The sequence below is a fragment of the Athene noctua genome, chromosome 11, assembly GCF_965140245.1.
Source record: "Athene noctua chromosome 11, bAthNoc1.hap1.1, whole genome shotgun sequence".
NCBI classification, from domain to species: domain Eukaryota; kingdom Metazoa; phylum Chordata; class Aves; order Strigiformes; family Strigidae; genus Athene; species Athene noctua.
This window is the reverse complement of record NC_134047.1, coordinates 20816786-20888874: the sequence shown is the minus strand read 5'-3', so window position 1 is coordinate 20888874 and position 72089 is coordinate 20816786.

Sequence of the window (72089 nt, the reverse complement as noted above, 5' to 3'; positions counted from 1 at the left end):
AAAGACTAATTCAATTAATTCTAATCTCTAAAGTTATTAGATCTGGGGGCTTTATTATTAACAATTTCTAGGCTTTTAATCCTTTATACAATGACTTATGCAGGCACACAATATCCCAAATGATAATAACCACATTGTGAATTCTAATAAATTTTTATCTAGCATGAATCGTATATAAAGCTGTCAGTTTAGCTCCCTCTCTGTAGAAAAAGAAACAGAGAATCCTGCACATGATGGAAACAAGGGTGATAAAGACTACAGATATGAGTGCACTATTTGCAACTAATCATTTATTCAGAGATCAGAAGTTGTTTTCAAGCAGACATTGGGGCAGTTCTTGGCACTTAACATGATCCCCTTTCAAGCAGCTCTGCATTAAAAAGGGATATAAAGCATCCCAAGGACTGTGAAATGCAAAACCTTCTTTCAGCTGTCTTTTCTCTCTGCACTGTCCATAGTCATGAGAGGCAAGCCCTGACCCCACTGAAGTCAACAGAGTTTCTGTCATTGCCAGTAGCAGGACCAGGCTTAGTCACTGCTTTTATTAATAATTCATTCTTTAGAACGACGTTATGGGTATTTTGGCAATGGCTTTATTTTTTCCACTGAAGTAAAAAAAATGGTGCAAAACTAAAACAGGTTTGGAGAATGTGACCAGCTCTGATATTAATATTAGAGTAATCAAGAAAAAGTGTGCCATGTTCATGTTATTCATCAATGAGTTCCCACTCTTGCTAGCTACCATAAGCTCCAGTTCCACTTGAACTTTTAATTAAAGTAGTGTTACAAAAAGAGGAAGACCTAACAAAAACCTTGGGTTTTATGCAGAGAACGGAAGCATTTACAAAAATGGCAGAGACTGGCCCAGAAGGATCATAACTGAAGTTTATAATTAAAGCTTATGGTACCATAACCCTTCTTTCCTGAGATACTCTTAGATAGCACTCGGAGATTAGTCAGGTAAATAAAATGGAATCTCATGACATTTACAGGGCACGCATTTGCATATTATATATAAATGTGATACTAATGTGACACTAATCACCTACCTACTTCTCAAGCTCTGTGCAGCTGTTTTGCACCTTTTTAGCCAACAAAAACATTCTCTCACATCGGCTAATCTGTTGCTCAGCTGAGGGTATTTGTGCCCTTCCTCAGCCAAGTCAAGGTAGATCATAACAACGTCGGGCACATCTGAGCTGATTTCAACCTAGCCTGCATGGATTACTTTTGTCAGCCATGATTCTCTAGAACTAAAGAGTCTGGCATAGACTATTTCAAACGGGTGCGTCATGCTAAGATCTCTGCAGTCACACAATCAGCATTGGTAGCCTTGGTAGTTATTACAATACTACAGATAACATGACATGACAAATCATACCTTTGTGTATATTTATGTGTCAGGGCTCAGGCCTGAACTCTCAATAGCACGTCCTCCTTCTGTGACATTATACTGATAGTTGCAAAACACGGTACTATTCTATTATTGAATGAAATGGACTGACCTGGATAGAAAATAACCCTCTTCTGTTGACAGTGTCTGAATGCAATGAAAAATCTGTCAGGGGTCATTTCTTTTTAGTGAAATTGAAAACCAATCAATTTCTAACCTTTCTAAGTACAAGATCAACTCATGCAACAAATCCACTTAGTTCACAGATTTGCAGAGAGAAGATGAGTCCAAGTCTGAAAGTTGTATCTTGAGTTGCATCAATATATATCCAATGAAAAATTTCACAAAAATCTTCATTATTTCTTTGCATCAGAATTCTTATGAAGCATTACAAAGCACTTTTAAATCTTAGAATTTAAAATTAGTACAAGAATGAGTGCAGATTAGTAACCGAATTATTAGAACAACCAACTACAGAATGATCACATTTTAGATAAATTCACATATACTGAACATTTGTTAAAGAATATCTGACCCAAGTGTATTATTTTGGGTATTTTGTTAGTCACGTATCAGTCTGGCAGTCTGTTAAATTATTATTTGGAATATGGCAGATACTATTAATGAATGTATGAATAAAGTTTCAGGAATTGTGTGCTTTCATTTAAACTTCACAGTTAATGCTTTTGATAGATGCTGGAAAGGATCTCTCAAAAATTAAAAGCTGATGACAAGTTCTAGACATTAGCATACTATTTTTATTGTTATACATTTGTGCTTCTTATTTTCGAATCCAAATTATCTAATAAAATACTATAGTATACATGAACTCTAGACTTGGTGTGATGACACACTAATGTTCTCATTCCCCTGGGAAGAATATATCCTCAATAATTTTAATACAGACACTTGCTTCAACAACATGATGCTATGGGGAAAAAAAAAAAAACAAAAACAAAACCACAAGCAGAAGGAAACACTCAATTTCCTTAGAAATTGGAGGATAATGATGTAGAGAGCAGTTGCTTGTAGTTTAACATCTCTCAGCCACACTAAATCACATCTAAGTGTTAGCTAAAGTTTAACTATTTTCCTATCATATAGGAATTGCTTATGAAGAATTTCAATAGCTCATCTAAGTTGAAAAGGATAAGTTGTTTTGAAAACACCAGAAATTACACCAAACTCCTCTTAAGTCTGCACAATCACTTAATCCTCTGCAAACCCAAACAGACTGAACTGTATCTCACCAAAGTTGCAGAAGTGCCTTTGCATGAAGTCTGGAGCACAGCTGTGAAATGCATCCGCACGCACTTCCGACATGCATCCACCTCCAAAGTGGAGCATGCTACACTAATGCAACAAAACCCTGCTGATTGTTAAGATATTTAAAAAAAACCAAAAAAACCCAAAAACCTGAATCTGTGTTATTAGCAGTGGAGAATTTCAAGAAGGAAGAATTAAATGTTACTAAGAATTAACAAAATTACAGCAGAACTTATATGATATTATTGCTACCTCAAAGCTCTTTAAAACCTGAATCTTAATGTCCACAGTTTAAGTGAGTTGCTTAAACATCACATTCTATAAAGTAATTTTGGACAGACTGTTAATTCTTTTTTAATTATAGAAGTAATACAGCACAGATAAAATTAGGTAGGTTTTATCTGGAATGTTAAATATCGATAATGCTGGTGAATAGAGCAAAGAATTATTGATTAACTGTCAAGTGTACTTGCTAAATGGTCTACATGTTTAATCAATTAGATAGTACCTTGAATAGAGTGATCCTTAAAGTACTTATCCAAATTTAGAGATTGATAACCTTCTGGTTTATTTTCAATATACTATGCATGTGATGTGTGTAGTGCAAAGTATCTTTGTCATCGGCCTAAAAATAAAACTGGTTTTCCTGGATAAATTATGTACTTGTAGCTGGCAACAACCATTTCACACTTGGAAATTAAACCAAGTCCTGTCAAGTGACTGAGAGTCATGTTGATTTCAGCAAATCCAGAGAGATCTGGTAAACTGTCAAAATGAGTTTGGTTAAATGTTAGCAGAGTTCAAAAGGGGAATAGAGAACATCAGTTCTAGTGAATTCCAAAAAGTAATTTGTGTCAAGTACAGAAAAGTTATTCAAACCCTAGAGAACCACGTTCAAACCCTCCTCTCAAGAGTTTTTGGCCTTTATGCACTCTGGCATTTAAACAGATATATGGAAAGCTCCCTAAAGACTAATCACTGCCTAATTGTTTATTATATTTAATATAATTATTATATTTAATACATTCTCCTCTACTGATTCATATGGAAGTCATTTTGGAAGAGACCAAAAACCAAAAAGCCCACCTACTACTGGAAGACAAACTAACAGAGACCGATATTTTATGTTTACTTATATGGAAATACATAATACAGAATATGGACAGAAAGGAAGTATAAAATGTAGACAGAAAGAAAGCATAATTTGAAGATTTGAAAATCAGCTGTAGTGAATACAAAAGCTGACATCCCAGGGTGTCCTTTGCTCCCACAGAAATGACCTGGGGTTTCAAGCTAGGGGTACATAATGGTATACAACCAGGTGCCAACAAAGCAACATTCAGAATACAGACATGGAAAAAAGACAATGTCTTCAAGAGCAGCCACTATACTGAGCCAACACAAGCAGCAGTGGACAGAGCTGACGCTTTGGAGAATTGCATAAGAACACTTGGACCATGTTTGGACAAATTTTCCATAGAAAACCAGTTTAAATTTCACCCGTGCTGTACAGTTCTTGAACACAGCCAAGGCAAGTGTGAATTACTCTAGTGGATTCTATCACAAAAGGTCCCAAGATACATCTGGAAGTATCTCAGGCTATCCAGACTCTCTACTATTCCACACATGTCTCTATCAGTTTGAAAGTTGAAAATTGTATGAATGTAAAACATTATTTTTGCTGAAACCTTGCATAAACATTCCTTCTGGATTTGATCTTGATGACTGTTCCACTCAAAGCATTTAAATGCAACACAGTTCACCACTTGTAAGAAAAGAAGTGTTTCCTTTGTTGATTTTTCCTTTCACTTCAGCTCCTGCTATTGCTGTTATTTAATGAAAAGAAGAAAAAACCCTTCAACATTTAATGAATTTGGTTTGTTTGACTCATGCTTACAAAAAAAAATTGATCTGTATTCCTGTGACAGTCTTTAAAATCCTACCATCGGAGCATCTTTATTTAAAGCAATACAGATACGTTGCAAGGTACTGCAAGGGTCATGGCAGTTTGCAGTAAGTAAATAGAAAACTGTAAGAATACCCTTAGAAAGGTACTGACTCCCATTTTTAACCCTTTCACTTCAGATTAATGTTTTTTTCCCCTCATCCATCCTCTCCATACAGGAGACTTGGACAGAAAAGACTGTCAGATTGCTGCTCGGGAATTGAGTGGCCTTATCAAGTACCAGATCGTAGCCAAATTGTTCAAACCCAGCTGGATGTTGTTCCATTTTGTGCTTCTCCTTCATACTCACATCCATCTTGTCAGAGTCCCTGCATGAAAAAATATACACGTCCTAGACACTTTTTCCAAGGTAAAAATACTTAAAAGGAAAGGAAAAGAGATTAATTTGAGCACAAAACCAGGACAAAACACAACCTGACCTTTTCCTTACCTCTAAGCAAACACACAACTAGTTTTGTGAACATTTTTTTTCTAATTCATGTATAGGTGATATCACTGAAGCAAACCTCATTAACGTGCAAAGTACTATTTAACCTAACCTTTTGGCAAGTAGTGTCTCTAAGAATTAAACATGCTACTTAATTAAAATTTCAATACAAATTTGAATTAAAAAGAAAAAAAAAACCTGAAGGAAGTTATTACATTTGCTGAAAACATCAGAAAAAGCAGATGTTCCTCATAATCCAAATCATAGTACAAGACTTACCACGCATAGTATTGGGATATTTTGGAAATTACATCTTTCCTCTCTGTATACAAATTTACAAGCTAATAACTACAGCTCTTTGAAGGCTGAAGATTATCTACTACTAGTGAAGTTCTCCATCTTATGGTCCCAAATTTAGCAAAACCTCAGTTCTGCCACACAGGAGGTCCCACAACTGGCTTCCTCATCTGTTTCCCCATTTCAGTAGTTAATATTTGGGAAATATTCCACGGCACAGACATACCAGAACTTCAGTACACTGTGTAGGAGAGTCAGGTCCTGCAATAACAGGATTGTCATTTGTCACCTTGAGTTTCTCAGGATTTCACTGTACCTCGTTACAAGCAAATGCCATTGTACACAAGGTATTAGAAGCCAAGGTAAATGTAAAGCTTGCCTGACATAAGTAACTCAGTGATGAGTAGGACCCTTGAAGAAGATACAGAAATATGTAAGGAAAAACCTACCCAACTCAAATTACATCAGAAAGCAGAAATCCAAAGGTTTTGTTTGTTTCTTTCTTTTTGGACTAACTATGGATTGACAAATGAGAATCACAAAACACTGTCCTCACTCCCTTTTTCCACACATTAACGCTTAATCAGAATCTTTTCATTAAGCCCAGCACTGTCTAGTGTGACTTTGCCTGTATTTTCAAAGCATGCTATATAGATCACAAGTTTCTCTTCAGTTTTCAACACCGATTTTGTGTGTACCCCATACAGCTGTGAGCTGAACCTCTACACACAGCAGAAAATTTCTGACCACTGAAAATATTTTCACATCTATTTGATTCGTGCAGTGGTATGCTAAACACAGTCACCAAAAAGCCAGGAAAAGGTCTCTATATGTATTATACTCTTTAGTTTCCACGTTACAACATGCAAATCATTCAGAAGGCTTTTTAGTAAATTTAGATAATGTATACCCTTCTTTCCTTTTCTTTTTACATGCATTATTTTTATATTCTGTTTGCAGAGTGCTCCAGTGATATACAGATAACAGGGAGCCTGCAATGCCTCCAGCATGCATTTGTGTAGCTTACAAGTACAGAAAATTCCTTGTTCCCCTGGTTACTCTCACTACATTTGCATTCTAACAAAAGCAGAAAGAATGACAACTTCCTGGTTGTCAACAGTGAACCCATCTATTAAAGGAAGATTTTGCAAATAGATATTGTTTAAAATTTTAATTTCTCCTTTGAAAACAAGTAGGTAGGAAGAGAACAGCTGTCAGTAAACAAGCAGTCTAAGAGAATTAAAAGTCAATGGAAGAGAAGCTAAGAATCTGTGATGTTACATGGCTGACAAAAGCAACTGGTGAAAGATGATGCTGGTGAAATAAGTTGTTTAAACACACTTTGAGAAGTGACTGGAATGCAACAAACTCAGATCTTAATGTCAGGACTGGGCTGCTTTGGAGATCAAGACACAACCAAGCACAGTGTCAGACATTTGGTCGTGTGTATTGACCTAATATTCCCTGGCAGACAGAGTTCAGGATGTGAAATTCTAGTTTTCAATGAGCAATAAACGTTTACATACAAACGCAAAGCTTAATAAAGCATGTTCTGAATCTCAAGGAAAGGCTGAGCTATCTATGGGAGACAGGATAATATAAAAGTTGGGTATGTCTTGAGTAATCTTTCCAACAAACACACTCAACTTACCCGGTAAAGTAGATGTCTGCTGTCAGGAAAACAACATACAATATAAATGTAAAAATCACAGTCTGAGCCAAACATAATGAAGCCACTCATTACTGTGTTTCCTGCACAGGCCTTTCCCCATGATATTTTTGCTACATTTGCATACAAGCACTTTTACTAACAGATTACTTACAACTCCAGATCAGTAAAATGGACATAAAGCTAAAGAACATTCAGGAACATTAAACATGCTTCTGACATGCTGCATGAAGCACTATTCTACATCACTTACCATCTGATCTCAGATCACACTACATCATGTCAAACATCTAGAAACTGAAAGAATAGAATGACACAATACATTGGTTACATAATGTGATGTGACTTAAAATTTCACCCCAAAAATTTTTCTTAGCCATAGACTACTATCAAATCCAAACGTAGTTAATAAATCCAAATAGAATTTCGCATACACAGTGTGAAAGTAAAACCAGAACCATTTTGTGCATGCATTATGTACATAACCCTGTACATAATATAATGATGTTGAGGTGGAGATGAGGATTTTCTTGTTTGAAACTGGCAAGCTTCTGCAGCTGAAAAAACATTTTTTTTTTGTATTTGCATATATATATAAATAGAAATCTAGAGTGGATTAAAAATTTCTTCAAGTACAGTACTGAAAATAAACTTTGTCATCTTTTCAATCATCAGGTGTCCTTAAAATAATACATTTGTAGATACGGCAAGACTTTTAGCAAGAACAGTCTCATAATTTTTTTTAGAAAATGTTATATAGTGCCACCTGTCATTCTCAATGCTTCCAAACTGTTTCCTAGGTGTACTTTTTTATATCCTGTTCGGACTAAATCCATTACAGTCAAACACAAACTCCAGTAAATATCTTCATGAGTGGTGCAAATTTTTAACCAGCAGGTCCAGTCAATTAAGATTACTGGCATGGCACATAGCTGAACTCAGATAAATATTAAAGACCAATTTTTTTGTGAAAATGTCCAATGTCCACAAAAAATATCATCAAATAGTAGAGAGAAATATGTTAAATAATTTTATCTAAATAATTTTATCTATTTATATCATCAATAAAGCCCAGAAACCATGGATAAGGCCACAAACCAGTAAGACTGACCATTTTTAAGTCTGTTTTAACTGTTTAAGTCTAGTTCTGTTCTCAAAAAATACCCTTAGTTCTATTAACTCTACTGCCTGAAAACATTTTGAAACATTATGGCATACTTTCAGATCTAAATGTTTTCTGGGTTGAAATACCAAAGGTGTGGTTACTGAGTAATCAAGGTAAAAATCAAGTTGAATTCAGACAAGCTGATGCAGACAGCAATACGTTTGACACAGTGAGTCAACAGTGAAAACACCAAGAACCGTGCTTTCATCGAGCAAAAGACCCAGTGCATCACCCAAGCATATAGATGGAATAATCATGTTCTAAAGTAAAAGTTACTGAATTGGCCATGCAGTCTCCTTAGAGCAACCCCTCCTTAATTAACAAAAATTACTGCAATTTCTATCAAAATATAGTTACAATGAACTACCTGTTCCAATAAAATTGTCAAATATTGCCATAAGCAATGGAAAGAAGTAGTGACATCTTGAAGGCTCAGTAGAATCTGCTATTTTTTAAAGGGGCACTCTTTTTACATGCTGTACTGGCATATGTTAAAGTAAGACTGCACAACTGCTACCTTGATCTAGCATCAAAATAAAAAAGAAACATCCATCTCATGCCATTATTCTTTATAAACTAAGTCAGACCAACAAGGATCATAAAGTCTCATTTTCAATGCATTAACCATTTATTCTAAGGAACTCAACAAGTTTTATGTGATAGGTTATTCTCCTTGGTTTATCAAGGCATCTACATACATGCACAGGCACGCAGTATGAGCCTTGTAGTTCGACATCTTCACCAAACACATTTCAGTTGTGATTAAAACAAAGGGGAAAACATACAAAGAAAATAAAGTGCTGTAATTTGTATTCTGCAGCAGGGAACTAGATGGCAAAAGAAACATCTTTTTCTGGAAGTGAAAGCTTTTCTGCAAAAGAGAACAACTGCTGGAAATAAAACAAGATTAACCTGTCTCTCTACTGTCTTCATCTTTGTAGTGGACAGCAGAGAGGTATCACTTGACTGTTGTCCTAAAGCAACTGATTCAAAAGCAAAATTGCACCCGTTTCATTATTTGAATCAACTTGAATCACAGAAGAGAAAGGTGGACCTGGAGAACCAAACTAATTCATCTTCATAAGCCAAAGCAGGACCAACTCTGCTTAAATTAGCCCTGGAAAATGCTTGTTTAGTCTGCTCTTAAGTACTGCAGTGACAGACACTAGTATTTCCCCCAGCAATATATTCTAGGACGCAACTATTTTTACAACTGGAACTTTTTTCCTGATGTCTAGCCTAAATCTCCCTTGCTGCAGTTTAATTCCATTATTCTTTATCCTGTCCCCAGAAGCAATGGAAAACAAATTATTCCCTTTCTCTTTGAAGCAATTTGTTGACACTTGGAGACTCATCATGCTCCCCCTCCTCCTCACTCAAACGAAACAGTTAAAACTCTTTGAGTCAGGCAGTTTTCCTAAACCTCCTGCGATCCTTGCCCTCGCCTCTCGATTCTTTCCAGCAGGGTGAAGTATGCTGCACAATCTCCTAAATTCCAGGTGAAACATAAACAGAACCAAGGAAAGTTTGTTTTCTGTGTCTTGCAAGCAAGGCTCCCGTTCACACAGGGCTGCAGGCTGCTTTTTCATAACATAACAGCATCGGTAACGAATCCTCAAATTGCCACCTAAAACAACCTCTACATCCTCCAGCCCACCTAGCCAGACATTCCCTGGCTTGTAATTACACAAATACGATTTATTCCTACCTGTACTGAGCACAAATGGTGGGGTTCTGGTAGCCAGGGCCTGCAGCCTGGCAGGAGCAACCTGCTGTGTGCCAAAACCGCCGCACTCAGAGGAGAGCACGGCACTGCCCCTCAGCTGTATTCAAGAAGGAGCGGTGGCAGCTACGGGATGAGACATGTGGGTGTTGGCGAGGCACAAACAATTGAATTTTGACAGGTGTTTAAATTTCACCAAGTTGGAGTTTTTTTTAAATCAAAATCATTTAGAACTCTGATGACATTAGCATACCACAGATTCAGTGATGCAAGAGGGGTTAATGACTGCACAACCAGCTTAAGAATTAAGCTTTAGGAATGATGAACCAAAACACATAAATCAGACAGAAGATGAGGGCTCTCAACCCCAGGGAGTCTCCTTAGGCAACATCCCAACCTCAGGGGAGGGTCCTCAACTGCAGACCCACTGCTCCAGGGAGGACAGGCTCCGTTTGCCCTCCAGCCATGCCTCCAGTTACACCCTGGTCCAACCTGATCTGTCATATGTGGGCAGTGGTCTAGAAATTTCTCTTGATTGAGGTGTTTCATTGGGTGAGGGCCTTGTCTGTCGACCAAATGGCCTTGCCTTTCCATCGAGGTGTGTACAGAATGTCCCTCACCTACCGTAGGTGACCACACTCACCAGCTGCTGGGAAGCTCGTCCCCAAACTGCACCTTCCAGTTTTAACCCTTTCCCCTCAGTGGGCGAGAAGTTTTGGGCTTTACTGGGGCAGGTGCACCCGCCACGGTGAGGAAACACATAAGGAGAGGCACAGGGAGACGCCTGAGGAGACGTGAGGAGGGAGGGATGGCTGTGGAGACCTGTGGCTGGAGATGCACTCCTGGAAGGAGGGTCTCTGTGCCACTGCTGAGGGAATGCAGCCCAAGGGTGGCCCTCGCCAGGCAGGGACTCACTGAGGGAACGTGGCCTTGGGTGGCCCACACCAGGTTGGAGAGAGTCAGAAGCATGGGTTTAGGAAGGCAGAGGATAGGAGATTGGGTTAAACCGAGCCTGAAACAGGAGGAAGAAAGGTGCTTATTTAAAAGTTTATATTTTTTTCCCCCTAATAACCAGATTACTGCTCAGAAACTGGTATTAATTGCTAATAAATTAAATTCACTAAAAATTACCCAAGTCAAAGCCTGCTTTACCCATGGCACTACCTACACGGAATACTTTTTACCTCTCCCTTATGACCTGCATCCTATTCTTTTGCAAACTACTTCTGCAAATTCTGCAGATCATTTTGCACTTTCATCATACCAGAGGCCTAAAAGCACAATGTCATTCTTGGGAACAAACCCCAGAACTATCAGTTTATTTATTTCAAGACATTTGGAAAATAAGTGCAATGGACACTAAGAACAAAAGAGAGTGCCTTTTAAATTTACACTAGTACAACGTGGTGTCCAAAATACTTCAAGTTCTTGCATAGAAGAGTGCTATACAGATTAGGTAAGGATCACATTTTATACTTTACTTACCCAAAGATATAATAATTTCTGTGTTATTCTAAAATGTTCTAGAGAGCCATTATTGGAGGTTACTTTTTCCACTCGATATATCACACTGTAGATGCTGCCACACTTCGGAACAAGAGTGCCACAGCCGCAGCAGCATCCATCCTTCCACAGCCCAGCCTGTTATACTTCATGAATACAACATGCACTGTAAACTGCCCAAGAAAGGATCTCAGAAAGGTCACTTAAGGTGAGAGATTAAATACAATTTCAACAATTTACCTTGTTGTGTTTATGAAATGGAATACATAGAAATGAAGAAGTCATCAGGAAGTAAAGGTATGTTCATTAATATCAGTGACAATGCAGAAACTGGGTGCCCCTAATCACGCTAGTCATTGCAGAGTAGGGTGGGACCAAGCTTTTGTTGCACCCAGGAGCAGCACCCTTGCACACCACCAGCAGCTCAGGGGAGCACTGCACCATGCAAAACAGTAGTGACACCTTGTGTGCAAATAGGACATAAAACTGCTTGATTTGGGAAACTAGGTTGAGGGAAGAATTTCTTTCTGATATGTTGAAACAAAACAAACGAACAAACAAGAAGTTTTCCCTAAGAAGAATCCCACAAAACGTAGTTACTAAAAAGGCACATGCACCACAACGGGTAAAACCCAACCACCATACAAAAGGCCTGTTGTAATTTTCCTATGGTGTCCCTGTAGAAGGAAGTGCAGTATGTTTAAAGATACCCTGCAGCAATAAAGACCAGGATTTGTATCTCATTTCTCACACTGGCTTCCTCATTGATGCTAGGCAAACTCCTCACCTTCAGCACTCCAAGTTTCTCAATATAAACCAGAGAAGCATCTTCCCAGTCATCTGAGTAAATGGTCTGAATAATACCAGGCAATTTTCCATCAAACAATTATTTGTGAATACAAATTTCAGCAGTTTTAATAATATTTACCTACCTCATAGGGGTGCTGCATGTATCAGTTGGTTAATGTTTTAGTGATACTTTCAAAACACAAAAGCCTAGTAGATGACACAGCCAAAGTTAATAAATGATGCTATTGTTCCTTAGATTAATAACATCTTCATAAAGGATGCCCTCTGAAAAAGTGCAGACTGCTTTTGTGCTGTATTTCAAACGGCAACAAAAAACATTATAATTAGACATTTTCCTGGTTTTCAATGCTCCCTATAAACAGTTTTTAGTATCACCTAAATTAATTTCCTTTCTCATTTAAAAGAACTGGGAAGAATACTCAAGAGAGAAAGAAAGTGAGAGAGAAAGAGAATTGGTTGTCACATCATTTCTCAGTACTCTGTAGCTCTGTACTGAAAATGTACTTCAATGATTCAGGAGCTGTGAAAATTCAGGCTGTGATCATACAGGCTGGAAGGGGAGTGGGGGCTGACTTAAAGAGGGAGGTGTCAGCTTTTGTTACGTATTTTACTTTAACATAATACACAGTTGCCAATATATATATATATAAAAATGCATATACTTCTTATTCTGTGTTAGAATATGCCATGAAATGCCTCGTTATGTAAAGTAATAAGTGATGCACCACCCACCTTTTTTTTTTTGGTTAACTTTTGTTTATGATTTAAACTGATAATCACACTAAACACTTGGAAATAAATTAAGCCTTTTCAGACTGATTAAATTGGCTGAATGCTTTAAACATGTGACTTCAGCAGATCTAATCATCCTGGGATAGTTGGGGAGTTAATCATGCAAATGTCTTCAGATATTTCAATTTGCAATGCTGTGTTTTGTAGCATGCACTCTTCCAAAGCATCTGTATTCTGCAGCACAAACTGCAACTGTTCAATGACTGGGTAATAGAAAAAAGTATTAACTCTCAAAACACTAAACAAAATAAAGTAATACAATTCAAAAGTTTTAATCAGAAGAATATGAAATTTGCCAGACTTTACACCACTTCAGGAGGCATAGGCCCATTGGCTCCAATCAGGAAAGACTAAGGAACACAGAATGGCTCCAACACCAAACATGTATCCCACAATTTCATTGCTCATGCACAAACATTTGAGCTTACTACATGTACTTTGTGGAATTAGGCTTTTATGTGCCCATTGCAGATGAGGAGAGTGATGATGTTCCTAAACATATGCAGACAACAATCAGACTTAAAGACAGTAAATTAGTGAAGAAGATTAAAATCTGTTCTATGGATATGACAAGGAAGGATCAGAAGATAGCTGGAAGTTTGACAACTCCCGCATACCACCAAAAGATGTCAGCGATATCTTGTCATTATATAAATGGCTAGAACTGATCTTGCTTGCCTAAGTAAAAAGAGCAAGAAGAAGGCGTTATGAAAAGCATTCTACAAAATAGTGAAGTATAACTGGCTAATAAGACTTCTGAGGGATGAACACATAAATCCCCCAAACAATAAGCGATAGAATTGACTGGAGTTATAACCGAGACACTACACACATTTATTTGTAAAATTTAAACCAATTAGTTTTCTATAACTGGTAAGAAACGTAAGACAAATTTAGCTCTTAAAAATGAGAGTCCCAGAGCCAGTTTGTTTCTACCTATGCTTTCTTCCTACACTCAGGAAGAGCCTTCTTCAATGACATTAAGGTTATGATGGAAAAATGATTCCAATAGAAGTCTATAGAGATTTTGTTAATATGCCTTTATGATGTGATATTATGACGGCAATTCAATTTCATTGCAGGCCTAATGAGACCGTGTTACAATGTCAAAATGAAAGGAAACTATATCAATCAAGTTATAGTACCCTGAGAGAAAGAAAAACCTAAAGAAATTAACCCCATTAAAAAATATTTTAAAACAACATTAAGATTTAGTGAATTCAGAATTGCTTTGCTTTTGTTGGTTTAGTGCTCCAGGTAGAAGCTAAATTTGGCACTGATTTACAACTCATTAAATATATTGACATCAGGGGAATCAGTGAAAGTTTTAAGGAAACAAACAGAAATAAATTCACAGCAAGTACTGTGGTTATGTAAAGGATTGGGCACAGCCTGTTTAGTTGTACAGCAAAAATCTTTTTTTTCACAGAACCAGAATTTCAATTTTTCCCACCTAAAAAAGGTGGCAATTTGGCCAGTGTCTAAGAATTTAATTTCTTGTACCTCAACTCTCTTGATACCATATTTGAATTTGCACTAAACACTGTAGAATTAGATCCCCCAAACTGCCAAAGTGAAGAGAATTCAAGTGGAATATTCTTACTGAATTTCTCAGAAACCAATATGCCATTGCCAACAATAAAATAAGACCTAATACACACTGTGAAGACAAGAGGAGTTCTGGTTAGGTCCTAAGTTGAAAAAATTGAGGATGAGGGACATGCCACAACTGAGAAACAGTCTTTGCTAGCTGTACCTCTAGAAGTACCTATTAAGGGAGATTAAGTCAAAATTATGAAAACAAACAGTCTTAAGCCTATTTTAAAATGTTCAAATGCCTCTTAAAAAAGTAAAAAAATTAAAAACAAAAAATGAAAAAACTGGACATAATTATTTATTTATTTTTTAAAATTTTTGCTTTTTGGCAACAGAGACCTTTTCATGTGCATTCTTTAAATTTTTTATGAACAATTTTTGTCCTTTCCAAGCTAATGTTTCCTATTAAGTGTAGAAGCTAGTGCTGTAATATTAATGAGAACTCTGTAAAGGCTAGCACACGTATTCCATGTAAAGTGTGCCACTGTCCTTTTCCAAACCACGAGCTAGTGGCAGTATAAAGTTCTGGTCTGTGAAAGCTGCCACCCACCTGAACAGGTTACAGACTTTCTAGTGCAGCTGGTAGGGCAACGCTATTTTTATTTAATAGCTACATTCCAATTTTAAGCAAGATACTTATGAGGATAGAAATATTAAGACTCAGCAAGACATCAGAACCAAACATTTTGGACCTGCACCAAAATATTGCACAAAGGAAAACACCGTAGTTTTCGCTGTGCCTTCCCTCCTCTTTCAGTTCACATACTGTTTGTCGCAAACACTGGTATTTACATGGCACTATGAAGAAAGATTTTCAAAGCAACAAGAATTCCATTGATTTTTGCTTCTGTTAGTGTCAAACCCGGAGAGATGACACTCTGTCATCACAGTATTAGGGAAAAGTGATGGAGGAAAACCATGAGCCGTTCCTAAACTCAAAATCCAGTTGTTTCTATTTTCACTTCTCCTTGATTGATATACATAAACACACACGTCACAGACACACACTGAACCTTTTTGAAGATGGCTGACGCGTAATAGATTTTTTTCAGCTGTTTACAGTAAAACTTTAATAAACTTTTTGCTTCCAACATAATTATTTATTATATGCAATACTGTACTATGCCTAAAGAATATATCCCAATTGTAAGAGGCATTGTACAAATTAGAACAGAAACACAAAGCACAAAGATCAGACCCCAGAGGTTTGCTATATTTTTGTTATTTTTCTCACAGAGCCTGTGCCCAAGGCCTACAAAAGTTCTGGTTTGTATAAATATTTTCTTGTGCCAGGGTGGGCTTGAAAAAGAAAAAGCAATTGCACCAAAAGCATCTCTCACCATTTCAAGAAACATGATATGTTCTTTCTGCAGACCTGGTATTTACTTATATAACTCATTTACAGATTTATTCCCAGATAACTCATTTACATCAGATGTAAATTTACTGTGCTTTCTGTCAATATAGTATAGTTTCTGTTGCTATTACTAGCCGTAGCAGAGATAAGCTTTAGTTACACCAGCATTATACTAACTGCACATTATTTTTAAATTTTCACAAAACTATTTTTGTGCTATCCGGTAGGGAGAGATTCACAACGGCTTGAGAATGGATTCACTGAAACCTTATCTATCTTCAGAACAATGTTCACTATTGTATTAAGTTCTACTGTAAAAGTATAAGGACTACTTCTGTCAACACTGTCATGACAATAGTAAAGAGAAATGCAGCAGTGAAATTGTAAGGTTATAAAGTAAAAAGCTGATATTCCATTCAGGCCATATAAAACATAAACTTTAATCAGCAATGATTTGTATATATATGTACTCAGTTCAGACTGAACATTCAATGAAGAATGTGCAAACCAACACAGGATCAAGAGAATCTACTGAGGGAAACATTCAGCAACATAGATGTGCAAATTGTCCTTGCTGGCCAGGAATCTAAATTCATTGCTCCCTAATAATTATGCAAAAGAAACTATTTTTCTAAGGGCATACGTGTTTATTTTATCCATGAATTCTTGTGTGCTGAACTTCCCAACAGTGAGAAAAAAGGCTCTTTAGAGAGAATTTTCCTGTGACCTTGTCCATAATTACTTTAACTGCATAATGACCAACTGGAACAGTTTCCTTTGGAACATGCACTATATCAGTACGAAGATACTTACTCACTTAGGAGAGTTAACATCTCAACATAAACATGCCTTTATTTTATAGCAGTCTAACTACTCACCATAGGCATTGCATCAATTTAACTATTTAAATAGTCAAAATCATTACTCTGACCAAAATACGTATTACAAAAGTTGTTCATACACAAGGCCATTACAAACATCACATCTCATGCTGGCACCTTCCTTTGAATATTTGATGGATTTGCTTTGCAGTTGGCACATTCAGATGGTTATAATCTGGCTTTAGGATAATGTATATGCTACTACTTATAATCTTCTGTGTTGGTGTAACCTGCTTTACAGCTGTAAAACAAAGCCATAAAGTTTTAAAACTAGATATAGTCTCACAAGTCTAAGTTGCAGAAGCTAAAGACAGTTTCACCTAATGCAATCTAGTTTTTATAGTATAAATAAGATCTTGCTACTTGGTGTATCCATTTAATATATTTATTCATCTTTGGAAGTGCCTGAAGGTTCCCCTACAGAATCTAGGGGGGAAAGGATATATACAGCTTGCAACTCATGCAGAATTCCTTGCTGCTTGTCAATTTTCTTGAAGCATACTATTGTATTCATATTGATAACAAAATAACAAAAAAACAGATGTCAAAAACCAGAAAAATAAGCCAACCACACAAATCTGATATAGTCATGAGCTGGCTAAAAGACTTTTAGTCTTGTACAGAAGATTCAGGTGATTTACAAGATTTGAAACAACTTGAAATTATTGGAGAGTGTTTATGGGCTCCCTCACTGAATCTTCTTACCGTTGAATTCCTCAAGATGACTTCAGCACCCCCCATGACATTTCTTGTCTTACCTAATTGAACCTTTTTTTTATTATTGAGATTCCTTCTCTCACCGGCTAGGTTCCCTTAGCACACTGAACTCGCTGTTGCTGTCCTCTTTCATACCTGCATTACAGACAAATACTGTTTTTCCTGAAATGTCAAAAAGTCTGTGTTACTCACTAACACACACACATATTTGATTTTTCTTAGTTTCCATTCGTATTCAGCTTCAGTCTTTTCATCAGCAGTCTACTCGGTATTTCCCTTACACTTTGTCTTGGTATTACAATGTTTTATTATTATCTTCCTTCTAGCATGTGTGTTTCTAGCATGTATATTATGTTCAGAATCTCATTTAAATCTAAGTTTTCCAATAGCTTTTCTTAGACTCAGTTGCTTACATATATATATTTACTTCATTTAAAGGGTGTAGAAATCTTAGTGAAGTTCTCTTACATGTACAACAGCTTTTCCTCACTCTTTTGTCTGTATTTAATTTTAATGCTAGTAATTCAATTTAGATTATTCCTCCTGTGCCTAGACATTTATTTCAAAAAGTTCCCCATTTCATAATGAAGCTGATCCATTTTCCACAGAGCATATTAATTTCCTCGGCTACATCTTCAAATGTTGCATCTCCCATCTTTCTACCTGGCCCTGAGAACATTTCAGAGAACTAACTTCCTAACTGGATGTTTACATTTTAACTGCAGCACCTCTTCTACCTTTTCCTGGGTCACTGGCACAACAAATACAAAGGCAAGTTGCTCCCTTGTATGCCTGTTCCAACAACAATAACCTAGGAGAGTCTACAGAAGTTTCAGTAAGACATTTCTTTGATAACTAACCTGCCAAATAATATCACCACTTAACAGTGTGAATGCTGAAGTGGTTTTATTATTATTAGAGTTATTTTAATGATTGGCATGCACTGTGTGTTTACATTTTTGTCAAATATTGGGAAATCAAATAAAACAATATAATGCCACTGGGGAAAACATGATTTGCAAAATAATTACAAGAAATTGGCACCAGATGTTCTATTTCTTCAGAATTTGCATTTTCAGTTTTATAATATTTATATTTCTCTTCTGGAGAAATGCTTAAGCAATCATACCTCAAAAGGCTGGATTTTTTCTTTTTCTGGCTTTGGTTTTATGACAATGTTATTCAAAGACAAAGCTCGGATGTATTTGCAAAGTCAGTTTCATCCCCTACCATACAAATACAGTACGTTTTATTTTAACCACACTTAGTCTTATCTATTGATCTTCTAGAATTAGAGATAAACAGTGTATTTTAACAGTACTGTTCTGCTAAACCTGAAGCCAAATGGAATCGAGGGACTGATAAGAAGCTTTTCCTAGATATAAGAAAACCTGAATATTCGCATCATGGCTGTTGGCTGTTTCTTGTTCATCTAATTTCACCTAAAGAACTAAAGTTTTTTCATCTAAAAAACTAAAGATTTTAATCTAAAATGGAAACCTTTTGATAATCCTAGATGAAAACTCATCTGGTCAAAGATTTATTTTAACTTGTATGTAGACACGCATGAGAGATTGTTCTAAGTTTCAATAATTTTATTTATAAAAAGAAGAACAAATGCTTTCTGAGGTCACAAAACATTTAGCGGTCACTGGAATCCCATAGTATGAGCTCTCAAATAGACACTTTAATATTTTTTCATTATTTGTGTGAGAAAGATTAATCATTTAAAGGAAAAGGAAAAGCATTTTGTTTAGATTCAAGTGTTGAGATCCATATTCATTCAGGAAACCTTAGGAGACTATATATTCACTTTTCTTGTTTCTTTTTTATTCTAAGAGTACACTCAGTCTATTATTTTATTTATTTTAGGTTTAGAGTGAGCAGTAAACTTTGCTGTAGGCAAAGAAACGCAACACAGCATGAGTTGGCAAGGCCTTGAGAAACACCATATACCCCGTTCTGGCACCACAGTTAATAAGAACCAGTCAATAAGAACCTTACGCAATGAATTCCCAGAGCTAAGAGGTAGTCTCTGCTTATCTGCAGATTCTTAACTCAGTTTAGAAAAAAAAATTTCTTCAGCATTTTACTTATTCTTTAGTGAGATTCCCTAAATGTTCTTGTTTTACTATCTCAGATAAAATTAGATTATTTAGTCTGAGGCTGTACAGTACTTTCAAAGATCTGAGCTCATGCTTTGTACAAATTTTACTGACACCATCAAGTCATTGCACTGATGGCATCCTTAGACATCAGTTGTTAACAACTATGTATTCCTTGACAAAAAGTGAATAGGAAAATAAAGCTACACTTGGGTAATCAGAAGAGCTGGTAGAATACTTCTAACATACAGAGTTCTTTATTACTGTGTCTACTAGCTTTGTAATGTTGGGTCATAAAAAAGGAAAAACATTTAAAAGAGATTTAGAGCTTTTATCTGGCACTGAATCCATTCCTTTATTTAAATAGCAAAAGGGTTTCATAAAAAAAGAGTATTTTTTCTCAAGATTATCACTGATGCAATGCATCTTTGAGGGTGGAAGACAGGAAAGGCAAGATTATTTATTATTTTCAAAATATTAATTTATATTTTGTTTTATGTAAGGCAATACAGAAATGGTGGTCCTGCCTTCACCTTTTTTCTAACATCAAGCATATAAGTCTACCAAAAGGGTTTTATAAACTCCCTAGCAAGGTTTTACTATATATGTTATTTTCACGTCAGGACACAAGTAAGAACAATGACCACTGTCAATTAAAGAAAATTAAGGATATGATAGAAAAAATAGAAAACTAAAATGGGTTAACTGATTAACATACCTTTTCAAGATAGGTCGTCTCCTTTAGGATGTCAATGAAACAATTTTTCAGTAGCTTTCTGGTTACAATATATTTCTTACAGTTCACTTAGAAGAACTAAAGAAAGTCTTACTTTCCATCATTCTGTGGGCTGCCCTTGCACTTTCTCCATGCTCTCTGTGGTCCTGGCTCTGCTAAAAGCTCTCTTCTTGCCATATTTTCTTGCAGAAACTATTCCTGTTCCTCCTTTTTCTCCCACACATATTTTTTATTGAAAGTAACATTTATCCCTCCCACACCTGGGTCCCTCTGATCCAGCATGCAGCACCCAGAATAATGTAAACATGAAATTTTTCTCTTTGCTACTGAGATTTATTGTTATTTTTTTAAAGTCCAGGTGTCTATTAATTCACCCATCAGCATTTGTCAATCACTAATAAGCAACACTGTGACATTTAAAAGCTAGTTTTCCTCAGAACATGATTTAACCCCTTTTCTACCAATGTAAAAAAGTTTCCAAGAGTGACCCTTGGAAAAAGACAGAAACCATATTGTCCTCCTGATGGTAGGATTCAGCAGAGACTCCATTAGAGATTCTCTTGTGATTGTTTCTTCCATTTCACAAGGAAGGGAGCAAGAGAAACCCATAAAGCTATCCTACAGCAAGGGGAAATGGACACCACATTTTTAATTTTTTTTTTTTTTTTTACTAGAGGAAGCATGCCAAGAACTAAATACCTTCGCAGACCACTCTTTAGTCACCTACCACCACATAAATCAATTTATTTCCAAGTTTACATGAGGTTAAAAAAATACATGTAACTTGGGTTCAGGTGTGAGTGCAGATGGATTTTAATACATTTCACATATCTAGCCACAACTATATTGGCTTCATAACTTAAAATATGACTTGGGAGAGGAATTGCTGAAAGACTACATTTACTGATTATCTTCAATTTCATTAGTATAGTCCGTACTGTCTTTCTGAGATATCTTCAGTTTACACCTGTCATGGTTTAACCCCAGCCAGCAACTAAGCACCATGGAGGCACTCACTCACCCCTCACGCCTCCTAGTGGGGTGGGGAGGATAATCAAAGAAAAAGTAAAACTCGCAGGTTGAGATAAGAGCAGTTTAAAAACTAAAATAAGATATAATAATAATAATAATAATAGGAACAATTGTAATGAAAAAGAATGTTAACAAAAAAAAGAGAGAGAGAGAGAGAGAGAGAAATAAAACCCAAGAAAAGACAAGTGATGCACAATGTAATTGTTTACCACCCATTGACTGATGCCTGAGCAGTGATCCACACCTCCTGGTCAACTCCTCCCAGTTTCTATACTGGGCATGACTTCCTGTGGTATGGAAGAGCCCTTCGGCTAGTTTGGATCAGCCGTCCTGGCCATGCTCCCTCCCAGCTCCTTATGCACCAGGTCTCTGGCAGAGCATGGGAAACTGAGAAGTCCTTGACTTATGATGAGAGCTACTTAGCAACAACTAACATCAGTGTGTTATCAACATTATCCTCACACTAAATCCAAAACACAGCCCTGTACCAGCTACTAGGAAGAAAATTAACTCTGTCCCAGCTGAAACCAGGACAACATCAAACTCATCAAGATGCAATAAAAAGAAAAATAAGCATTTGAGACCTGCTTCTGAAACCTGCAGGCCCAGCTGAGACACAGAAATGTCTACCCTCACTAAGCAAACTATTATTCATAACATCTGCCTATCTAGTGCAATGTGAGTTCCTGTCACTCATCATTGGCATGTCTCCATACTAGAACTGATATTCTAACAGTACATTATTATCTTTCATGAGAATATGCTAATTCCTTTTGTATCACAATGTATGCTGAGATACAGTATCCTTTGACACTGACAACATGTTCTAGTGTGATATATTAATTCAAGAGAAAAAAATAAAAGAATATGCAAAGGCACTGGTAAAGGCATCATATCTGTCAAAAATTGATTAAAAGCATGAAATTATTTTCCCAATAAAATTATTCTCCCAATAGGACAGTAGGATTTTTACCACTTATCTCAGTGGTGCCAAGATTCCACCAGATGTCCAGATTTCGGGTTATTAATTAATACCAAGGTACCATACTAGCTATGTTATTCTGTGACAGGTAAATTTTTTTAAAGGTTTTCCATTTCCCTTTAATTGCTACAGAACACTTTCTGACTTGTTAGCAAAATAACTTCTCCGTGATTCAGTTATTGTGATTAAGTGTATATTATCAGATCACACCACAAATTCTTCTGTCAGTATTTTCAAGCAGCAAGTGACCATAATCATATATACTTGTCATGCGTAATTGTAACACATTATGTGTCAGCTAGGAACGAGTAGGTGGAACTCACAGTATATCTTCTCATTCTATGTTCTACAATAGATTACTCTTTTTTTTTTTTTTTTTAATATTTGACTTCTCTGCCCTTCACTGATGTCCTCAATGATTTCTTCCACCAAGTGTTTCACAACTTCACCCTACCCTAATTAATTCTTAACTTTAAATTCTCTATCGACCCTAATTTAACTCTCCGCAGATACAAAAGCTTTGGAAAAAAATCCTCAGTGAGAGGGTGTTTGCCAGATAGCTTTTCTTCAAGCTTTTGCAGCTTTAAATCTGATCACACCAAAGACTGCATTGAACAGCACTATATATTGTTGTATTACAATAGCAATGTCACATTTCCAAGTACTATTGGGCTCCAACAAAATGACAAAATTAGACTCTGAGTGTGGAGATGCTGGGTACCTGCAGTTTCACTTTCAGTGACAAGACTTTGCAAGTAGCTACTCATCTGATGCACATCTCCTGGGATCAGGCACTGAGAGTCTTATGTAAATTCAGTTCTTTTTTCTTTGACTTGCCAAAAGAATCCTCCTCCTATGGCATATGTGTAAGCAGAGAATACAGAAGGAAAGTACTTGATTCCAAAACTTCAGTGAACAGATTTCTAGTTTAATTTAGTTATCTTTAAGTAAAAAAAAAAAAAAAAAAAGTCCCTCAGGTTAAGGGCTGTATTCAAGGCACTTAAGTTGAGAACAGCTGAGATAGCCACAGTACAGTTAAAATTATAGCATGGACAAGAAAAAGACATCATCCTCTTTCTCACATTATGACTTAGCTGAAAAAAGCTTCAACATCAATATTATAAAGTATTCTTTACTCCGCATTTAATATTTTTTTAACGACTGTGTTCAATGCAAACAGCTGAACTCCTGTAAAGAACTCGACCAGGGAGAATCAATGCATTTGATTCTGCTGGAATTTGCCAACAAGACCTGCTGGACTTCCAACAGATGTGGTCTTCTGCATGCTGAATTCTCATCACAAAACATACACTTGAACACCAAGGAGTACAAGTGAACAACAGTAAATTAACAAATCTTAAGTGATATCAGGAATTCTAGATTTATTTTGCAGTTAACTCACAATCCCAGTAATACTCAAGGACACCGATAGCATTTTTTGTCTCCAGTTCTATGTACCTTCAATGACCCTTAGTTCAATGTACACAATATTCCCCACTAACACATTAGAAATCAGTTTATTGATAAATGAGCAGTATTCATTCATTCTAAGCAAAATTTCAAGACCTGTTCCACCTAAGCAAAGTCTGTTAGCCCAAGTCTTTTCATATTTAAGTTATGAAGCTGAAGAGGCTTTAAATATTGTGCTTAAATATTGTAGTCTGCTTTTCAACGACAAAAATCAAGCAAGTGTGATGCTAGTCTTTAACTTGCTTATTAATCAGTTTAGTCTGTAACAGAAAGACCATTTTAAATGGTTTCATGGCTTAAAGCAGACATTTTAAATTTATTAAGTTTCTTTAGTGACACTAAGAATATTAACGCGACAATGAGAAAAAGGACAATCCTAGGTAGGAGAGTAAATAACTACAAAGAGCCTCCTTCTATGTTCTTACTGGCTTCAATAAATCCCAACCAAAACAAAGAATGAAGCAAAAAAGGAATAGTTATCATAGCAGGGGAAGAAAAAAAAGTAACATCCCTGTAACTAAAACCCAGGTACCAATGACACACTGCCCTTTTAAAGAGATCAACAATAAAGCATCCTCTTTTGAAACCACATAGGTTCTGCTCGGGAGTTGCATGAGTCAATTATCAATGCTTTCCTCAGGGCAATACAGATATATATACAGATATATTGCCCTGAGGAGTATTTCCGCAGATATATGTAAAATTAAGACATGGTGATTTCAGCAGTACAAAGAAAGTTTGGTTTACATCAAACAAGACTGTCTCTGAGCTGGGACTCATACAATAACAGGTTATCAAGACCAGAGGAATCAATTCATTAACTGAAGATATTTGTACTATAGAATGGATCCAATTTAGATTGCTTTCAGTAAATGCTTTGCTTTCACTGAATGTACAGCACTTGATATCCTCATCACAGTTGTAACATTATTACAGTGATGCCTTTTTATTATGATTTAACCACCCTTTATAAATTTTAACACAAACAAGTACTTAGTTTAAAAAAAAAAAAAAGGTAATTTACCATATGCCCACAAGAAGCCACTTTTCTGAACATCTTTCGTATCCTTTCTGCCATACTATAAATTAGACACATTTACTAGAATCCTGCTTGATTTACAATCTCTGTCATTCCTCAATTTAACCTGTTGTACAAAAACAGGCAACTGAAACTGGAGATAGCTTCTGAATGGTATTTTAAGGACCTTGGAATCAATCAGAAAAAAAAACAAACCCAAACCCAACCAGCTATTAAGTCTACATAACTTAACCTATATCCAAAGTTAGAGTTCAACTCGCACCTAAGGGAAAGACAGAAATGTTTTGCTCCTAATTTGTTCACTGGGCACTGTCATATCTTGTATAATATCTGATTCTTTCAGAAGTGACATTTTCATGTCATAAAATCTAATTCCTAGGCACTTTCAAGTGCTATTTTTAGAGATAACATCCAAGACTAATGAATACAATACACTAAGTTAATATGACTAAGAAGTTAATATGAAGTTAAATCAAGCTGTCTTGTCTCTCTGTTCAAGTCAATTTTTTCTTGACAATAATACACAATACCATCAACATTCCTCATACTAAAGTTTATAACCTTTATGTCTGTCTGAAGTGTGCTTTGACTCAAAACAATATTTGCCATTGACTTAAAGAGTTCTCCTGTGAAGGGTAGTGTGTATTTCCGTGTGGTTATCCTGAACCATCAGATCCCTGTGTGCATGTGCCATTGTGCAGCCGATACAACTGACACCAGATCAGTCACATTTGTTGTGACTTTAGAGTCAATCTTTTAATTCTTTTGGAAGAGAACACCAGGCTGAAAAAAAAGAAAAATACTATTCTAGGCTCATTTCAGACTTTCACCTTTTATAGCTTTGTCCTCACATTTTCTGAGAGATTTCAGCTTTTCTTACATTCCACCAGAAACTTTTGTTACACATTTTTAACTTTTTATTCTCAAATTACTTCAAAAAACCTGAATACAAATACTCTTTTACTACAAGCCCCTTCTCTGCAATAAAAAAAAAAAAAAAAAAAAAAAAGTGTGAAGGAGCTCTGCCTCATTTATACCCACATGGCTCAGACAGGTTTCTGGGCTCCTTTCCTCATGAAAACTAAGGTCAAGGGTCTTTAATGTTTTTTTTTACCTTTTGTCTTGCAAGTCTTGCTGACTGCATGTATAAGAAGTGTTAGCTTTTGTACACCTTCCTGTAAAGATTCCTTACACAGACTGCAAAATATTTAAGTTGTTAAGCTTTTGATATGTCAGATTTTAAGGAAAATATGTTTTTACTCTGAAAAATTAAATAAATACCAAACAATGTGTTTCCCATGGATAATTTTCTAATGCATCTTGCACCAGTGTTTTCTACTCTACTATGGCTTAACAAGTCACCCCTCTGAAATTGCCCTAAACTTCCATTAAAAATTACAGAGATAATCAGATAAACTTCTCATTGAACTAAATTTGGCTAAATTTAAGCATATTGACTTTTGCTTAGTAAAGAATCAGCCAACATAATTATACTATGGAGTCAGGAAATAATGAATAAACTTACCCTTGTGTGGAATTTTTTCCCCCTAACTATTTCTAGGACATTTCAAGCATGTTAATATTCATGAGAACATTGAAAGTGAACCTTACTATCTGAGAGAACTAATCATTTCAGTAGGGTAAACAAAATTCAGATATTTTTTTTTTTTGGTCCAATATTGGGAATTTTCTCATCCATCATCATCATCACACAAAATAAACATCCTGGTGACTTCTATTAAGTTAATTGTTTCAGTGGCAAAAGGTATTTATTTGCTCAATAGGCATGTCATTTTTCAGGGTGTAGTCACCTTTTTGGACGTGGACGCACGCAAATTCATCCGCTACACAGAGAGCTGTATCTTATACAGTCCCACAAAGCATCAGCAATGAGCCACCAATAGTATTCTTCCACTTCTTTCATTGTCAGGTTTGATCAAGCATGTTATATTTGCATGACCTCCTCTCCATTTCAGCTATCCAAACCAAATAGTTAAAATGAAAAGTAGGCTTACACTTCACTTAAAAATACATACAGAACTAGAAGGGGCATCTCAATGTCTCAGCTGGAGTCTGGAAATACAACATACTGATGTTAGTGAAGTTCAAATCCAAGTCTGTATTCCTTAGCTATTTAATAATTTCTTTCAGACTTCATTAGAAACAAGATTGGGAAAAAAAGGACTATTGAAATGTGACATACAGAACTGTTCTTAGAAGTACTAATCACACATCCATAACAGGATACATGACAAATGATTCAGTAGGATGACAGAAAAAGAACATCACAGCTAACTTGCTACTGACCTAAAATATATTATTTTCCAACAGAAAACAGTATGAGCAGTAATTTTAAGTTAAGTTGACAGATCTAAGTCCAAATCATCACAAACTTCACAAACAAGTATTTAAGGGTTCTACTAAATAGCCTCAAGAGCTCTTATGCACCTACATCCCTTTTCCACTCAACAAATACACTGCGGGAAAATGCTCATTAAAAACCTTTAAATCTGCACATTCTATTGTTTAAAAAAAAAAAAAGGCAGAAGGATAAAAGTGTCAAAACTAGCCTGAGGTCTGGCAGCTGACAATAACAACCTGTAGTGAAGGCAGTTGGGAAGCTCTCCAGAATCATTCTGGGAGAGAACACTCATTTAAAAATGGCTATTCACCCTAACTTAATCCATCTAGCTAGTCATACCAAGTAGCTGGAAATATTTATTGCACAACAACAAAAAAAAATTTTTACTTAAATCAACATAAATCACTGAGAACACGGAAGCTGCCATTCATGCACATGATCTCACTATGAGATGTACGATTTTTCTGATTAAATGAGGCTTACTTTCCTAATGACTCGTCAGGTGCTTCACAGTTCTGGCTTATCTAAAATTCCACCCTTGGGACTGGCTGCAAAAGCATCTAATAGATTCTAATAAAGTCAACCTTCTTTGTGTTACAGCTCTTCCTTTCTAAAGGTCAGCACCTTTGCAGCATGCTTGTTATGTTATTAATTTGTTAGCATTGCTATTCATAAATAAACCAATCTCTTCCACACAGCTGTATAAATCACCACAAATAAAACAATAAACAGATGGTACTGTGCAGTCTAAATGTTTTGGTTCAGCTTTTACACATGTAGCTATCTCCATTCTACATCTCTATCTTCAGATGTCCCGTAAAATTAAAAAGAGCCTATTTCTAGTTTTAAAAATATTGTGTCTGCAACTGCTATAGTCTAGAAAGTTGCAGTGCAGTGACCACATGCTCCCTGCACAACTGCTCATTCATCACATGAGAGCAAAGTTCCCCTGCCTTTAATTGTTTATCTTCTTAAGAGGCAGGAAGGAGTAGTTTACATTGACATTCTGCAAGATTTATCTTATTTTATCTCTTTTTAATACCATATTACTAACCCTGTAAGAGAAAAGAAAGGTCCCCAAACACCAGGAGAAAATATGGGAAATACAAGTACCACCTTTCACCTGACAGTAAAGCCAAAGCAAAAGAAACCAAACCCTGATATCTTTTGCTTCATCTCTTAAGAGAACATGTAGGGTTGTTGCCTTCTCTTCCTTGCTAATTCTCATATCCATGTAAATTCAACCAACCCAAATATGTTTCAGTTATATACAAGAAAGAAATTATAGCACTTTTTTCTTTCTTTTGTGGCAGGAGCACCCCACCCCGAGGAGGCAGGGCCTTTAACACGGCGGCTGCCGGCTCTCTCGTGCCCACGTTTTGGTGCATCTGGCAGCACGCCGTGGTTGCTGCCACATTCACACCCTGGCTGAGTGCAGCCCAGCATGCACCCCCCAACCCCTGTGGTGGGAAAAGGGAGGACCCCTGGTCAACAAGATGAGGCCCTCAGCCAATGAAACACCTTGGTCAAGAGAAGTTTCTGGAACGCTGACCCTATATGACCACAGTTCACATCCAACCAGGCTATAAAACGGGGCCCCCACTGGACCCCCCCTTTGAGTGGTTCTCCGCAGAGCAGCGGGGTTGTGATGGGAAGCCCTCCCCTAGGGACTGGGACACCACCCAAGGAACCTGCCCGGGATTGAGTGCCCTCATCATCCCCCCCGGGTGAGTGAACGCTTCTGCATATCCTTGAGCGAGCCCTCGCCCCTCTGGGTGAGCGACTGCGTCTTCTGGGAACCCACGAGTGAGAGGCTTCCCCTTCAGTGAGTGTGTGTGTGCACGCTTGGGAGTCATCGTTCTCGGGTGTTGTCGTTCTTCTGCCGTGTTGTGTAGTAATAACTTCCCCAGCTGGTTCCCCAAACCTGGAGTGTGGTAAGGGTTATTGGAGCATTGTTTTAGTTGCCCTAGTTGTTCCCTCAGTTTCAGCTGTCTGGATCTGGTTATAAATTAAAGTTTGTTCAAGTCTATTATCTGTGTAAAGCTGCTTTGGTACACCTCCATAACACTCTTCCATGTAATGCAGACAGCTCTGCAGCAGAATAATTACCCTTATGTTAACCAGCTCCCATTACACTCCGAAACGTGAAATATGATTATTCACTCTAGAAATACAGGACTGTGCAAAGCTGACATGGAACGCATACTTGAACTGGTAGCTTTTTTGTATAGGAATAGAGTTCTCAAAAGTAGTCACCTTCTCTGCAATAGCAGACACACCCTTCTAAATGAATGACCATAAAACTCAAGATCCATTCAAGATCCTAAGTCTTCAGAGCCTTGCTATCTTCTTGCTGTGGTTTTGTGTTTTCATTATTTTTATTATTGTTTTTAGAAAGAACTAAGGATGTAAGTAGGGGTGGGGGAGCCATTGTAATAAGAGCACATTAGTTTCAGATTACAAAGCTTGCCCATGCCGTAAGAGAATACTCCATTTCAGCTGGATTTCTTTATGCTAACACAAAGCCCCCAAGACAAAGAGACTTAAATATACATAATTAGAGAAAGAATATGATGCCATTATCCTAATTTGAAAATGAAGCTGTCAATAAAAAGGAAAAACAAATGGCATGAAATCAGAGTAAAAAACAATAAATGAGCTCTGCATTTATATTTTCATCTGCTCTCCTCTATGGTAAGAAGAGTGAGAATTTATTTTACTGCAGCTAGAAGACTTTTATCGAAGTGTTACACTTTATCACATTCTCCTTCTCTAATTAAGATATCCATCCTGCTGTTGTAAATAACTAATTTTTCTCAGGTCTCCCCCTTCTACAAATTCCTTACCCTGTAAGTTCTTAACAGTTACAGATATAAATGGACACACAAAACTTTCAACTTGGATATGGGTGACCAAGTCCTCACTGTGCTCTGTGTCAACCTACTATGGGCAGCTTTTATTTATGTAAAGTGAATCTACAGAAAAGAGAACAATGATAAAAGCCATAAAACAAAAATGCAGCAATGGAGAATGTGAATTAGAGATCTTTGTTCTTGTAGGTGCCACCTTATCGGCTTACTGCTTTGTATTCAACAGCTTACCCATTAACCCCCTGAAAATACTGTGTAATAAGGAATTAGCTTTGTGTTTGCCACCAATTACTGCAAGCTGGGAGCAGAAGAGAGTCAGCAAAATCTGTGGGTTTTTTGAAAGGACAAAGCAAAATTGCAATGGTCTTCTGCCTTCCTGAGATTAGCTGAATCAATTCAGCCAAGACCTTTTACCAAGGTTACCTCAAAAAAACCCCAAACCCAACTACATTGGCTCATGCTGGATTTATAGCAGTTTGCCTGCAAAACCAAATGAAGTTTGTATCAGGTTTTTGTGAGGAGGTATTTAGCATGCCTACTGGTTGCCTGCACCATGCGTATGCATCAATATTGGGCAAGCTTGCCACAAGCAGACAATTAAAAACACAGCAAACTTGCAGGATCAGCTTACTGTCATCTTAACATTTTAGAGAGATCTGGGTTTGTGCCTGGTCAGCGCTTTGCTAATTAACTGTATTCTGACTATTCTGCAGAAATGATATTTTAGCTTGTAAAGTATCAGATGAATATTATGGTCAAATAAACTTACACTGCAAAATTGTAAAGTCACTGTCAGTTTGCTGCATCTTACCCTTAAAATGCTCAGAAGAGGACAAAGTGTTGATTATATCAATATTATGCACATTCTCAGTATGAAGCATTTGTACATGTTCTGGAGTTTAGATATGTATTTCAGTAGTTGAACACCCAATGTAGTCTCAGACCAAGAATATTAAAATACAGGTGCCTATTAAGATACGTTTAATGAGCATCTAAGGACTAAGATGTGATCAATCCAACTTTCTCCAGGGTTCTCTAAAAAACTCCTAGTCTGTTTACTTAAAAAGGAAGATGACTTGTGCTTACAGCTCCATGTAATTCACAAGCTAAAAGCAGTATTCATAGGACCAGTGCTTGAAGCAGGCCCTTCGGGATGTTTCTTACTAAAGCCTGATGGTTTTTGCTTCTTATTCTAATTTATTGACTCAGAACAGAGGTCAATAGATGAGGTGTGGCTATTTTTCTCCTTTATCTGGTACAGTCTCTTGACATATTTCAGTCTAATTGCAAAATAATTCTTAGTCACATTGAAAGTGCCTACTGGATTTGTCTGTTAGGCTTTTGTGCTAAAAGTTTAGAATATAAAAGGTGAAAAGAAAATTTCCCATGTTTTAAAGACAGCCAAAACAATCTTTGTGGCAAGCTTGTGCATTCACTGAAAGCAAAAACAAAACCCTGACACAACACAGGAGCTGGAAGCTGAAAGGTAAATTATGCTTGCTGTGTTTTTCTGAATTGAATCCTGCCTGTATGATCAGCAGCATTCAGACTCCTGGCAGGGAAGTCTCCAAAAGAGAGGGAAAACTAGGCAGGTGGCTGTAAAGAAAGCACAGAGAAACGTACTAAATAAAAATTCCGCTTGAGAAGTGAAATTGGTTAAATTGCCTACAGCACGTCTATGGAGGAAAAGGGTCTCCACTGATTTCCCTGCTTTGAGGGATGGAGAGAAAAAGCATTGCAGAGCATGAAAAGCACATGCATGTCGGAACACTTGTTCATTATAGGCAATTTCTTTATAGATATTCTGTTGTGGAAACAGACGGAATGAGGGACACACTAAAGAAACCAGCGAGACAGAGTGAAGGGCTGTATTTGAAGGAATCGGTCAGCACAAGATTCAGCCAATAGCCATGAACACAAGAAGAAAACTGCATGGGGACAGTAGATAACAGCATCATCTTGTCCTGAAAGCAAGGATTCAGTAATAGTCATAGGCCTATCACTGGGATGACATTGCTGTAAGATGCCCCCATCAGAGTTTATCCAAAAGACGGGAGTCATTCCTCCTTCATCATTACTAGGCAGCAGGAAGTTCAAAATATTCACGATAGAATTAATTACGAATTTTTGAAAGGCAGTTCATCATTTGGGAGCGGGAGGAGTAAGCAGAGTTCAAAAACAGCTACAGAAGAAAAAAAGAACAGCTGCCCTTTTACAATTACTCAAAAAAAAAAAGGAAATACATTCTGAAACACAGCTGTTTGTCTGTGAATTAAACTCAGCATTCACTCAGACATTTATCTCAGATTGCTAGTCCAGGCTTTAACACATGTCCCCATCTGAGAGCATTTGTTCCTATCAAAATAGATGGAACCAAGGAGCCCAAACTGCTTAAGGAGCTTGGAAGGTCTCAGTCTAAATAACTTTTGAACAGGCAAACTGTTCCTTCCTCAGTAGCGTAATACGGCCTTCCTTTTTCACAGAATATGGTTTGTTTCCCTCAGATATTGGGACAATTTTTCAAATACTATAATTTTAAAACTCTATCTTCTGGGCACCATAAAAATGTCAATCTTGGGGTAAGGCATAAACTGACCAATTTGTCTTGAGGCAATTCAACAGTACAGAAAGGGTATAATAAATGCCTAGAACACAGTACATGAGACAAAATATAGTTAAGAACAGACCACTGAACTTCTCAGATTTGCTTTTTCTTCCTCAGATTTCATTACAGATCATGCAGCAAAGGTAATGCTTAAACATCTATTGGAAATCATGTATTAATTCAATCCATGAGACACAAAGGGTCGATCTCTTCAGAATGGAGACAAGAAAAGCTTTAGGCTAGACCTGCAATTCAGGTGTAAGCAGGTGTATCTGGTTTCATTTGAAAAAGACCCAGAACCCTAACTTGTGTAGTTCACAGGCATACCTTTCTTCTTAGACTGACTCTTTTCTTCGGTTTGGCCTGTAATATGTTATATCATCATCACTAAATATTTTTAAAACGCCTCTCAGAAGATTACTGTGCAAAAACAAGCTTGGGTGCTATACAGTAAGAATATAAAACTTGTGTTGCTTAGCCGTAGAGATTGTGCCTACCAAGACACAAACACAGAAAAAAAAAAAAAAAAAAAAGATTCTAAAAAGATTCTACTCTTACAAATACTACTGTTTGCAACTGGTAAGAGAAAAGTGGTCATAAATCTTGTTAAATAACAAGTAACTATGGCTTTGGCTTTTCTGTTTTATTTCTCAGGAGACTCCCAGGAAGTTATAGTTCTGTAGCTAGCCAAAGATAAGGGGTTTCTTTGTGGAATGAAAGAAAGGAAAAGATAGATCCGAAAATCCCTAATTATTTGCTCAGATCATCCAGATAGGTAAGAAAACTAATTACACACCATCAGTGAAATACCAGGCAGCCCTCAAAGCTAAACAGGCTTCAAGAATTTACTACAGTTGAGACAGTCGTAACTAATAGTATTTGACAGGATGATACTTGCCCGTATGTAATATTAATTACATTGTTCTGAACACTGAAGAACTAAATAAAATTCTACTGTGTTTGTGGACTACTCTTAACATGAAGGAAGCAAAGCTTTTTTTCCAGAATGTAAGTTACTGGACACCATCTGATTAATGACATTGAACAAGAAAGTTGGCCTTTAAAGAATTACTTTTTGTTCCTTGGCATATACCACAATACTGATAGTTACTTATAACCTGTTTATACACCTCTGTTTGATGAAGAAAGAAAAGCGAGAATAAAACCTTAAGAATGAATCACAACTAGGTTTGATTGCAAAGATGTCACCTCTTACAGAAAACATGCTTACTTTTAAAATCAGTTCCTTTGAGGAAAGATAATAGGTTTCTAATGACCTAATTAATTTTACACTAAGTGTATTTTGCAAACGTAGAAAGTTAGACAGCAAATTGCTGTCTCTGTTTTGGTAAGAAATGGTTGTCTCCAAACAGATCTCTAAAACCAATGTACAGTAATTCATGCCGACAGTTTATTCTAATTACAGCAGAATATAATGGTTCAGCTGAGATACCAAATTTCACTGCAAATAACACTTTGCTAGATGGTAAGTAAAATAAAATGAAAACAAATTACAAATCCAAGTTGTTTTAGCTGAAACCTTTTTTTTTCCTAAGCACATAATGCTAGTGAAAGGTATAATGTACCAGATAACATTGTCCAGTGCTGATTCAGAAAATCAGAATGTTGTTTTGTTTGTTTGGGGTTTTTTTAAGTAAAATTAACAGATACATATTTATTCTTATTAACACAGACCACATAATACTGATACTCACTTTCCTTTCCTCCCAACTGTACCAGGTTTCTCTGAAATTGCAACAGGAAAAATTATCATCAACTCAGAAAATCTGAGATATGTATTCTCTCTCTTGGCATCCCTAGATTCTGATCTGTCAGGATAGACTTGAGGAAGTAGGTTGATTCCTAGTTCAATGAAAAGACAGAACCATGATAAGTTGTCTTTATTCATAAATTTATATCATAAGGTCCTCTCACCTATGTTTTAGAAAGTTACCTGTGGATCCTAGCAACACACAAACGTGAATGTGGCACAAGCAAGAAACATAGTGCCTCAGACAAGGTTTTTTTGTAAGCTACAACCTAAGGCAGGAGTTTACAAGCAGGTGATATGAAAAAAATTGCCGAAGTAATTATAGCTTTAGGGTAAACAGCAGAGCTAAATGTTAAACAGATTTTTTTTTTTTTTTTTTTTTAATGCCTTGGCAGCCTTCTGCCCAATTAGAAATTGGTTTTGGAAAACACATAACAGTAAGTATAAAGTGTACACATAACAAAGATGTAATGCACGTTAAGAAAGGCAAAAAGTAGAGTTTACATGTTAAAAGCTTTTATGGAAATAAAAAACTTTCCTCCAGCAACATGTTCATATATAAAAAAAGCAAACAGCTGAAATGGGTTTTCTTTGTGCACTTTTAGGGAGAGTCAAAAATCCACATCTGTATCTGAAATTTTTGTATCCGAAAAGTTTTGTAGGATTCTAATTGCAAAGACTTTGAAATCAACATTTAAACCTAGAGATAATCTTTAGAGTTTATGTTAGGAGATTTTTAAGGCAAGAAGTATTTGATTTTATGTAAGACCACGCACCTCCTACTCTTGTCAATCTGAACCTGGACAACTTTAAAGTATATAATTGCACATATACTAGTTGTAAGCTCCAAACTCAAGCTCTATACTAAACATGAAAGCTTGGGAATGCAATTTGTCAGTATAGTCCAGCTGACAGCATGGATATGAGACAGGTCTAAGAGGTTTGGCAAACATAAGCCAACAGTTTTGTCCAAACAGTATACGCATGCATCAGAAAAATCACAGTTTTCTGTGCTTGCGTAAGACTTCTTGCTTGCATTTCTTGCTTGCATAACAAATGCAAGCAGCAGAATGGAATGTTCTTGCCTTCACCTACAATATCAGTAAATAATGGAGCCCTGCTTGGAGAGTCTGCCCTCTGGAAAGCTCAGCTATGTGGGACAGGAGTGATCCTTTCAACAAAGGAACTAGGACCTCTACAGGTGAAATCGAGGACATGTGAAGAGGGAAATAATAAGGCCATTCAAAAAAGGGGGAGAAAAAACCCCAGTAAAACAAAAATAAATGTAAAACTCTAATAAAAAAAAAAAAAAAAAAAAAAAGCCAAGACAAAATAGTGCAGAAAATGCAGCTGTTAGGATTAGTATCCAAAGCAACATGGGTTGTTTCTGCAGAAAGTATAGGAGCAGCACCATATATGTATTTAAGTATTTTAAAAACAGTATCCACATTCATTTAACAGTGAACAAAAGCACAAATTCTCTACATTAGAAGAGGCCCTCCTTTTTCATACTCATGTCCTGCAAAAAGATTATTCATTACAAGAAGGCAGAAAAATTCTGCAGGATAATATGAATGAGGCATGTAGTTAATCCACTAAGATTCCATTAAGAAGTGAGCCAATGTTCAGCCAACTAATTACCCATTCATTAAAACAGAACCATAAATGACATTTCCAACATATTACAAAACCCCTCTGTAGTAATATTTTCCCATCTACATCTATTCTGACATTTATATTCTATGTCTCTTTCATAATTATTTCAAATAATTCCTCTGACATATTGAGGGGAAAATAGCTTAAAAAGAGATTACTTACCACCTACCAGTTGCTCACAAAGAAAGGAGCAGGACAGAGTAATTACCATTGGTGTGTTAAGACAGAACTGACGTGCTTGTAGTCCCTAATAATCACTACTGTGGTTCAACTTTTCAATGGTGAAAATTTTCCGGTGCTTGAAATTATTTGCACTCACATATACTAAGGATTCATCCTCCCCAAAAATTAGCACACATAAAACTAACTCATTTGTTTCACAGAAAGCAATACAACACCCCAAAGTTGGCATTAAACAGAAAAAAAAAAAAAAATAAAAATATCCAAAGCTGCAATTTTTACGTCCCACTTAGTTCTGCTATTGCTAGTGCAACAGCTGCTGCTGGATAAAATAGAAAAAGAAAGTGTAGAGAAGAGTTATACACACATCTCCTTAGAACAAAGAATAAACATAGTTTCAACCAAAAGAGAGCTTGATACTCAGTACAAATTGTTATCTGTTGCATGTTCACTCAGGCATTCCTGCACCTCTTTGGTAATTATCAAAGTCAAAAAGCTGACAGTTTGCAGGAAACAGTCCAATCTCTGGGCTATTTAGCCCAATAAAGAGGTCTGCAACTCACTGCAAATGGCTTCTTTCAGCACATTTTCATATCAGGTTTTTATATAAAAAATTATTCCTTTGCTATAACACCTCCACATTATTAATTTCTGCTTAAAAATAAACAACAACAAAAAATTCTCCTTCACACATTGGTCCATGTTCTGGCTTTCAAACTGCACATTCTTTGAGCAGTCTCTCCCATCCTTGCATTCTTGCCCTTAAGGTTCCTGACCCTATGTCTCTCGCATTATATGTTATTCTGACCTAACTTCTTCTAATGATATTGATATTTTAAATCCATCAAAGTTTTTGCTGATCCCAGGTTTGGTTCCTATACTTCAAGAAAACCTAGTCAAAGCAAGCAATGCATTATAGCACATAGCTGATGAGATAATGACAGCTGAAAGATAAAATAGATAAAATAGTCCCAGTGCAGATTTGCAACCCTGCAAATATTCTCAGTACTGTAAAGATAAAAAAGGTGGGATGCCACTATTTTAACATGTGCTGTTTAGGGATAAACAAAGCTACATCTCCTACTGAAGCTACGTCTCATGCTGCATCTACGAAAGGACTGACCTACATAATCAAGAGAATTGCTATCCAGTGTTCAAAATTCATCTCTCCTAAAGATTTCTTTCCTTTTATTTTTATGCCATTACCAAGAGTCACGTAAGTAAGAAAATAGATTGGTCAAGCAATTATAATACTGACACATCCCTAGATAGAAAAAGTAACCTTCCTGACACCACTTCACCTATGTTGGTCAATACCCAGATGATTTCTAGACGCTTCAGAATAGCTGAGTATTGTAACAAACCATGATGTTACTGCCATATGCCCAATATAGTCTGCAACCTTGAACAAAGTCAGCTTCCTATCTGAAGCACAACCAACAATGTATGATCAGAAGACAGTTGCTAGAGTACAAAAAGCTCTGGCAAGCATATGGAAAAGACAAAAAAAAAAAAAAAAAAAAAGAAAAAGAAAGAAAGAAAAAAAAGCAGCTAACGAGGTCTTTAGATGCAAAGGCTGCTAAAGGTTTCACTTACCAAAAGGAGCAGTGACAAAAGAGGGTGGGATTTATCAGTATGTAGAACTACGTGACTACCTGCAGAGCCGTACAGTCCACAGTACAGCCATGGTGAGAGGAACACAGACCTGGAGTAGATGGCATCATATATACACTGCATTTTTACCAGTACTTCACAGCCAAATATAAAATCTTCCGGAAGAGACACAAACCTCAAGAGTGCATACATTGGAATGTGTTCACTTGCTGTCCATGTTTAACATTTATTTTTAAGGAAATCTTTTTTAAGACATACACGTTTAAGAAACTCACACTCAGGATAGCAGCATGGGCACAGAGAGATACTGAAAACACCAAGAACATTTTCCTAAATGAAAGGAATCAGGTTTGCCTAAAAACAAACCTGAGAATTTGTAGTTTCCACCAAAAAAAGGAGAGACACAAAGACTTTAATGTAAAAGAGGTTTGTTTGCCCAGTTTCCGTATTACATTAAATTAGATGTTAGATTAGTTGTAGTCAAGGACAGTTGTGTGGTGGTATTGGTGGTAAGAGAGTACTTGCAATGCTCCCTGATTTTCTAACTGAAAAATCAGAAAAACAATTAACCAGCGAAATTCTATTCCATTTCCCTCATCCAGCCCAGTGGATGGAGATCCAACACTGAAAAGAGCATTCTGGCTTAACCAACACAGAGCTGAGAGACTATAGAGCTCAGCACAATCCCTGAAAATTTTTCTTTCTGTTCAGTCATCCAAGTTTCATGACTACAGACAGTTACAGATATTTTTAACACACATAAAGAGAAAAATACACAGTTAAGTCTCTCCAAAATCTTCATGAAGAAACCACAGAGATTTAAAAAATGCTTCACTAATATTCGTAATATAATTAATTTCACAAACATGGAAATTTTTTTTACCCCAAGTGTACTTTTACAATGTCTTTAACATATTTATAGGTCACCACATACATGAATCATTTATTGCAACCTGTTAGGGGAGTTTTTACTGTGAAAATGGGATGATTAGATGTTTATTATATGGGTCATGATCGTCCACTGGTGCACTTTCATTTACTCAGTGGGAAGTTCTCTACTGAATAAGGATTTCTGAAAGAAACCTTTCTGTGAGAAACATGCTAATACAAAAACCGGTCACAATGTCCTCTTTAAAGCACACAGCATTTAGTTTACATTTTAATTACATAAAATTCTATTACAGTAATTAAAAGGAAAAACATTTTTTCACATTGTAAACAATTTTTTTACTGAATCCCACATTTTAACATAGTCTCACTAAGAATTTAGAAAAGGTTCGCTTCAGAATAAATTGCTACTAAACAAAATGTGTTTGCTATCTATGTATGAAAGCGTATTGTTAAAAACAGAGTGTGAGTAACTTGGAACAAATTTTAGAGCAGATGCACTGGCTAGTACTATTAAATAGCAATGCTTTTAAGACTCTTCAAAGCAGCAGTCCGCAGGCAGTGGGAATGCAGCACCAAGATAAAATACCTATCAGTGGCACTACATTTTGCAGCAAAAATAATTGATGAGGAGGTGGGTAGAGTGGATTATAAATTGCAGGGTGCATGCAGTAATTTCTGCTCTGGTCAATGTAGATATTAGATATATAGGATAAAGACTGCCACTGATACAATAAAGGGCAGAATAACCCACTAACAAGGCAGATTATATTCTATTGATTGATAAGAAACAGAACACCTGTATTATCCAAAATTAGTTTTTACTACCTTAAAAAAAAAATCTCCTTCTGCAAACCTTGCATCAAATATTAAAGCAATAATTAAATGGGATAAAGAAAACTGTCTTGATATCTCACTTGCAATCATTTTCTTGATGTATAAAATAAGGCAAGCATGAATGAATAAAACTGTAATACTCTTAATACTGGATTTTTAAATTTTAATGCTCTGTTTTATTCCTTAGCCCTTGTTGGAAATACTATGCTTAAGTGACTTTTTGGTAACCTAGCTAATGATACTGTTGCTTATCCACAATGCACCAAGATTGGAAAGCAGGACCAATACAGCAAGATAAGGCTTTAGATTCTTTTGTATTGCTTGAACTATTTCACTTTAACTGCATGCTTTTTTTTACTACGTTTCTATGACAGAGTACCAAGGTCAGAGAGACTTAGATATAACAGTCCATGCACTTCTCGACTCAGCAAGTGGTTACACACATGCTTAAGTACTTTTTAAAGGAAATAATGTTTTAACCAGGTGCTTAAATGATTCCTGGCCTACTGAGGGGTGCACAATTAAGCAGTCAAGATGCAATTATGAATTCAGGATCTATGGCTTCTGTGCCGGACTTTGCCAACGACTATTTCATTAACTGTTGATAAGTTGTTCCAGGGATAATATACTGTTAGACTAACTGTGGTTAATGACAAGTTTATATCTGATGTCACAACAAAGAGGCATCTTTAACATACTGTCATGGTTTAACCTCAGCTAAGCCCCACAGCTCCTTGCTTACTCCCCCCTTGATAGGATGGGGGAGAGAATCAAGAAGTTAAGTGAGAAAATTTTCTAGTTGAGATAAAGACAGCTTAATAGGCAAAACAAGGCATGCAAGCAAAGCAAAACAAGGAATTCACCCACCACTTCCCACGGCAGGCAGGTGCTCAGCCATCCCCAGGACAGCAGGGCTCCATCGTGCGTAACAGTGACTTGGGAAGACAAATGCCATCATTCCAAACGTCCTCCTCTTCCTCCTTCTTCCCCCAGCTTTGTATTTTAAGCATGATGCCGTATGGTCTGGGATATCCCCTGGGTCAGTTGGGATCAGCTGTCCCAGCTGTGTCCCCTCCTAACTCCTTGTGCACCCAAGGAGTGGGTGAAGAGCAGAAAAGGCCTTGACCCCGTGCAAGCACTGCCCAGCAGTAATGAAAACAGCTCAGAATTATCAACACTGTTTCCAGCACAAATCCAAGACATAGCCCCATCCTGGCTACTATGAAGAAAATTAACTCAGTCAGAGCCAAAACCAGCACACGCACAATAGATAGGATAATGAATACTGAAAAAGAGTATTTTAAGGGACACTTTCTTATATATCTCACTTCCTCTGATACAGTACACCTCTGCAACCCAGCTAGCCTGTTACTTTTAATGGTCTCAACCCCTTGCAGCTTAGCCATCCTAGCAGTGCCTCATTGCACCAGCACTTTCAGATCTCTCTACCTAAACTCCGTGTTACAGGCCCACAGTTGCACACCCAAATGTTACACATCTACAGACTGACTATGGCAGAATATATTATCGTATCAAAACCAAAATGTGCATGGTTTCAATTGCAAATTCTCTTAAACGCTTCAAAATGGAGAACCTATAACCTATTTCAAGTAGGTTAACAGAGACTGGAGCACTGGTAAAGAAGTCATGGTTAGCTTTCCATTTGTAACAAGTATCTGTTCTTAGAACTAATTGCATGAGCTACTATTTATGCACTTAAGCCTCTGCAGAATCAGGCTCTTCATGTGACAAATACTTTTAAAATAATTTTCAAAATTACTCGTACTGAAGAAAAAACATGCCATAAATCTGCCTGTTCAATAATTAGTTCACAATTTGTGTTGCTTTCAGAGATTACAATAGAAAAGAGCATAAATTATATCCTGTCAAAGAGATTCTCTAAAGTTTATTTACAATCAATTACTTTTTTTAAAATATAATGAAGCATTTAATGGGAAAAGTTATATTTTTTTCTGCATGCTGGGAACACTTTCTTTTAATACAAATTAAAGTAGAAATATTAAAAAAATAAAACATAACCGCCTCACATTCAACACTATTAAATCTATCAGGCCTTCACCTCCTACTGTGACAATATCACTGTCCTTGCCTTATAAAAAGATTCCACAAAGGTTTTATTTTTTTCTTCTCAAATAAAATGCTTGAGATGCTTGGAATGATTAAAATACATGAAAATCAGAGAGATTTTTTATGTATCTACTCTGTTTTTACTTATGACTTCAGACGATTTTTTCTTCTGCGGGGGGCAAAAAAATTAGATGGCATTTGAAATGCCTCCATTGTTATAAAGAACAATGTATAATATCAGAGTGGGAAGAGAAATTCATTAATATATAGAAGAAAAAGAAAATATGCACAGGAGTAAATAATGGTCACATTTAACCAACTCTAAACTGAAAAGTATCACAAAGGAAAAGGCAGAAGTCTTCTGCAAGCTTCTGTGAGGGCATCCTTCCCTAAAGAATACTCCATCTAGTTACAAACATGGAAGGTAGCAAAATACTTGCCTTCAACTCTGCCCAAGTATAATATACCTTGCTGGAAAATATGCTGCTAGAAACTCCTTCCTTCTTTTTAATTTGTTCTTTTTGTTGACTTCACACTAGGATTTGCATTTCCAATGATGGGACATAAAGAAACTTTAAAGCAGATTGTCCTTCATGTAAGACAAGTATATATTGATGACAGGAATCGATGCGGGTATCTAAATTCCATCTGGCAGATTTGAAAGTCCCTTCCTCAGTAAAGGGAGATTAAGATCAGGCTAGTGCAGCTCCTCAGGGTGTATAATAGGGAGAGCTGCTCTTCCAGGTGATAAGGAAGGGTGACTGTCTGATATAAAGGCAGGTATTTATTTTGGTGGACTTGCATCAATTTTTTTCTTGATCAGAAGCAAGACTAATTCTAAAATGGGATACTCCATAGTCGTTTAAGTATTAAGTATGATGTTCTGACTGGAAAGATACAACAACCAATCTGTAAGTCCTATTTTAGAAAGCATGTAAAAAAAATATATTTCTCGAGAGTTACCTTCTGGAGATGAATTATTTCTGGTTTGTTACTCAGAAGAAAGCATAGTCAACTAGCATATCTCATTCTCAAACACTTGGAAACATTAAATACACCAGGTCTCCTCAAATTTTACAGTCTTTCAGACTAAAATCAGTTAAGACCTCTTGCAGACAAAATTGTTTACTCCAAACTGTTGTCACTTGCAATGCCCCACTGAAAGTGTCTCTGAAAGTATCTGAATTCTCACATTAGAACAAGCTGAGAGTTATACACCTCTGTTAACCTACCAAAACTGTGCTTATAGAATGACCAAGTGTGACAATTTCATAAAAAGAGTTTCTGTCCATTCAACAGGAAAGCTTTGACCATATGAAATTCCAAGTATTGTCTTGAAGATTGAAGGCATCTTACAATATTGATGATAAATATGTACATAATCTTATTAACCGTCAAAGACTATAAATAACATTTTAAAATGCTTGATCTGATTGCTAATACTTGCTGAGGTACGGAAGTGTGCAAGAGAAGCTGGTGCAGATGTACTGAAATAACAGCAAAGTCAATGCAGAGCCAGAATTCCAAAAGGAAAAACTCTACAACTGTGGTATTGGATGTGGATGCTACCTGTAGTATGATATTTTATATACCTGTTGACGGCTATTGTGTTGTCAGCTGTTTGACTGAGATTAATCAAAATAATTCTTTTTAATTTATCAAGAAAACTATATCTGCAACAACCAGATACTTCAGCACTAGAAAGATGGTGAGCAAGCAGATTCTGTACTACGTGGAACCTCATTTATTTCAGAGGCAGTTTGTACTAGTGACTATTCCAAGCTTCCAAAAGAAAAAGCAGAGGTGAAATCCTATTTCTATCAATGACCATCACAATGTGTCCCAGCTAATCTGCACTTCAAAGGCGAAGTAGGTGTCATTTATTTTGAATCTCTACCTCTCACTGTACTAAATTTTAAAGTTTGGCTTGAAACTTCAGACAGGATCAGAACCTGTGATTAAGGTAGGTATTGAAAATAGAGCTTTGTGGCACAGAAAACCTACAGCTCTGAGCAAATGTAGGAATGAGGCAGTAGTCTGCTTATGATAAGTGACATAGGCAGACTCCACGCTCGAGGAATACGGGACTCTGCTGGCTCAGAAGTTATTGAGACCTACACGGCTCCCTGCAAGGTTATGAGCTTGGCTCATTAGCAGCCAAACGAGCAGCCTGCCAAAACACTGTATTTCCCAGGTCTGCAATCCTCCAGTAGCCAGTGTGGAACTTTCTTGCCCAGAGTATTTCTCTAATTTGGGTTCCAACCAATCAGTCTCACTGTGAAACATCAAAATCCTCTAAAACACAAAAATTGTTTTCCTACATACTGTTAAAGCTCTAAATCTTCCCTTGCATTACACTTTGTTCCCATTTCTGAGATTAGACAATATTGTGTTTTGGAAAGATTCTTTATAAAATAGTATTATGGCTGCAAACAGATGATGTACATGAAGCTGAACAAAGCTGCACCTGCTGAAGAGACGCACCTGCACTACAGAGGGATTTGGCCCGGGGATTCACTCAAACCAGGACAATTCTATTATTTCACCCTGTGGTCAGCCAAAGGCAAGCTGCCCAGCCCTGAAAAGTTCTCTTAAAAAGAGCAGGAAATTAAGTAGATGGCCTTGAATGAGGTTATCATGCTTCAAGAAAATGAAAATTATTAAAAATGGAAAACATGAAGTTAAATCTGAGGAAATAAAATACTTTAACTTTGCACAGATGCAATGTAAAGGCTCCATAAAAGACCTGAAATAAACTTGGAGCAGATAGAAAAATAGGCTCTAACCTAGTGACCATAAGCATTCTCAATCTACTTTCAGAGCACTTAGTTCGTAGCACATAAAATATTGAGCTAAAAGAGAACTATTGATGTAGATGTAATGGATGCGTAAGCAAACTTGCTTTTTGTGTACATCTTAAAAGTAATTTAAAGTCTTGCATGTTGGGAATTGCTGAATCTAATTTTTAGCCTGAAGCAAATTTTTATAGCTAAATAACAAACTCTGATAAGGGTTTCTAATGGTCAGGCTTAACCACTCTTCTGCTGGTAGGTGTTCTAATGGCACACCCCAGCTTAGCTAGACCTGGTTCCACAAAACAGTCCCTTCACCCCCCCTTCACATAAACTACATTTCTACAACTTGAAATTAGGCATTATTTGGATACATTTAAATCTCATCTGTTTTAATGGAAAGCATGTGTTCATTTTCTTTCAAACTACCTTTGAAAAGATCACGAGCAAGTAATTAAAACTATTAGTTGACATTTCAGTTCTCAATAGCTCTAACTAGCCTAAAATTGTTCTCTTTAGAAATGGTAAACATATTCAACACCAATAATTGCAAGTTATTAAGAAAATCGAAACTGAGTGCTCTTCATTTCTTTCACATAAAACTAACTTCTCTTGACCTCTAAGTTTAAAACAACACTTTTTTTGCAGTTGCTGTAAAAGAAAGTACAAAAGTGCCTGCATTTTTAACCAGCTGCAGGCAGAAGTCCAAATATAATTTCCTGTGTCTAATACACCCCAGTATTCACATCTTCTGATGATCAGCTTACAAGGAAAATACTGCTATTCTGTAGTGGCATTAATTCAAAGAAAGGAGTAATACAGAAATCACTCTATGAAAATATTATTTAAAACTTTGTTTCTTATTCCACATGGAACTGTATTCTTCAAATCTTGTACAGATCAAAAGAATCGGTAATAAATCAGAGACAACCCAGAAGCAGTGTTTTGCCATACTGCAGTGAAAAGTAAAAACAAAAAAAAGAGACATACACATGTTGCAGGATGCAAGGTTTCCACGGACAGTGAATCATGGCTCTTCCTCAGCTGTAACTTAGCTAGTGTCTCAGATCAGGGGCAAAACAGGAAATAAATTCAAGATTTCCTAACTTTCAATTGTGTAACGCACACAGAACATTCAAAGGGTAGCCAGCTGATTAAGATATCCTCTGAAAGACTCCCCAAGACACCCATAAACTGATGATGAAAAGCATCACACCAATCCAAATAATCAGCTGTCATAAATTGGAATAGAAGTCTTGGACTTGCATTTTTAATAGCTTTTCTTCTAATCCAATACATTGAGCACACAGAAAATATTCCTGCTTCAATTTTTCCATTAACTACTGTTGACTAATTGCACTGTTATGGTTTATAATCAGCAGAGCATACCAAGCTTTAACACCACTGTGACAGAGTACAGCATTACACCTCCTTAAAGCTTGAAGGGAATGAAAAATAACAAAACCTATTCTCTCCATAAATTGTAAAAGGACTGAAAGAATCACTTTTTTTTTTTTTTATTTAAATGGTTAAAATTATAGAGAAATCCAGTATTAACTAAACAAATAGAATTATTTCAGTGAAGTAAGTTTGATGATTGCAGAATTAATTGTATTTGCATAGTATTGTTTAAGTACTACAAACTGCAAAAGGAAAAATTCTGAATATCAATTATGATAATTATGATTACAGACTAATGGGAGAAAGGAAAAGATCAGTCTTTTTTCCTTTTCTTTTTTCTTTAGTATGTGCTTTTCTGTGCACAGTGGCAAGATGAGAGCTCCAGTTGCTATAACAACTTAACTCTCTATTATAATCAACAATCATCTAAGTTTAATTGTCATTCTGCCCTTCTAAACCAATATATTAAACAGCAGTTGTATGAATTCCATAAATTTTGTTACTAAAACCTATTCCAAATCCTAAAACAAGTTGAAGTATATTTACACATCAGAGTTAGTCTGAAGTTTTCCTCCAATTCCTTATTGCAGCAATGTACCACTCAAATTGCTTTACTTTGTCCACAAGAATATTTGTCTTGGGAAAAAATTTATTTTCAATTTTAAAATTAATTTAGTTTAAAATTTAAATTATTTTAAGTACTGAAATATTTTCCTGATAGTATGAGCATCCTTACCTTGTATAAAAGAAATTCCACTTAGGTTAGCAACAACAGTTAAGCTGGTAATGAAAAATAAAATAATGAGCAGAGAGTATAGAACACCCAAGGCACTTCAAAATCTAATGATACAGACAAACTACAAAGATTATTACAAACTGTATCATCAACTGCAAACATTTCTATTGCTGGCCTCAATAATGTTTTCTTTCAGTAATCAACAGAATCATATTTGAAAATGGGAAAGATGTTAGCACTCTTCACAAATTCTCTAATTCAGGCCCTGTGGGTTCAGAATAAAATTAAGCCTTATCATTTACCCATTAATTATGATGTCAATCTGTAATAACATGCCTTGTATGTGACATCGGAAACAGACAATTAGAACAGAAGAAAAAAATTGAATCGGTATCAGATATGTCATGGTTAAACAGAAACTATAAAGGGTCTTTTAAATAAGGTTCAAAAGATAAATAAGTGATGCAGTATTAACTAAGATAATTCTTTCTGAACAGAAAAAATGTAGGCCCAAAACGTACTTCAGCTTATGTACTTTTACAGTCACCTGTACCTGCCTCATGCCCTACATGATTCTGTATTCCAGAGCCTTGCAAGTAATGCAACAAGAGCTCATACCAACGCTCAGAACAGTCTGACACCTAACTGTCACCTCAGGTGCATGACCTCACTTTCATTTATAGCATAATGCAGAGATCCGAGAAAGCTACTTAAATACAATACTGGAAGCTAAACCTAAAAATGAGCAAGCCAGAGTATAAAACCGGACAGTACATAATTCAGCCACCGCCAAAACTTTTGGCAAACTATTAAGCTGTTAACTACATATTTATTAATATTTTACAGTACAGACACAGAAGAAAAATCGTGAAGATTGAATTAGCTTGAAAACACGGAGCCGTTGCAGCTGAGCCCCTGTGCAGAAATGACCAGCCCGTGGTCCTTGGACCAGCTCCCCTGTCCATGATGTGTTTTCAGCTGCTTTCTTCACAGCAGAGCAAGAGGGCAAAGGTGGTCTGCGGGGGAGATGCAGGCTTGTGCCAGCCTTCCCTCCGCTGCCCCCTCTCCCTAGAAGGCTGTGGTGAACAGGACACGTTCCAGCACCTCAGCGTGAAGTACCAGAACCACCTTGGTTAAACGCTGGTTGGTACTACCCTAGTGGAACGATAACCTTTGTTATCCGTTAACCATTAGGAAAAGTAACTACAGTTTCAAAACACTATGAAAATAAATCACATGCATTAAACCTAAAACAATCATAAATAATAAATCCACCAAGTCATGTTGTTTCCTGCCTGAACATGCCTGGTTTTAGATTTAACCCAACTAATTCATTATCCATTGTTTGTCCATCTGTTATTTACTGGTTAACAAACACAGTACACAAAAACACATAGAAAATAAAAAACACACCAGTTCAGTACAAGTATTAGGTCAGTAAAGAGAAAAAAAGGTAATAAAAAACCTCACCCTGAATCCTATCAGACTGTAGAACAATCAGAAGTATACTGGCATTTAACATATATTCAAGCCCTTTATCTATCATATTTTTCTATTTCATTTATGATATACATAAAATGTATATATATGGAAAGACACGAGGATTTAACCAGGATGTCAGTGCACTCTAAAACCAAATTGTGCTGAATTTTTTGACAGCAACTGCTTAGTACTTTTATCAGAAATCAGTAATTCTAAAGCAAAGTCAAGAAATAAGAACAACTGATAGTCTCTGATAAGGTCCAGTTTTGCAGAACTGCAGTACTGAAGAAACAGAATAAGCTTCGACTCCTGCTCCAAAAGTAGCATTTCATAACATGGCAAAAAAAGGCTTGCTTTCGATTTTAGTTTATTAGATCCAGATCAGAGAATAGAATGAACTATTTATCTTTAAAAAGTAATATCTTTTTTATTATATGTCATAGCAAAAATCTTATCTTTGTCTTGGAAGTTTGAGACTAATGACGACAACATTAGGAGTCTTGTGAACCTTGACAGTAGTTCAGGCAATTATGTGATGAACGATGAAGATGGAGTCTTCTTTACTCCTCTGCGACATTTCTAGAAACCATAATTCTGAAAATCTAAATGGAGTCATTGCTTTTCACCCCTGTGGGCAGAGCCATAATTCTTCAGATATACATTCTAACTGGGTTTCGTAATAGCTCCATTCATTTCTCAATCTTTCTAATAAGATTGCCAGAGAGGACAGCTTGTCTCTGGCATATTTCTCTTCCAAAAGGACAAAATCATCTGAGCTATTATTCAAGCCTTTCAGCATCACATATTGGTCATCAGAACTTGTCAAATTAAACAAACTAATATTGCAATTTAAAAAGAAAAATGAAAAAGACAGAAGAAGACTCTGTGGTTCCTGAGTTTCCACAGCACACTTTGTAAAGTCAGACATGTTCAAAAGTAACTCCTCATCTCTGAAATAGAGAGGGATATGCATGTACTGAGGCCAGTAACTGCCATTCACTATGTGGTGTTAAAATTTTTACAATTTAGAACCTAAAACTGCAATCAAATAATGAAGTACCACTGCACATAATAGTACTGAAATGTAGAAAATATTCTACTGAATTAGCAAAGGCAATTTTTGAGCAGGTCAGCAATTTATTCATGCAAAACATAAGCAAAAAATGGTTTAACGAATTCTTAATTTTACAGTCCGGGAAAAAAAAAAAAAAAAAAAAAAAAAAAGCGCTCCCCAAGAAGACTTCAGGGAAAAGAAAAGCAGTATGGAAATAAAGAGACTTTTCAGTCAAGTTAAGGGAAGACTCTTCCTGATTACTCCACTGATGTATCATTACAATACATGAAATTGTAGCTCAGAGTAGCAACAAGAAATTGCCACTTTATTTTAAAGAACACAAGGAGTGAGAAGTTTAACGTTATTTGTATATATGTGAAAGATATGTATGTCATGTGAAATGTGTATACAAGAGTTCTTATGTGATGGAGGAAATTATAGGTTTACTCCTGGCATAATTTAGATTGCAGAGTAAACAGTGAATTACAAAAAAGACTCCTCAGAAAAAGGAGGAGTCAGTTTAAGGAGTATAAAGAAATCCTGAAAATGTGTAAGGGAGGAATGTCTTGGAATAAAAGAGCACAGTCAAAACCTGGTCTGGCACTTACGGAAGTTGCCTTGTCAGCAGCTACAGAGACTTGTTAAACTTTGTGACCAGCTTGCTAACAACTGTTTTAATAAAAAGCTGGGGCTTTGTGATCAAATAGTTTCATTTATATTGAAAATTAAAGAGTATAATGTCCTGTGCCTTACAGATCTCTAAGTTCAACCCTGAGTACTGGTATATGATTCAAGTTTCATTTAATTATTCTGTCTGCATTAATAGACATGAACCATCAAAATACATTTGCATAAAAACTGCATCTCTTCACAGGAATAAAGAAATCTATTAGAAATCTAAAGCTTTACAGCTGCATTAATTGAGAGGCTAACAAACAGAACTTGAGTGGGAAGAATCTGTATGTAATTATTCTGTTAGTCAATATATACATTTCCCCCAATGAATTAAGATATTCCTAGCCATTTTATTTTATCTTAATTCCAACAAGTGTAAAAGTTATTAAAGCCAAAGTAATGTATTTTTTGCTATAGTTGTTTCTTCTTAAGGTCCTCATTTCTCAGCATGTTTCAAATGCCTCTGCTTCAACAAACACTTGAGGAAACAGAACACCTTTATACATGTAATCTGCTACCTGCTCCTACCATGGAAAATTCAATTGTCTCATAGTTCAAAGATTTAGAAGAAAAGAAATCTTCAGATTCTTTGTTCATTTGTAAAGAGCAAATGGAAACAGAAACTGAAGAGAGAGCTTGGATTTTGATAGAGTTGACTTTCTTTGAAAGAGAAAATATCAGGAAGTGAAAATATTGCAGTTAGTGAAAATAAGGTCAACATCACAGAGACTGTTTGTTGTCTGATAGAAATGTTCCTTTGAAAACCAAATCAAAAGCTAAGGTCTTGACTACAGATATGGCTGGTACAATCCAAACTATCCCATTCTTTTAACATCGTAAACTCCAATTAATTGGACTCAGATACAGTTGACTGCAGTTCATTTGCATGACATTCTCTGGCAAGTTTTAAAATGAGAACAAATTCCATTAACCAACACCCAGCAACGTCAACAATCTGACTGAACAATAACATCTATCTGCAACTGAGTGCGTGGCTGTAAAATATTTAAATGCCAAATAGTTCTCTACAGTCATGAACTATCAGCCAAGGAACCAGCCAGTAAACAAACAGGTCACATTCTGTTTACTTTTATTTCACACACTGTCTTGATTCCAATGGAATGTTTTGTCTAAATGTAGATTTCTTTCTTTTGTTGGAAACCTCACAAAACTGTCCCACCCAGGCCAATTCTGTTGGCCAGAGTTTTCATGATTTGAGATTCAATATCCATTTTATAAAATTCATCCTAGTAAAAGTGAACCCAGTAATATGTAGTTAAAGTCAGGATACATAGAATCATAAGGAGAGCCAGATCACAGTTTTCTTGTAGGTTCAAATGCATATTTGTAGGGAAAATGCACTGATTAAACCAGAAGTTATGATGTTATACCTCCTTTTAGTTTGCTTCACTATATTTATTTCAGTCATTTTGTATAGATACTTCACTACTGGACAGCTACCTTAGTGATATTTTTAACTAAAATACATTAAATACTTCAAAGAAAAGTTAGCCACACTTCAACTTTGCAGTTTCCTTGTTTTGTTTAATACCAGAACCTGTACACCACTGACAACACGCTTCCTGGGATGCAAATGGCCACCTGCAGCATTTGCCTCAAATGACTATATTTAAGATGTTGGTAACTTTTGGTTCTTCTGTTGGCTTATGTTGGCACCAAAAAGGAGCACATCCAGGAAGAACTGGGACAACAAATGAAACCACATCGGCAGAGACAGTGTATATTGTAAGTCTCCCTTTAGTTTTAGTCTTCAAAGATAAACGTTGATTGTCTCTTACATTGAACACACCTCCTCACCTATAAGCCAGATGCTCTTTTAAAATGAAGATACATTTGACATATTTCTCTTAAAACTATCTTAATTTAAAAATATTTTTCACAATGTACCACAGACACCATGAGTTTGAGTTATATACAGCAAATTCAGCAAACAGCAGATCAATTATAGACTCAAAGCCCGGACTGCCCAGATCTTTGGTCCCTTCCTGCCATTCAGCCAACAGTACCAAAAAAAGCCATTTATAACATCACCATGGGAATAATAATACCCTAATACCCTTTGCCCATAGGTGAAGCAGGCAGTTAATGCCAACCCTGGTGAACTGCTCCGATTCTTCAACTTTGTGTTTGTGCCATGTTTGGCAAGAAAAGCAAAGTCTGTATTTCACCTACTGCACCATTCATTTATATGTGATGTATACTTTCACCAATAATAGTTTATTGAAGCATAGGAATCAATTACTGCCTTCCCATTCCCACTGCAAAATCTCATAATTCTTAAATTACATTGTTTCTGCCCAATGCATACTAAAACCAGGTTAAGTGAGATTAGTACTGAAAACAGGTTAAAAATAGATTTATTCACCAGAGAGAGGTGGATTTAAATGTTATATATTTTGAAGGAGGGGCAGGGGGAGAGGGGACTTAGAGGTCTCACAAGGGGGATTAGACTTTGCTACTCAATAAAATATTAAGTGACAATCAATCAAACAGGAATGTGTGGGAAGCACAGTTTTGCAGTAGTGCTCTTTTAGGATTTGTTTTCTTTAAAATTTGCATTCCTTTCTGCATGCATTTGAGATATACGTATGTTGGCTTTTTAATGATTAGAAATGGCTTTGATCTTGACTACTTGAAGGAACATAAAAATATAAATAGTGTGAGTAGATATGATTAATCATAGTAATGACAAACATAACAAAAATCCAAGATCAGTTTTTCTGACTTTCTCAGACATACCTTAGGAAGTTCAGTCTTTAGCTCATGTCATTCATATAAGAACGATCTACAGAAGTCAGAAATACATTAGTGTTCAAGGTCCCCAAATACCAATAATGCCAGTTTATCAAAGATAAGAACATAGGAAATCAGAAACATCAGCTTTCTGCTTGAATAGCTGCCACTCTCCTTTGTGATGGAATAGAGGGTAAGAAAACATAATTCCTGCTGCAATATAACTGTCAAAGTAATGAAATAATATGTGATGACCAGGTATAATAATGAAAATAGTCAACTGTTCTAAGAAAGTGTCACCAGTAGATAACAACTGCCTAATAGCCAGGATTTGATGGCTATTTATAAGATGTGAAAATAGAACTCTTTATTAGAGGAATTTTTTTACTGGACACCTTAAAAAAGTGGCCTTAAATCATCACGATGATGTAATTTTCTGCATCTGTGTGAAGTGGGAAGTGAGATAAGAGGAAGAGCTCTTATTTTTAAAAGAGGAAATTTATAAAAGCAAGAAAAAAAACCCAAAAAAGCCCACACGACATCATCGATATTGAATTTTAAGATCTCAACTCCTCAGTGCAAGAAGCCAGCAACTCCAAAAGGTACCTGTCACACAAAACGGAAACTTTCAAAGTCCTTAGTATCTTAGGACAGCATTGCTGAAACCTGAGCTCTCATTTCCTCATTGGCATAAAATATAACATAGGGGTATATATGTAATCTGACCTAAATCCTTAACCTACTTCTTTTCAACAGCAGCTTTAATGTATTAAACTGATTACTTCTAGTGAAACTACAGAAAATTAAATGGAATATTGGAATAAAAGGGAAAAAATATAGCCCAATTGCTCCAAGAAATCAAGTAAAATTTTAGAGACTGCTGCAGCATTTTTCTGTATTCAAATGACTGGAAAACAAATTCCCCTTCCTTCCATTACCAGCCACCCAATACTTTTTCATAGATTCTTTGCATCCATTGGCTATTTAACTAAAAGAAAATTAACTTGCAGAATAAGAAAGGCAGTATGGCAATAGAGAATAATTAACTGATCAGTGAAACATATGTACCCTTTTTTCAACGAAAATGACAAAGTCATGGAAGCAAGACCATATAGTGTCATAGTGAACATTTTTTTCAAAATTAGTTTAGTACTTTCACAAAGCAGTTCATCAGTTACTTTAGTTTCCCCCTTTCCACTTGTTTCTTTTTACGTATTCCCCCACCAATATCTCGAATTTTAACAACGTGACACCAAAAATCCTACACCCCACCCTTTATAAGCTGATGTGTAGACTGAAACAATTTCATGTCTTTGAAAAAAGTTTATTTTGACCAGCCCTAAACAAGCTATTCATGGGAAAAGTACTTTCACTAATTGCATTTTGAAAAGAATTTTGCACAAAATAGCTATACTAAGTCTTGTTACTCAGTGAAGCCTGTATTCCAGTAATAATCTTTCAATACTAATGATGTTTGTACTCAATGGAGGAGCAAAAAGACTTCATTAAGTTAACCGTGTAATTCTTAGATATTTCCAACAAATTACAAAGCTTTGATCTTCTGAAAAGCACAACAGATAAGATGAATAAGATACTAATGAATACGGTACTAATATTATAGGATTGTTATTTTCAAACCATTTGAGAAAAGTTTTACCCACCCAGAGTGCATATGTATTAGAAGAATGATGCATTTATAAAATTACATAGTTACTAATACTAGAATATTAGTACCAGTGTTTCACTCCTAGATTACTCAGAAGTAAGGTTAAGTAGTACTCTACAGCTTTGCTGTTAAAGCTGCTTTTATTTGGGAAAATGGAAGGGAGGTTTGTACTTAACATGATTTATCATCAGCTACCTCTCTGTAGTATAACTGTAACTATTTATCCAACTCTCTCCCTGACTATGATATTTTGAACAGAAGAGACATTTGATAATAAAACTTAAAAGAACAAAAAACAAATCAACCTCCAAGCCCCAAACCAAATAAGTATGGAAAAACATTGAAAATTGAAGAACCAGCCAAATGAGCAAACAACAGAATATTCTAACAGTTTCTTAGCTTTATTTTAGCAGCTCTTTACTTGGGTTAACACCTGGAGACCATCTGGAAACTTCAGACAGCAGGGTAACACAGGCAGTAACCAGCCCAGCAATCTCTTCCATGAGAAGAAACCTTCCTGTCTGTTAGGCTGTTTACAACATCAGTATATCAAACTCTCAGCTCTTGAGTTGATATTTTTTCCTGGCTTCCAGATAAGGTTTTTTCTCTCTATAACTGTCTCTATGAAGCCCTAAGGAAGTTTTGCAACATTATAAAGAGTAATTAAAAATGTTCCTCTAAACAGAGCTACCTTCGGGGACCAGGATGAAGGAGAAATTTTTTTATATGACATGCTTGTACCATCACCAGCACTAAGCTCTCCAAGCTTCAACCCGTACAGGCACTAACGATACCTAAGAGTAATAATAAAAAAACCTTCCAAATGAAGCATGCACCATTTACCAGAGGAATACGTAAGTTTGCTGACCCACAGATGGACCCGATGAATTCTGTAAACCTTTCTATTTAATTGAGTAAAGAGGGGTGTAGCTGAATGGTGTTTGAACATACTGTGCCAGTAAGATAAACAAACAAAAAACTCCCCAACACAGCATTTAGGTAAGATGATGCCACATAGATACAATTTGTCTGCTAGAAAATTTGAGTGAATCTGACTGATTTATGGATATAAATGTATTTATAAAGCAAGCCTAACAAAGGACAAAAAAGCCACCCCACCACTCACCCCCCCAAAAAAACCCCAAAGCTGCTGTTGAAATTTTTTTTTTCTCTGAAGAGATGCACTATAACCCTGCTCAGGATGCAGCAGAATGATTTTAACCTGACAGCTGACAACACGTGGTATGTACATGGAGTGCTATCAGCCTTCATATTGGCAGACAAAAAAGCCCTGTGTGGTTCCTGCGGTTACGTAGCTGGCCTGAGGCTTATGAATTCCCCCGCTCATATTCTTTTAATATGTGCATTTTATAGCTTCCAAGATACAAAAAAACAGGCTTTGAAAATTAGAGATTAACTCAGTCTCTTGTGGAAAGAGGGGTCACAGCATGAATGATACAAACAAGGCACATATTATGCACATGGTGGCTCTCTAACATTAAAAGAAAGCTTCAAAACTATATACGTTCTTGTTTGTACTCATTGGGCTCAGGACTTCAAATATCTTTTGCAATTAAATCTATCAAACTTCAAGCTCCCAATTAAAAATTTTCAAATGCATCATGCTCCAGGGTGTCTGAAATTAAAAACCACTTTACATGTTTGTCAAGTCCCCTTTTGTAATTTTTACAATGTTGCTCTTTCTACTGTGATAAGTGCTGCCAACCCCCTTCCATTTATGTGCCACGACAGAAGAAAAAATAAACAACATTCCTTCAGACAGCTCATTCTGAACTACGGCATTTTTTTCCAGCAGTGGTTGCTCTTACCTTTCTCAGATATCGATACTCAAGAGAGGGACAAGAGGGAACTGGAGAATGTCTCCAGGTTGCTGTACTTGAAGAAGGCTACAGCTGGTGCCGGGAAGGCTGCCCTTCGGCATCGCCCTTCGCCATGCTCCGCGCGGGAGCTCTGCTGCCACCAACCCCACTGTTGGAGCATTTGGGTGTGCAATGGCTCTTGCCAGTATGACCTTCAACAGACATCAGCTAAACATAAAACCTGAAAATATCTTTAAAAGTTCACTTTACCTTTTGGTAAAAGGGAAAAAAGAAATGACATTATTTTAGTTGAGCATGGGGATACAGCCAGTTCCTAATTTTTCCTAAGCACCTGAGCGGGGAGAAAAAAAGAAAAAAAGAAAAAACAAACAAACAAACAAACAAAAACCAACAAAAGAATAATTCTAAAACTCTGAGAAGTCAGTAATTCTTTCCATTTTGTCTCTCCAACAACTCTTCCTCTAGAAATGAATGCCTCCTATATGATGGTCTAAGTAAATACATCTATAGATAAAAGAGGTTTATTCCTAATATACTACTAGACTATTCCTAAAATAACCTGTATCATGCAGACAGTGATGTTGTGGTGGATGAGTGTCTTACCATGGAGACAGAAACATATTTTGGGTCTTGTGCCCCCCATCCATCAGAACTGATTCACCAGAAGAGAGAACCTAAAACCAACGTGGTTTCTTAAAGAAGACTACAGAAGTAAAGACGGTCTTTACACAGTTCTCAATTTATGTGAATATAAATTAAGGAAATTATTTAATGTATGACACCAACATTGTTTATATATGTAAACCAATGGACATGAATTAAAAACTTTAAGTGAGAGATACCTAACAGCTGGATTGAAACTGCAGGAACTGTAGTTCCTTTTTTCTCTCCAATGGCTTCATTCACCTATGGAGAAAGATGACACCTATGAAGCCATCCAGACTTCAAATCTAAAATTGCTGGAGAGAGGGAAAATGTTCCAACTCAAGCCTTCCTTTGCCATGTAATCAGATTGCAAGTAACTGTTTTAATGAACTTCTACATTTGTTAACTTGAATTCCCATTTTTCCCTTTAAAAGGAAAAGACAAGGACTACATAGAACCCCAAATTGGCATTTCTCTGTAAATACAAAATATAATTCAAATATATCATATATTTAGGAGACAAATAAAACAGAAGTATGAATGCTGTTCATAAGAAAATAGTACAGTACAAGTAAAAGTAACATGGTGGGTATAAAAGGAATATGCAGAGCCTTAATTATGGATTAGATTTGAGTGGTGTAATGCTAGGAGCAGATTCGAATTATTTTTCTCTTTCTGTCAACTTTATAGGGGACAATTATTCTTCCAACTCAGGTTACATTTTGCAAGCAATGTTTACAATGCATGTAGTATTTTGTTTACTTAGTTTTGCAAAACATCCTGTTTTGATATTACATTCTTACCACAGGCCATGAAAATTAAAACATGTTCAGAGAGAAACTGAAATAGTTCATAGAATAATGGAATGGTTTAGGTTGAAAGGGACCTTAAAAATCATCTAGTTCCAACCCCCCTCCAATGGTCAGGGCCACCTTCCACTTGCCCAGGTTGCCCAAAGCCCCGTCCAACCTGGCCTTGAACCCTTCCAGGGAGGGGGCAGCCACAGCTTCTCTGGGCAGCCTGTGCCAGGGCCTCACCCCCCTCACAGGGAAGAATTTCTTCCTTAGATCTAATCTAAATGTGCCCTCTGTCAGTTTAAAACTGTTACCCCTCGTCCTATCCCTACACCCCCTGATCAAGAGTCCCTCCCCAGCTTTCCTGTAGCCCCTTTAAGTACTGGGAGGCCGCTCTAAGCTCTCCCTGGAGCCTTCTCTTCTCCAGCTGAACACCCCCAGCTCTCTCAGCCTGTCCTCACAGGGGAGCTGCTCCAGCCCCCTGAGCATCTTCACGGCTTCCACTGGACCCGCTCAAGCAGGTTCATGTCCTTCTTTTACTGAGGGCTCCAGATCTGGACACAGCACTGCAGGGAGGGGTTTAATGAGAGCAGTGTAGAGGGGGAGAATCCCCTCCCTTGCACTGCTGGCCTCACTTCTCTTGATGCAGCCCAGGACACAGTTGACTTCCTGGGCTGCAAGCGCACACTGCTGGGGCATACTCAATTTTCCATCCACCAATACCCCCAAGTCTCCTCCGCAGGGCTGCTCTCACTCCACTCATCGTCCAGCCTGTTGGGATTACCCTGACCCATGTGCAGGACCTTGCCCTTGGCCTTGTTGAACTCCATGAGGTTTGCCCAGTCCCGACTCTGCAGCCTGTCCAGGTCCCTCCGGATGGCTCATCCCTTCCCTCCAGCGCGTCGACCGCACTACACAGCTTGGCGTCATCAGGGAACTTGCTGAGGGTGTCTTGATCCCACTGTGTCACCAACAAAGATGTTAAACTGTGCCAGTCCCTGCACCAGCCCCTGAGGAACGGCGCTTGTCACCGCTCTCCACTTGGACATCGAGATGTTGACCACAACCCTTTGCGTGTGACCATCCAGCCAGCTCCTTATCCACCGAGTGCTCCATCCATCAAATCCATGTCTCTCCATTTTGGGACAAGGATGTCATGTGGGACAGTGTCAAAAGTTTTGCACAAGTCTAGGTATCAGACATCAGTTGCTCTTCCCTTGTCCACCAGCGCTGGAACCCCATCATAGCAGGGCACCAAATTTGTCAGGCACGATTTGCACTGAGTGAAACATCAGAGGCTTGACACTGGTCTGTTAACATTGTAAGTGTTCCCCCTTTTTACAACCCTACATGAACGCTAATACTAATAGTTTATAAATGTGTATATCTGATTGTTCTGCTACTTTCTATGCTTGTAAAATAAAATCAGCGTTCTCTGATGAGACAAAGGTAAAATTTCTGAGTAAACTCTGAATTTCTTCTCCTTGAACAGCAAAGATTAAGACATCTGGAAGACAAATAGGAATCTACCATAAACAAACACTAATATAAGCACCCAGGGAGATATTTCTTATGCTTCCCTGGAAGAAGCAAAAGCATCTCTGAGCAGCAAATAATTACTTGAAGGGAATAATCTGTATCAGCATTCAGGAAAACATAATGAATTCTTCCTCTTCAAAAAGCTATGAAATACTTCACTGTGTGTTTCCCAATATTTTTCCTTGGGGTATAAATTACTACTTCACTTTCTGCCTGGAAATGTGCCTTACACAGTTCTGTGTGTTTCTAGACAGAATTGTGGAAGGTACCTAAGCAACTGTCACATCCCCAGAATGAGATGTTCAAACATTTTGTTTGGTTTTGGTAAACCTCTGCCAATTTTTTTGGTTCATCTGCAAGATGTTATGGAGTTTTTACATGAAGTGCAAACATTTTAAGTCATGAAGTAGAACAGTTTTCATTACTATTTTTTTGTATTTAAGCAAATTTCATATTTTCAGAATTACCTTGAAAACAATTATAACAGGCTCATGATAGAGTCATAGAATTATCTAGGTTGGAAAGACCCTTAAGATCATTGAGTCCAAACACTTCTCACAGTCTTCCCATTCTTCTTCCTTATGTTCCTTCTCCTATTTCCTTTTCCTCCTCCTCTTCCTCTTTTTCTTCTTTTATAAAACACACATTATTCTTTTCATGAAAGATTAAATGTGTGTGCAATACTACTCAAAGTACATATTGTCAAAAATATTTAGTTTTCATAACCAAATATAATCATAAATTTTTAAAAAGAAAACACCAAAACCATCAGACACCACCACATTATCACTGTGCTGGACTACCACTCATTCCTAAGAATCCCACTCACTGCATTTGGGTACTGAGATATATTTTCAGATCTGGCCATAAGTTTTTCAAGTGAGGATGCAAGAAACCATAGGGGTTGACAGGGGGAAATGACCTGTCAGTTGCCAGAAAAGAACCGAGTCATGCACTTGCTATGTTTATTACAAGTAAGTTATTCCTTTGGGTTTGAGGGATTTTGTTTTTTTTTTTTCCTGCCACCAAACTACACATCTTGTATTTTAATATTACTACACTGCATAACAGAGTGTCCTTTAACTAGGAAGGGATTTCATTTCCTGAATGCAAACTAGACTGCAGAAGTTAATAAGCAGAATAGAGAATTATGTATTTCATGTAGGCTATAAATTTAACAATATGCATTTGTTTTTCTTTTTGGCTCTTATCCAGTTACTCTTCTTTGTATATAAAGCCTTGGTCCCCAGCACACCAATGAATTGTTGTAAAAAGCACAAAATGTTCTGAAACCTCATAAAAAGAGAGAAAAGCAGCAACAATTAAAACACACGTATTGAGCTATCTCCTGTATGATTGTTTCCCACAAAAGTCAGTTTTATTTCATCGAGCACAAAATGACTGATCATTGCATTAAACGTTGTTCATAGCATATATTTAAGCCACCTAATCAAAGACAACCTATTCTAGATTTTTATCAATATTCTATTTCATGATTAGCAAACAGGCTGTCGGCCTCGCTATGTTTTCTCACGGAAGTTAGGTTAATCTACGTAATTTTGATGAGAACAATAAAAATCCCAAGTGTGGTATTCTATTCTGTAAAACAAAGCTACATAAAGCAGCGGGGCAATTTTAACTTTGAACTGCCTGTTTGAGGAGACAGTACGCTTTAGGAAAGCGATGAAGTGTGTGCATCAATCTGCACTGGGTGACTGTGAGTCAAGTCACAGCACGCGATACGACCACATCTAACACGGTACAGAGCAAAGGCATGTGTGTACCTTTCTCAGCTCTACTTAGTTAAAGGATGTTGGGTTTATATCTTTCTTTTTCTACATGGCACATTATGAGAGATCTGAACTGGAACCCCGAGGAAGCAGACATGCTCCCCCAGCACATCTCCACTTCCTCACAAAAGCTACAAAAAACCCCAGCAACACATAGCTAGTGGTCTACACACGCTGTGCATCAAGAAACACAAAGGAACAAACACTTTCCTCTCCCTCTCCCTTTCTCTCCTCAGAAAGATCCAAACAAATCCTTTTTGTTCCAGGCATTTGAGGATTGTTAGAAATAAAACAACAGCTTTTTAAAACTCAAAACATACAAGACAACACAGGGGAATGGAAAAACACCATATCCTTGAAGAATTAAAATACAGTATAAATCTGAAGCTTAGGAAGAAGGGGACGTCATCAAGATGAGGCTATTTTAACCTAGGTACAAGTAGCTTCTCTCATTTGTAACACAGAAACACTAAAATTCAGTTTTTGAAATGCTGATTTAATTCAAACTCTATCCACAGTTTTTAAATCTCACCTCTTCAGCTGCTGATTTGGGATTTTAGCACTGCAGAGCAGCCAAGTTTAGAAGAGCATGAGAACAAATGCTTTCAGGACTTCCTGTTCTGCTTGACTTACTCACTTGGAGGAAATTCAAACCAATAAACGAGAACAAAAGGGTACTTTTTTTTCCCAGGCTATAGTTTCTCTGTTTGACTGATTCCTGACCATCCTATTAAGAAAACTTCCAAGTTTACCAGCAAATTCAATAAACATTAAACACACTGCTGCTTCAAGAAGTTGTTCTACAAACTTCCTGCCTTAAAAGTTTCTCGATAGTCTCTAGGTTTGGGAAAGACTTTTTATTTTATTTCACATTCATTGGTGGAGTATTGCTTAAAAGGTAATTGGCCTGCAACTACGGCTTGTTACAGTTTCACCTGCTTGTATTTATGATTTCCTTGATTATCAAACTCACTCCTTAGCAAGATACTGTCAATCCTCACTTTCAAATCGTCCACTAAAGGCATTAGTGCTTTTTCCTAGTGCAAAAACCTGATTCATAGCCTATTTCAGCCAATTCTTCAGAGGTGTCCATGCTTTAAGGAATAAAATACAGCTGTTGCAGTCAGAAGCACTGATTTGATCACGTACAATATTATGCATGCAACGTACTTGATAAAATCCTTCTCTAGTAGTTCTAGTAAGATGTCTCTGCAAGAGCACACTCTTCTGTTAGGCTACTGGAATTTAGGAAAAATAACCACAGTCTAGTGGCTAACCTGCAAGTAGAGGCAATTTCCATATACTACTTGATATGCACGGAGTATTGTAGATACACTGTTAGGAATAAGGTGTTAATGGTCCTCCTCTATGGGAGTTGGAACCAAATATGTTAACTGATTTCATTTAAATAAATGAATACTAAAGACTTAGATTAAATTCCTCTGTATAGTAAAATCACAAAAGAGGATGCCTGGTGCCACCACCTGAGACAAAGTCATCAGAGAGAAGCGTGGAGCTAACGTGTGTAATTCCTACGTTATTTCAAAGGTGCAGAGTGGAGACCAAACCATGGCCCAGCACTGAGAAGGATAGCTCTGCACCTCCTAAAGCAGCGCAGGCTCCGAGCCCAGTGCACAGTCCTTCCAGAGAAGTGGGAGGAGGAACGCTGCTTGCTTATTTTGTTCCAGTCACTCTTCAAGGAAAGAGAAAACATGATTTTTTTTTTTTTCTTTACAAATAAATGAATCACAGTAAGAAAAATCCCCAACTCTCTGTCACCATTTCCCAGCCAAACAACGACCTTACACTTGAATTCAGCTGTCGTTGGGCCGAGCAGACAGGAATATCCCTCTCTGACGACTGATTGGAGCCCTAAGAGCCTTCTAAGACCCAGTAACCTTGTGGTTACGACTTTTTCAGCAGGTTCTTTATTGAAGGAAACAAATCTCCTTGCAGCAACTGCTCATCTTAAAGAACATTCAGGAATTCTAGTTTTCAGGCTAAAAAGCGACATTTGACAAGTCACTCCTCAGTGAAGCATAACTGGCAGGGTTAGTCGGTCAGTAGTGAGCGTGTTCCCTAATTGCACAGGGGAGAAGGTTTATGCTTCTTGAATGACAACCTTGCTAGCCTGTCCAAGACAATCCCTTTCTTTAGGACATAGTTCTATCCTAAAGAAAGCACCAGTAAAATACGGTACTTGATACAGAGAAATCTTGAGACACTGGGTAGATTAAACTGACCTAGAACTACATGATTTTGAAACCCTGTGTAATTCTTTAACACTATCAGTGAAATATGGGAAAGTTAAATCCTTCCATGTGAAATTATTTCATTCTTTTTTTTCTGATGAAAATTCTTTTAGCATAACAAAGCTTTGCTAAGTAAGTTCTAAGGAGAGGGCTAATTTGATTTTTGAGGAGGGTTATTTCTGGTTCAGACAAATACTGTGGGCTGTCCTCACCATACTTTGCAATATTTTCTCTCGTTTTTCAATAGAAACCCACCACAGGTACAGTGCTTCACAGGGACACAGTATATACTGCTATTCCAGGCTGAGGACATAGCTGGCATAGTAGATGAGAATATTGGAACAACAAATGGAAACCAATATGAAGATGGACCTGAGGTAACAATAACCTGTTATGCATTACTCCAGCAATTTAAGTTAATATGTAGGTAGCATTTCTTTGTACTATTTTATCCATTCCCAATTATCATTAGCCTGAAAGCTAAAATGATTGTCATTGCGTTAAAAGCCATCACTAAATATCACTTGGGTTTTTTTAACCTAACAATGCCATATGAAGCATTTTTTCCAAGTTTCAAGCACAAATGTAACATTTAACTTTAAAAGGCTACAAAATGCTTTCAATTCTTAATTTACATCCAAATGTCACCATGCATAATATTAATTGGATTGAATTAAAATGGGTATTTTGGATGCTAGGTCAATTGTGTCTATCTTTGAAGTTCTTCATGAAGAATAACAATCTCAGTTTTTGTCTGACTACCAGACAGACTTTTCACAACAGCTAAGTCAAGAAACAGACCTCCCAGTATATTGGTGCACTTTTGTGCAACGAGCGTACATTCACAGAGCAGATATAGAATACACTCATTTCTTGGAATAATTCAGAAATGCTGTTTCATGGATTCAGAAAAATACTGGCAGATTTATCAGCACCATTTTAAGATGGCCCCAACTGCCCACCACCTCCTCGACCAGGCTGGCAGGAGATGCGAGCCTGCACTACAGCTTCCCCAGCTCAGTCTAGGCAGCTAAGCCTCAGAGCTGATCCAGGAGGGTCTGCACTGCAGTACCTGAGGATGATGTGAGAAGGTGAGCAGGAGTTAGATTGTTATTCCTCCCTCCACCTCACACACACAATCCTGGCTGAGCAGGGAAGCTGGGGAGAAGAATGTGTGATCCAAGCACTTGGCCTATTTCAGCTGATAACACAACCAGCTTTCCTGCAGCTCCTGCCTGCTCTTTATGAGCCTGATAAGTATTCTTAACCAAGTGACAAAGTGCCAAGATCTATAGGAGGAAAACTGGGGGAAGACAAAAATAATCTATCTACAAAGCTGAAGTTATTGACATCAGAAAGCATTAAACATTAGTAAGTTTACAGGGTGATTTACAAGCTGTTCTGAGAAGAGAGGATATGTGAAATCCTTCGTGTTCTTCCTTTCTCAAAACAAACAAATGCCTAAAGCTGAACAAATAAGAGAAAAGAAAATCTTGTGTGAATTTTTAATTAAAATTAAGGCAAGAAACTTTCAATGCAAAGCGACCTCTTCTTTGAGCATTGTAACCTAAAAGCTTCCTAAAAGCATATCTTTTTTAGATCATGGTAAGAAGCGATGCACTCAGCACTGAATAAGGGAGATACTGACAAAATCAGAAAGCCTGTAACTCAAGGAAAAAGTCCCCTCCCCATAAATGCATTTTGCTCAAGCATCACTTCTACAATATGCCTCTGGGGAGGAATTCCTCACCAATTTCAGAATGCTGCAATTTTCTAGCAAACCTGTTGCCAAAAGAAAGAAAACATTTATACACCTACCAAGTATTCATTCTCTTGTGTACTCTCCTGTTGAGCTAAAGCATATGCAGAAGTGATCCTCTTCATTGCAGATATGAGGTTTGCTTGTGCTTAAAAATGAATTGGTGTGTACAGGGTTGATGAAGTGTCATTAGATGAAGTGGTATGTGACACTGCACAGACTTACAGTAGGAAGGACAAGAACCATACTACAAAAGTTTTTCAAAGAGGAGACAAATGCTCTCGTTTTTCTGGCTTTTATAAGCTTATGTTGCAGCTAAACTTTGCACAGATCAGGAGAGTTTCTCACGTTATCAAAAAAAATAGAAATATAGAGGCAACAGGGACTCTGTTAAGAGGCTAAGGTGAGAAGGGAACAGCTACCGTGCACAGTCCTTAGCTAAATAAATTCACAGTAAGAGAAAACAGGGTCATCTGTTCCCTTCTATGCATATAATCATGCAAAAGCCATTTTGCATCCCTCTTTATCCATCTGTGATACTACAGAGCTATCTCCAACTTGAACTGAATAGTCCTTGGCTAAAGCCTGGGATCTAGCACTGGAAGATCATCTCCTTTCATTAATATATCATATCAAAATGCCATATCATCGTTCTTAACTCACTGACAGGAAGGATATAACAAAAGAGAAAATACCACTGGCTGTTTGTGCACCTTGTGGTGACCTCACCTAGTACCCACATTTTGCATAAAGCATAAAAACTGCATGAAAGTATATGCTAAGAAAATAAATCACAGAACTGAAAAAAACACTCCTATTTATACTAATTTGATTTTCTTAATTACATTCTTGGCCAATCTGGTCTTTGAATGATGATCAGAAACAAAACTTTTAAAGAGAATAAATATCTGCCTATTTCCATCCAGTATCATAAAAAGGAATTGGACACAAAATAAAAAATTTCATCGTGGTTTTTAGAAAAGTTTATTCTAAATGTGCCAAGGCCACCTAAATGTCATATCTGTCACAAACTGTTCAGGGTTTATAATACTTCTAAATTTCACAAGTAAGCTGGATTACAAGAGCAGTAACCCCTTTTTAACTTTGTAGTTCATGTAATAAGAGTATTATCTGCAATCTATTTTTGACTGAATTCCAAGTTTTCTGTTATAAGAGCCTTACATAGCCGAGTCATATATTATCAGCATTCTTCTGACCCTCGTTGCCCTTTTATTCTCTAGAACATTCACTAGAAATTCACAAATAATTTTATGACACATTTAACAAGTCATCTCAGGACTGAAGTGAAAGGTTTTTAAAGAGAGCAGTTGAAAGAAAATGATAATGGAAGGGTTATCATAAAAGAAATAAAAGTGATTTCAATATCCAAGAGTATACAAACAATTCAGTTCCAACATCCTAAAATATTGACAGATAAGATATCAGGATTCGTGTTATAGGAAATTGGAAGAAAAAAATTGGATGAAATGGATGAAGAAATTCTAATAAACAAGGCATTTCTGGGGAAACTGGTGGTGGAAGGAAGAAAACTTTTCATGTTAAGTAATAAACTACTTTTTGTGAGGGATGTTCCTAGTGGAGTTTGTGAAGTTATCCTGTTGCAAGACCCAGAAAAGCAGCCATCTGCTAAACATGTTTCTCTTGCACTCACCCGCCTTAGAGACGGGTAGATCTGGCTATTCAGCCTATGCTGAAAACCCCTGCACCCCTAACATCTCCTCCTTTTCCAGACCTCCACCTCACCTGGCTGACAAGGAAAAAAGACAGGAGTTCATACATAAATAGCAGATAGTTTATGAGAAAGAGTGATGCAATGCTGTAGCAGAGAGAGATGGAGATTTGTGCTGAAATATTTTGTTTCTTGGGTTATGGAGGTATAAGTGGACCACAATATTCTCTGTTTCATTTGCATGCCTTTAAATAATGCCGTCCCATGCTGTTTCAACACAGGACTAAAAATTTACTAAAAATGGCTGAGATAAAGAGAATGGTTCCTGCTTTCTCTCTCATGTTCTTGTATTAGCTCCTTATTCATTTATTCCCCTTTCTCTCCTTCAATCTGAAATAAAAGCAATTCCGAGAGGAAACTGCTTTGCTTAGAATAAACTTTGTATCAGAAACTTGGGATGTTCAAGGGCTGAAAGGAAACGATGGCTCAGAGGAAGTGAAAACAATAATAATTCATTTAATATGTGCTCCAGATCTTCTGCACAGTGCATTAATATGAGCCTTTTAAAATTCAAGCAATAATTTTGTATGTCTTTTCCTTTCTAGCCTGTGTGAATCATCACCCTCTCCCGCACTAAGAAACGAAGGCAATGTTATCCACACTTTATGGATGAAGTACGGACGATTAAGTGTCATGCCACAAATCAAACAAAAGCCTTCAGAACAGCTCCCAAACCAAAGTCTGGTACTTTAACCATATGATAATTTTCCTCTGCCAGGTATTTAAATTTTACCCCAGTAGTTCAGGAGTTCCCATTAGCACAACATTCATTCCAGCACCTGTCACCAATGAAAGTGAAAGAGATTAGAGTTCATGAAGAGGATCCCATCTGCCTCCTCATTATCATATTTTCCCCTTACTGAAGATGGGACTTGGCTACAGAGCTCTGCCGAAGGAACTGAGAGTGTGAGTGGAAGGGAAAGAGCAAACAACACATTGCAGAGACCACAGTAATTTTCAGAAAACAATAGAGAAAGTCTTTGTAGTTTTTGCTTAGCTCTGCCTGACGTAGATACCAGTCTGGACCTTGGAGATAATAAATATGAAAGACTTGAGGGTGAAGACATCACAGGATGGGTTTTTGGAGAATTGCCGTTTCATCTTTGCATACATTCATTAGATTTTAAACCAAGGTGACAGAAAGAATTAATCTGTATTTCTAATATTTTTGTAAACAATGCTTCATTACTATTCTCATGCATTGTGTCTTATAATTTACAACTGATTTGCAGCTACTGACTTTGCTTTCCATGTTTGCATTGACATTGCACAACTTTTAAGCTAACATACTTGCCCCCTCCTTAACCCTTAAGGGGACACGGGCTGATTGTACCCAGATAACAATCTTCCACATATTAGAAAGCAGCAGCATAAAATGTATATATTTGAGAGGAGCCATGATAAAGCCACACAGGGGAACCACAAGTCCCAGAATACATTGTTCCATGTTGCTCAGAGGCTTTTCTCTGTATAGGTGAAATAATATCACAGCAATGAGGATGATGTAGCCTGTTTGCAGTGCTTCCTTGATACAATGGTAAAGGCTGTCAAGGTGTGAAATAGGAGTCCTAAGGTACCCATTCTCTGTGCATGCACCTTAGAATTAAATGAAAACCAAGTTAACAGATTTTTTTCAATTATTAATTTATTATTAGCATGAAATTGTTACCTAATATTTAAATAATGCTTATCATGGATGGACGAGACGGTGGGTCTGCCTTTCCCAAAGGTCACAGAGGAAGCAGGAGTGTACACTGTACATGTATGGGTGTACACAGGCGTATTTACTCACCTTTCTACACACAGTACAGAGCTACTAGAAGTACACAGTTGGTACACTGCCTTTTTCCAAGTCCTGTTCCCAATATCTGTGGATATTGATGGTATTTGCTCAGTAAACTCTACTAAAAATCAAAATAGCTTCTTGAGTCAGTACAGGTAAGATTGATACTATACAAACAGACAGTTGTGTTTCTGCCAGGAAGGAATGTTCATTCCATTAAGTCCAGTTTTTGTCAATTTACATTAATTATTAACATGTTGCTAATGAGATCCTTGGAATGCCTGGGAGTCCATGAAAAACAAAATCTTCATGACCTTAGTCTGGAAACATCTTTATCTGTCCTAGGTTTATGTTTCCTGAGTATTAAATCCAAGTTTTGGGATTCTGAAGACCCCTGAATTCTGATCTTTTGCTGGCCAGTCCAGCAGGGAGATGCTCCAATGTGGAAGATGTTACAAACTAAACTTAATCTCTTAAACCAGAAGATGACCTAGTCCCAAATAAAAGTTGAGGAGATTCTGAGTACTAAAAATGATATTTTGAGCAGCTAAAAAATGTATTTTCTGTCTCATATGAGCCTGGATATTTCATCTTTATATTAAAGAAATTGGATAAGGGCATTGAATGCCAAGGATTTTGGAAATGGAAAGCCTATATGAACACACAACTCCATCGAAGTTAATTTCAAAACTCCCACTGATTTAACTAGGGCAAAAATTTCATCCTTAATCCTGGAATATTCAACAACTGCATGTTATAACTCATCCCAACTTATCCCAGCAAAGGCTTTCCTGAACAGGACCCAGTTGTGCCTGAAGCATGTTAGCAACAGATTAGCTTCTTAGTGTAGGTGGTATGTGATCTATTTCAATCAATCAATGAGCTATAAATCAATATGACAGCAAAGCTCAGTGTTAAAAAACTAAATAATGACTGCTTTCTGAAAAGTCTGTTTAAACTTTAAATCTCAGTTGCCCATCTCTGCTGAATCTGCAATATGGAGCACAGAGTTAAAGCAATGAGAAGGAAAAAATAAAGAATAAATCATTGGTAGCAAGACCAACAACTAACAGAAGATTTTACACTTTATGCTCAGGAAAAAGCAGTAATGCAGTATGTAAATGCAAAGAAAGTATGGTTATGTTTCACAACTTAGTTTTAATATTTGAAAATGCATTTAATAATTCTCACCTAATGAGATAAGAGTATGATAGAAAATTAATGTCCTGATTATGTAGGTGGTCACCTCACTGATCACTTCCATGATGAAGAAATAACATAAACAGCCACAGGAGTTACTTTTGTATTCTAAGCTAGAGTTATTTTTAAGTGCTGGTTTATAGACTTTATATAAAAGAGTGATCAAAATAGTACTTCAAACTTCAAAATCGCAATTGCATAAACTATGTTGAAGTCTATGATTCAGAAAAATTATACTGTCTTCATAACCTGTAAGATACTGCAATCCTTTGCATATTATGAATTATCAAAATAAGCTTTTAAAACTTAACATCAGTGTAGCAAGTGGCCGGCAAAGTAAATTTTATACTTTTGTAATATTCAAGGCTTGAAACTTTGAGGTATTTTGACTTATTGTTGTTATTTTTATTGCAGATTTTAAGGTCAGAAAAGACTATTATCTCATCTGATCTAGCTTCCTGTCTATCACCAGTCATTAGCTCTCACATCTCAGCCAGATCTCTCTATGAAGAGCTCTAAGAGGGAGCATTACAGTCCTCACGAAAATGTCAATGACTGAGCTGCCAGATATGCCAGAGCTCCTACAGTGGAAGAAGCCTGATCAAGTGATGTGCCTGCAGACGAACTCACAAATACCAAATACATCTTGCCATTTCAGAAAGAGACTAAAGTTTAAATTTGCTATTAATCTGGAAAAATATTTCACCAGCCTCACATTTTTGTAATTTGTTTTTTGTGCATGTTCACAAACGTTCTCAATACAAAAAAAAAAAAAAAAAGATTTATATGCAGAGCTGCGCAAGTTGTCTGTTTAAAGAGTACATTCACGTTTTAACAGACAGACAGACACACGTCCCCCCCTTTCCCCAGTCTATTACAATTTAACATAATATCTCAGGAAGCTAGCAGAGTAGTACAAAACCCTTATTTTGATTACACCGTTCTGGTAATAAAAGCAACTGAAATTCCTGTTGGCAACAGGGAGCCTAGGAAAAAGTTGAATAGAAATCTGAAGTCTACTCCTAGTGAAGTCATGAGGTTATAGCGTAGTAGGAGACCGAAGGCTCCGACTCACGCTCACTAAGCAAACAGCTGTGGCACTGTAAAGCTGTACTTCCCCCAGCTGTTCATTAGCACTTGGCCAGATGTCACCATCCCTGTAGTGGAAAATGAAGCACGTGACATCATCTTCTCTCTTTCAGCACAAACTTACCCTGACTGTCAACTTGTATGAACGACGGATGAACCACAGCCCCCCTTTCCCATGCTAATTCACATCACCAACACTAACTTTGCCATAGCTCCACTGTCACATCACTGAATCCAGTTGCATTTACAGCAGCAGAGCCTTTTCTGTTTAAATTTCAGTCACACACAATTAACCAAGTAGTGATTTTCTACCTGTAACAGAGCTAACTGTATTAAAACCAGAACTCACAAATTTCATTTTGGTAGGTTTCTCTGCTCCAACTAATGAAAGGGCCTATGTAAAGATAAGACAAGACTTATGTGAACTTTTACAGGACTTAATTTTTTTATAATAATACAGTCTTCACAGACAGCAGGCATTAGATATTCCAACAATAATCTAGCAATTAATCAACTTCTCAGCATATTCACAAATAGCACGCAAAGTTCAAATCTTCATGCCAAGATATTCTAAACCAGGCCTGAATATATATATCCCTTACTGCTCTCACAACACAGTCTCAGTCTTTCAAATTGCTTGATCCAAAGACTTGATACTAATACTGGTATTACTGGTCCTCCAGCCTAATTAATGCAGATTTCTGGTCCATGATAGTCTACCTTTTTCTTGTCTAGTAAGTATTCAACAGCAGCAGCAAAATCAAAATCTTATCATGCTATTAGCTGAAAGACGACAAGTAGACAGATCTTACCCATTTCACTGTTCGTGAGAGTAAAGCCTAATTCCTCTTAAGGAATTTGTTGCAACTCCAGTAAAAGTTCAGATGGCCTCTTAAAATGATTAATCAGAGAACTAAATGCTGAAGCCAAGCATTAGGGTACAATATGTCAAGAATGATCCAAAACTGAGAGGAAACTTACGTCTTTTACTCCCACCCATGTGCAATAACAGAGTACTACCAATTTGGAAGTGAGTTACACAACAAGCTGCGGGACAGAGTAGTATCTGGAGTTAATAGATGACCACACAGACGAATGCTGGTAGAAGGGGCCTTGGCAAAAGTAGCACCATGAAGTGCAACCAGAGATGTAAGAACAAAGAATTTACATGCTTGTATATAAAAGCTAAGGGCAACAAAACAAACTCTGTTAAAAGTGCCATTTAGTGGATGGGACTGAGGCAGTCAGTAATGGTTTCCATTTCAAGAGAATACGTTTCAGATTCATTCA